Here is a 72,089-nt window from a genome sequence, read left to right as displayed (position 1 = left end):
TTCCAGGCTGAGACAGAGACTTACCTAGTCATGGTGGGGACCTCAGAGGAGATGAAGAGAGCATTGACCCCACTGGAGACTTTAAGTGGGTCTTGAATGAACATCTTATGTCCCTCTTTCTCTGATCCTGATTCTACTGAAACTTCTGCTGATATCACAGAGCAGTGATGGCAGAAGCAGCAAGGACCAAGGCCATCAAGAAGCAGCAAAGGAGAGAGCCTTCTTCTTGCCCTGGATCTGAGGATGCAGGACTCAGCCATCAGCAGCCAGATAGTGACTCAACCCAACATCCTGGAGGTCTATGACCTGCTCAATGATAGTTCCCTAACTGAAGAGGACAAGGAGGCCATGGACAGTGAGGTTGATGAGGGAGATCACCTCTCTGAATGGGAGAGTATATTCATGCAACATCTGATGAAGAAGGAATTAGCAAGAAGAGCACAGACAGAGCACCAGAGAGAATTCTTATGACTGTATCAGAAAGGAGCAGCCATGCTATAGAAGGATGACACCTGGTTGGTGTCACCTATAGGACTAAGATATACCACCACTGACAGGATTAAGCATATAGATATTATTCAACATATAGCTACAGAGCAGGCCATTTTTATTTATAATGAAAAATATTTAGGATATCAACTAGTGCTATTACCAGCATATAAGTCAAGGTTCAATATTGAACCTATGCTATAGATGCTGAGTGTAGCATCAAGCTGAGCCATCTACATAGCACCCTCACTCTGATCTGAATCCTCTCAGTATATGTTCACCATATCTGCTGTCTGCAGCATGGCATCTTGGCTCATGCAAAGCTGACTCTAGCCCTGAGATTTATACTAGAACTCATGGGCCCAACCAATGCATCAACCCTTTGCTGGACAACCACCACTAGATGAAGCTGAAGGAAGTGAGAGTAAGAAGGCCCTAGAAGCACCTTCTCTTAAGGTCAATGATCCTAAGGCAATTGAACTTGGATTTACCATTCAGAATAGACATATAGTGCACAGGAAGGCACTGCCACTAGGGAGTCTCATCGCTGACAATGGCTCTTTCCATTTCTTCTCAGGGTCTCTGATATCTTGGAATATCCCACTGTTCAGTGGAATCCCAAATCCAATGATGGCACTTGCAGCTGATGCCACTATTCTCAATTGTAAGTCAGTCTTCATATGTGAGCTCTGCTCTTTCAGAAGAGTGTCTGAGGATATCAACTGATTTCTTACTGACTGTGACCAATATTTTCAGGTCTTTGCCTTATACTTCATGCTCAACATGTATAAGGTGACATTTGCTATAACTCATATAGAGGACAAGGTGAAAATGTGATGGGTATTAATAGTCCTCATGTTCTGGTTGACCATGCAATAACACCACCAAATGCTCTCATGGCTAGTACTGAAATAGATGATCATCACCAAATTCACAGATCCAGCTGTGCAAGAAGTGCACAAACAAAAGATGAAAGAGTATAAGATGGCTGACAAATAAGCCACCAAATACTTTGACAAGCTGAAATGGCTTGGCAAACTTGCCAGAGTCAGAGATGACATTGATGACACTGGCCACATAGTCAAATATATGAAGATGGGAGCTCCACTCTTCTATCTGAAGATCATCTTGGACCTCAGGCAAAACATTCTAAAGAGATATGATGCATAAAAGGAATGCATCATCACTATGTACTGAAAACAACAGTGACAGAAGGCTGAACAGATCACATTGTCCATGAGAGGATAAAAGCATCAGAGACAGGAGATGAAAACCATCTCTTCAAGTTTGACTATGTCTGCCAAGCCTGGCAGCTTCACTCTAACTTCCTCATATGATAAGAAGAAAACCAGTACAGGCACAACATTTACTGGAACAGATAAGCTGATAGATATGGATCAGCTCAAGAAGGAGGGTAAGTGCTTCAACTGTGGTCAGAAGGGCCACATGGTATGGAACTGCCCTCAGAAGAAAAACAAGTGAACTTGGAAGGACCTTAGAGCCTTGACTGCTGAGTTATAGAAGGAAAAAGAAGGTCTCAGATCAGAAACAAAGATTGAGGAGATAAAAGACAGGGCTAAGCAGTAAGTGATTCTGCTGACTCAGCTAGAATATTGAGTGGTGTGTCACCCACAGATGTTGGACAGACTGACTCTATATCTATAGTACTACCTATGTCTAAATTATGCATGCATTTGAATATACCTGACACTACCACTCAATTATTGGAATTGCCTAAAAAACACACTCAATTGCCTATGGGCTGAACAGGGGCAGAGGGCCCCACTGGCTGGCTCAAGCCATTCAACACTGAGTGGATCTGGCAAGCCATCAAGAATGCTAAGAATGAAGCTGTGGCAAAAGCTATACTCAGAAACTGAGTCCATAAGACCTGAACCAAAGAAGTAGTGGACAATATGATTAAAGAGATAAAGAAGGCTGAATGCTGTTGGGCCTTAGAATGGCTCAATAAACTTCAGAGACTGCAGAAGTTCATCTGACAGTTTAAAACCCTAGGTCAAGATCTTCTGGCCAAGGCCCAAATCAAGATGCTTATGTCTCATAGCACTTATGCAGTCACTACACTAGTCAACAGTGAGTGTACTGGGAGTTCTATTAACTGTGCTTTCATCATCAAGCACAACCTTCCAACTCAGGCTACAGCAGCTCCAATTCCAGTCTACAATATGGATGAAACAAAAAACCAGGCTAGTTCAATTACTGAATTCATCAAGCTTAGACTCATGATCAGTGATCATTCTAAAAGGATCAACTTGGCTATAACAGACCTAAGGACCAAGGAGATATTTCTTAGTCATGACTGGTTAATATGCCATAATCCACTTACCAACTGAAAGACTGGATGCATCATATTTGCAAGATGCCAATGCTGGAAAATACTGTTTGAACTCCCTGATGAAGATTCCAATAACCAATGAGATGAGGAGATGGAAGATGATGAGACAATTCTTGCTATAGATCTGAAGAAGGCCCTATACATCAGAGCCATACATTATACCAATAACTTGGCAATAAAGGCCAATACAGAGAAGGAGGAGAAAACATTTGAAGAGATAGTACCTGAATGGGCCTGAGATTATCAGAACCTATTTGAGAAAGAGAGTTTTGACAAGCTACCAGCTGCAAAACTATGGGATCATGTGATTGAATTGATCTCCAATGCTAATGCCAACTTGAACTGCAAGACATACCTACTTGGTAACAACAAATAGCAGGAACTCAACAAGTTCCTGGATAAAAACCTATCTAGTGGGAGGATCAGGCCATCAAAGTCTCTGATAACATCACCCTTCTTCTTCATTAAGAAGAAGGATGGTAAACTCTGATTAGTACAGAATTATCAGAAGCTCAATGAAATGACAATCAAGAATCAATACCCACTTCCTGTAATCTCTGAACTCATAGACAAACTTCACAGCACCTGATACTATACCAAATTGAACATTTGCTAGAGCTACAACAATGTATACATCAAAGAAGGCAATAAATGAAAGGCTGCCTTCCATACCAATCAAGGACTGTTTGAACTCACAGTCATGTTCTTTGGGCTTATCAACTCACCAGTGACCTTCTAGTGAATGATGAATGACATCTTTAAAGACTTCATCACTACTGAAAAAGTCACCATCTACTTGGATGATATTTTCATCATGTCCAAAACCAAAGAGGAACACCAACAGCTAGTATGCCAAGTACTAGCCCTTATGAGAAAACACTGACTGTTTCTCAAAGCAGAGAAGTGTGAATTTGAGATACTAGAGACTGAGTACCTTGGAGTCATCATCAGCAAAAAGAGTATTCAGATGGACTCTGTCAAGGTTACAGGAGTCATAGAGTGGCCAAAATCCACTAAGAAAAAAGAATTACAGTTCTTTTTGGGCTTCACCAACCTCTACCAATGCTTTATTTGAAACTATAGCAAAATAGTCTGCTCTATGATGCAACTAACCAGCAATGTGCCATGGACTTGAGGCATAACCTAACAGGCAGCATTTGACAATCTCAAATGCTGACTTGCCAAGGATGTAATTCTTGCCATCCTGACCCAGGACAGCAAGTTCTGCATAGAAGCTGACTCCAGTGAGAGTGCTATTGGTGCTGTTCTCTCTCAAGAATAGGATGGTCAATGGTGCCCAGTTGCATTCCTCTCAAAAGTGCTGACTATTATAGAATGCAACTACAAGATATATGACAAAGAGTTACTGGCCATAATGCTTGCTCTGGAGGAGTGGCAGCACTATTTGATTAGCACAACTGAAATTTTTAAGATCTAGACAGATCATCAAAATTTACAGTACTTCTGTCAACTGCAGAAGCTAAACTGATGACAAGCCAGATAGATAACTAAGCTCAGCTAATATCAATATATGCTGCACCATAAAGCTGATGCAGCAAACAAAAAGGCCAATCTACTCAGTCACCAGACTGATCACAATCAGGGGGGAGGAGACAATAAAGGAGTTACATTATTGAAACCTGAATATTTTCAGACAATGATAATGCTGATAGAGAAGGAAATTCATGAGCACATCAAGAGCATGACCTATAACACCCACCAATAGGACCAATGTGTGGCCTCATCCCTCAATCATGAATGAGGAATGACAAAGGAGGAGGGAATGATCTATTATGATGGACAGATCTATATTCCTAGGAACCAAGGACTTTATGGCAAGATCATTGCCATGTGCTATGACCATGCAACTGCCAGCCATCCAGATATTGCCAAGACTAAGAAACTAGTCTTGCAAGAGTATTGGTGGCCCAAAATAGGCCAAGATATCAAACAATACATTAAAGTATATGAGACTTGCTAATGTGGCAAGTCCTCAACACAACCACAGGCTGCTCTGCTCCACCTGAATGAGGTCTCTTCATTCCCATGGACTCACATTTCAGTGGATATGATCACTGGATCACTGGACTGCAATGGCTATAATGCCATCATCATCATAGTCAATTAATTTTTAAAGGTGATCATTCTGATCACCTGTTCAACAGAATTAACCTCAGAAGAATGGGCAAAAATCCTACATGATGAGGTATATGCCAAATATAGCATGCCTCAAGTTATCATCTCTGACAGAGGTCCACAATTCATCTTCAAGTTCTTGGATGACTTGTACTGACTCCTCAACATCAAGTGCAATGCATCAACTGCCTATCATTCCCAAATAGACAGTCAAACAGAATAAGCAAACTAAGAGGTGGAGAAGTATCTCTGCCTCTTTATTAATTATCACCAAGATGACTGGATAGAATGGCTGGCTCTTGCCATCTTCCAATACAACAACTGTATTCACTCAGCCATGGGTAAGACCCCATTCTTCATCAACTATAGATGACACCTTAACATCACCCAAACCAAATGTGCATACACTATCATGCCTGCCTCCATAGATTTCACTACAACAATAGCAAAGATACACTCTGAAACTAAGATGGCCCTCAAAAAGGCTGCAACTGCAATGAAGAAGCAGTATGACAAGTACCATCATGCTGCACATGAATATTCAGCCAATGACAAGATATGGCTAGATACAACTAACCTCCATCTGCCATGCCCAAAGTGTAAGCTTGCCAATAAATGAATGGGTCCTTTTATGATACTAGTGAAGGTCAGCAACTTGGCATACAAATTACAACTCTCAGTCACCTGGAAGATTCACAATGTCTTTAATGAGACATTATTAACACTGTACATCATACTGGCATTCTCAAATCAAGAATGCCCACCTCCACCACTGCCTGACTTGATTGATAATAAAAAACATTATGAAATTGATCAAGTACTAAACCACAAATTATAAAAGATCAAGGCCAAGAGTAGAGGAATAACAGTGACTATAAACTATCTAGTCAGCTAGAAAGGCTATGGACCAGAGTCAAATCAATGGGTCAATGAATGACACATAAATGCAGAGGATGCTATATGCAAATATGACCAGAGGCATTGACCAAATTAATAGTCAATGTTTTTATGAATCTTATGAGAAGAAGGACAGGTTATCTGCTCTTGGGATGCTAAGACTTATCTCTAAATGAGCCATCAGGATGATAGTCTTAAAGAGGAGGTAATATTATGATTTTTTCTCTTTTTATCCTTTATTTGAGGGATTAACCCCTATTTTGCTTAGTCAGAGTGCTTAGACCAGTGCTTAGGATCATGGGACCAGGGCTTAGTCAGCACAACATGCCCAGTTGGTCACTGTCCTTCAATGTGATGATAACCACTTGATGATAGACAATACTCTTTTGTAGGTAGCTTAATGACACTGGACAAAATGCTCTATAATACCAGGATGCACAATTAGGTAGTTATATCTATAGAATGGATAATGACTAGTATATAAGTAGCATAGCTCTCACTGTATTATCCCCAGCTTCAAGCTAAAGTTTATTTCTTCACTATCTTATCTCAAGCCAATCTAAAGGCCTTGAGATACAGAGCCACATAACACAATCAGTGAACTCTGACATTATTGTCTGAAGTGCAAAACAGTGTCAGTTTATCATATGTTTAGATTACATGTCATTTGGGCTTAACATTATTGTCTAATAACAATAATCCCTCTGTTGTGCAACTGCACTATTGTCTGCTCACAATACTGTTATTATAGTGAGCTTGGCATGAGTTGCAGTTAGTTTGACTGTTATCATACTATTGTATAGTCATACTGTATAGTTAGCATGCTAATGACAGATGTGTGTCACAAGATGATAAATAAGATGCAGCATGATATTGTCATGTGCATGCATCATCTGTGGTTCCATATGGCTCTAGTGAAGTCTCTTCATGGCTGAGGCTGGATGCATTGGAAGTTTATCAGGATTTCATGAGCATCAGCTTATTAAGCATTGGCAAGTCATGATTAGAAGCTGAAATCATGACATTACCCTTTCTTTAAGGCAATCATTCTTGATTGCTTAGAAGAGCCCTAGGAATAAGATGTCAGCTTCATCCCACCTATTGATCTCTATAGAGATATCATATGTCCTGTCTAAGGAGTGTTTTTGAGCTACAAAGGTCTCCACCCTGATTTCATTGGTATTCTTCCACATATACAGCTTTTTGGCCTTAAATAGGTGTTACTTGAGTTTAAAAGAAAGCTTCTGAGTTCTGATATAGTCTGTTTTATCAAATATTGGTCACTCCAATCTGATATTGTTGATTACTGTAGGCAGATTCTGTGTTATATAGTACTTTGTGATAAGTGTTTTCATATGCAGAAGATCCTTTTTGGCATACAATTGTTTTTTTCATTGCCATATCTCTTGAAGTGGATCAGGAACCACTATTTCCTGTAACAAATTTGTTATTGAGAATCACATTGATCTCACATTCATTTTCATCATCTATGACTACTGGCTTTAGCAGTGGCAGTGCTTCTTAATTAGAGAACTCTGCCAGTCAGAACAGCTTGAGTAGATTCTTGTTGAAGATAGAATGAGTTTTCCATATCTTTAGAATAGATAATTTGTATTTCTTCATGATCTTGAAGAGGTCCTCAAACTTATTATCCAGTTTTTTCATCTTTCTGTTTGTCTTCAGATTCTTTATGTCCAGCATGACCATGTCATCCAGCCAGTAGTCTCTTGCCAGTGTCTTTCCTTTGTCACACTGTTTCTTCATCAACTCTGCTACTTTGTTTAGTGTGCATTCAGCTTTATAATAGATCTTCTTCATCTTAGCTGCAAAGTCTTTCATCTGAGATACTTGACTCTCTCTTTATGAGGGGTTCATTCTAGTATTTGAATGTGTTCTGGTGTTTATAAAGAATGGGCTAAAGTCCATTGATGAGTTTTCACAGTTATTATAGACAAACCCTGCTAGAGAAAGCCACTCTGCCCAATCATCTATCTATTGGTCTGAGGATGATATGCTGTGAAAATCTATTCATGATGCTAACAATATATGCTTGGTTTCAATCTTTGGCAAAATTCCTGACTGCACATTGAAAGTGACTGTGTCACTGGACTGCCTCTGCAATAGCTCTTACCCAAAAAAAAAAATTCTTTATCACTTACATGCATGCCCTCAAAGTGCAGTAAGATCTTATGTTGCATGTAGTAATACATCTGACTGGTGCTCTCATGAATAACCACATTCTTTCCTGTATTTTTAGGTATTTAGATATCATACAATATGAGGATGGTGATTCAGATGACTCTCTGGTTATAGAAGAGATATCCAGAAAGAAAACCATGCATTGCAGAGAGAATATCTCACTTATAGATTCATATGCTCATGATTGGAAATCATGCAGTCTCATACCATTTGTCTGCATGTGTAAAGTCTTCCTTCAAGGGCTGCCATAGAAATGTTTTCTATGAGATATATAAGTATTCAAGCAATAGCCTATTTCTCTCTCTCACCCTTGCTTACCAGAGATGTAAGAAGGTCAGCTATATTTGGTGATATCTCCCAAGAAGATGTTTGTCAAGCTTATAGCAAATAATATTCCATACATAAGAAGCCTTAGGTTGGTTATGATCTCAGCATCATCTTTATGATTCATTTGCTTCTGATCATCATATATAATATAGTAGAATCCTGAATATTGATGAAAGAATATAAGTAATATTCTATAAATGAGGGTGAGTAATATAGTAAGAGATACAGTAATGGTATATATATCTCAGTCAGGCATAGTATAAGCAGAATGACTAAGATATATAGGTATATATGGCTAGACTATATAGGCAGTTGAGTAGTGGCAGGAGTTGTATATGTATAAAGTAGGAATGAGTGATGATTAAAAAGAGAGGGTAAAAGTATACACATGGATATCCTTCATGTTAGATCTAACTGACATGTGACCAGCACTGTATCACATTTATACAGTCACACTAGAGTCTACTTAATGTGTCCTGATAGATGAAGTGCTTTCAAGGCTGAAGAAAAGTTGGACTCAAGAGAGGGTAGTATGAGATAAACTTATAGCTCAAAGCTGGACTACTACAGTAAGAGCTATCCTACTTATATACTGCCTGAGTCACAATAAATATAACTACTGCCTATTGTACTGTTCTGCATTATACTACTTATTCTGTCTGATCATTGAAAAGTAGACAATAGGGTATTGTTTATAGATAAGATGATCAAAGACAATAATGCTGCTGTCTGTTGTGATTATATAATCTCCCCCATGTCTTCAGATAAGCACTCAAGATAAGATAGATGTCTTGATAAGATAAGAAATAAAAAATGATAAAATAAAGAAAAAATTGTAGTATCACTCTTTCATTAGAACCATCATCCTGATGGATCAATTGATGGAGATTTTATAGTCATATATAGTATTGTCCATGTTCATGTCATGCTTATGGATCCACTGGTTGGATTCCAGTCTATAACTCTTCCACTTGACCAAGTAGTAAATAATAATGTGACTGCCTCTGCCATGTGCTCAAACCTTTTGCAGTTTATAGTTAAGAATCTGCTCTATCTCATAATGTTCTTCATTGTTGATTAGATCAGATGCCAGGAAAGGAGGGGCCTTTTGATTAGGGAAGACAGATGTAATGTAAGGGCTGAGAAGGGTTTTATTGAAGACTGAGTGAACTCATCAGGAGTCAGAAAGTTTTAGGCAGTAAGCAGAGGCACTGATTTTTGCCAGGATCAGAAACAGTCTAGTGCATTTGTCAGCCAGTTTATATTTTGGACAGGAAAGGTGAAGATTGGTGGCATTGAGCTAAACTTTGTTGTTGATGGAATATTTATGTGCCAGGCAATGATATTTATCATATTGTATTTTTATAACAGCAGCTGCCTTTTTGAGGGTGGTATGCATTTCAGTGTGAATGGAAATCATTAGGTTTGCAAAGTTAGTTGATACAGAGATTATAGTATTGTGTCAATTGGTAATCATGACATGAAGATGATGTCTATAATTGACAAAGAAGGAGGTCTTACTAGTTGTAGAATGAATGCAGTTGTTGTGTTAGAATGCCACTAAAGTAAGCTATTTGGTCCAATCATCTTGTCTATGATTGATGAACATCCAGAGATACTTCTCAATCTCTTGATTGATACATTCTGTTTGGCCATTGGTTTGTGAGTGATAGACAGTTGAAGCATTGCTTCAGATACTGAGAAGGTGATAGAGATTGTCCAGAAATTTTGATATGAATTGTGAGCCTTAGTCTGAGATGACAACTTGAGGCATTCTATATTTCACATAGACCTTGTCACATAATATCTTTGCCCACCCTTCTGATGTTAATTCCATTGAGTACATGATTGGAATAATCACCTTAAAAAAATCAGTTTACAATAATGAGGATAGTATCATAGCTATTGCAATCTGGGAGTCTGATGATCATATCAACTGAGATGTGGGTTTAGGATTTTCTGGGGACCTCATTTGAATGAAGTGGAGCAGCATATGCCTGTGTGTTTGACTTGATCTGCTGACAAGTCTTACACTCCTTAACATATTTTTTGATGTCTTGCCTCAGTTTCAGCTACCAATACTCCCTCAACACTGACTCCTTTGTTTTTGAGATTCCTGGATGTCCTGCAGTGATGTGATCATGAGATATAGTAATGATTTCCCCTCAAAGTGTGCAATCTCAGAGAACATAGATCTGATCCTCTGATTTGGTCATGCTCCACTCATGATTGATGAAGAGGACAATCCACTGGTTCCACAATTTCATCTATTATATTACACTCTTGACTTGTTCATGCATTTTCTCCTCTATTAGCATCATCATGGTTCTGAAATATTCTGGCCTTAGAAGTGTCACCCCACTATTGTCTTCTTCTTCTTAATCATGATCAGATCAATAGCTTAATAAGTCTGCCTTCTTGTTTGCTATTTCTGCCTTGTGGTTTAAGATATACTGATACTGCAAAAGCTCAGTGATCTATTGAGCTTGTCATTGGTTGAGCTTCTATAGTGATCAAAAGTATTATAGGTTTTGATGATCAGTTCAGACTTTGAAGGTATAAATGGCACTGATCAGGTAGTGCCTCTACTCAGCAAGTATGAGCATGATGGCAAGAAGTTTCTTGTTGTAAATCTCATAATTGCATTTAGTAGTAGTGAGTGCCTTTGAGAGAAAGGCAACAGGTTGCTATTTCTTATTCTGTTCCTGCAAGAGTACTGCTTCATCTCTTCACTTGAGTCAGCCTTGACCCTGAATCATCCCTTCTCTATCAGTATTGCCAGTACTACATTTTTGGCCAGCTGTCTTTTCAGATCTTCAAATACTGACTGCTGTGCTATTTCTCAGAACCAAGAGGCATTCTCTATGAGTTGTGTCATAGGGCAAACCACCTTGCTGTAATCTTAGATAAATCAGTGGTAGAAATTTGTAAATCTGAGGAATAACTGCAACTATTTCTTCTTAGTTGATGTCAGTCACTTTATTCAGATGTTTTCTTCACTTATAATGACTCTGAGGTACTCAGTCTCCAGTATCTCAAATTCACACTTTTCAGCTTTGAGAAAGAGCTTGTGCTTTCTCATCAACTTGTGTACTTGTTGTATGAGTCACTAGTGCTCATCCTGATCCTTTGACATGATCAGGATGTCATTCAGATAGATAGTAACCTTTCCTGTCACTATAAGGTCTCTGAAAATGTTATTCATCATCTATTGAAAGATGGCAGGAGAGTTTATTAGTTCAAAGAATATGACTATGGACTCAAAAAGTCCTTGGTTGGTTCAGAATGCTGCCTTCCACTCATCCTCTTTCTTGATCTGGATGTTATTATATCTCTATCATATATTCAATTTAGTGTAATACTTTGTCTCTCAGAGTTTATCTATCAGTTCTGAGATCAAAAGAAGCAGGTAACAGTTTTTAATTATTTTGTTTAACTTTTGGTAGTCCTGAACTGGTTGGAGTTTTCCATTCTTCTTTTTGACAAAGAAGAAAGAAAAAGCCATGGAAGACTTCAATGGTCAGATCCTTCCACTGGAAAGATTCTCATCTAAGAACTTGTCAAGTTCTTGTTGTTCCAGTTGCTCCAGAGAGTATGTTTTGTGGTTTAGATTAACATTGGCATTTGGAATGAGTTCAATTGCATAATCTCAAAGTTTTAGTCCTGGAGACTTATTGAAGTTCTCCTTATCAAAGAGATCCCAGTAATTCTGTGCCTATTCTGGCACTATTTCTTCAAAAATCTTAGCCTCCTTTTCAGCATTTGCTTTAGTGGCCAGATTATTGGCATGATATGTTGCCTGAATGTGGATTGCTTGGTCTAGATCAATAGTAAAAATAGTGTCTTCATCTTTCATTTCTGTTATGATTTTTCCTTTATTTTTCCTTTATTCCTTCAAGTAATCCCTATTTATGCTTAGTCAGGGCATCTAGGCCAGCACTTAAGACTATGGGACAGATTTAGTCATCACAATAAGGCCAAGTCCATTATTGTTTTCTGATGCAATAATGTCTGTCAATAGTAAACAACAACACTTTTGTAGATAGTACTGATGCTCAAGGACAAAGAGCACAAAGACTCAGACAGACACAATTAATAGTAGTATATTTATCTCTATGAATGAATAGTATATAAGTAGGATAGTTCTTACTGTATAACCTCAGCTTCAAGCTAAAGTTTATTTATCTATCATTCTATCTTGAGCCAACTTACAACAGCCTTGAGATACAAAGCTATATGAACCCACATAAGTGAACTTAGGCATGACTGTATAAATATGATACAGCACTCATTTATCACATGTTCAGATTATGTGTCACTTGGACTTAATAATTTCTTTATCCTATCAGTCTTTAGGGTCTTCATCTGGTAGCTCAAAGAGGATTTTTCAGCAGCAGCATCATACAAAGGTGATCTGTCTTATCTTTCAATTGATTAGCAAGTTATGCTATGTGAGCCAGTCATAGCCAAGAAAGATCTCTTTGGATTCCAAGTCAGTCATAGCCAGATTGATCCACTCTGCATGATTTCTGATTGTTAAATGGAGTTCAACAAACTCCATGATTGAACTGGCTTAGTTTTTAGTCCCATCAGCATTATGGATTGGAATCAGATCTGCAGTGGCTTAGGTTGGGAGTTTGTGCTTAGTGACAAAAGCATGATTGATGAAACTCCCAGTGCAACCACTGTCAATCATAGTGGTGATAGTATGCATGGACTGGTTAGTCAGAGTTTGAATCTGCATCTTCATAGTCAGGTCTCTCCCAATAGCCTTCTGTTGTTGAATGTATTTTTTCAGTCCTCTCAGCTCATCCAGCCACTCTAATGCTTGGTTTCTTTCTGCTTTTCTCATCCCTTTGATCATTTTATTGATCACTTTTTTGACTCATGTTCAGTTCAGTGTATCCAATTCTTAAGCATGGTCTTGGTCTTGGCTTCATCCTTGGCATTTTGGATTGCCCACTAAGTCCATTCAGTATCAAATGGCTTTAGCCAGCCATCAGGAGTCTCTCTCTCTGTTCAGCCCTTAGGCATTTGAGTTTTGGGTTTTTATGATTCTTTGAATGTGTTTTAGATGACAAGATTGGATATATTTGAATGTGTATGTAAATAGATACCTATAGAGCTAGTATAAGTCCAATCAGCAGTATTCCAAAACACACCATTAAGTCCTTTGGCTGACTAAGTGAAATTGCTCACTTGTTGGCCCTGTCTTTTACCTCCTTAATCTTTGTATCCTTTTCAGGTTCTTTGAGTCTCTCAGCTTCTTTTTGTAATTTAGCTATCTGCATCTGGATTTTTTTATAGGTTCATTTCTTTTTTGGACAGTTTTAAGACAGCTGACTCTTCTCTCCACAATTGGAGCACTTGCTGTTAGACTTAGCTTGCATGTGATCTAGACACATGATAAACTAGCACTGTATCATGTTTATACAGTCATGCTAGAGTTCACTTAATATATTATACCAGGCAAATGCTTCAAAGCTAAAGACAAGCTGGGCTTGAGAGAAGATAGTGTGGAATAAGCTTATAGCTCAAAGCTGGTCTACTACAGTGAGGGCTATCCTACTTATATACTATTCAGCTCATAATAAATATAACTACTATCTATTATACTATTCTGTGCTAGGATGCTGATCCTGTCTGGTTGTCAGGAATAAGACAATGGAAAATTGTCTGTAGGTGAGACAACTGAGTACAATGGCATTCTGTCTGTTGTTATTACCTAATCCTTTCCATGCCCTTCAGCAAAGTGCTCAAGATAAGCCCTGATAAGGTAAAAAATAAAAATAAAATATAAAGAAAATCATAACACTTCCTCTTTTTTAGCTGGTCAATGTCTATGGGTTTCTCTTGTTTGATGTAAGTAACTCCAGTATCAGTCTTCTGGGCAGAATAGAAGGACATGGAAATCAAAGGAGGTGTATTAGACTTAGCAGAGGTTGGTGTACTAGTCTTTTCTTGATTGTCAGGCCTCCAGTCATCCTGCTGATAGGCACTCTCCACCTTCTGTTGGTGTTGCTCCTTATTTATTGTAATGATCTGTGCCTTCTATTTTTTATATCCTTTCAGGATGTTGAAGCCAATGTCAGAGATCATTTTAGTATAAGAGGAAGAAACCCCATTCTTCAGGTATTCCACTAGGCACCCATGGCCTTCAATGTTGTTGATGAGACTGGCTAGCTTGGCAAGCCCTTTGAATTCATCAAAATACTCACTGGCTATCTGTTCTCCCATTTGTAAGTCCTTCATCTTCTTCTTGTAGACCTCTTGTACTGCTGGATTGATAAATTTATCATGTACTATCTGTTTGAAGGTTGGCCAGAATAGCAGTTAATGATGCCCTTTGGTTGTAGAATAAAGGTTCCAACTTTTCAAGGTTCACCAGACCTTTGCTTTGTCTTCAAAATATGATGCAGCAAAGATGACCCAATAGATGTCAGCAGATAGATATGCTGAACATACCTCAAAATATTGTTCACAATCAGTTAAAAAGCAATCAATATCATCAGAATGCTCTTTGAAGGGTCATGGCTTTTGTACAAGGTCAGACTTGCATTGTATGAGCACTAAATCATTAGCAAGTGTCTCCATTGGATTTGAATATTTATAGAAAGGTGGTATCTTCTGATGCAATCCAGAAAACAAATGGAGAAAGTGGTCATCAGTAATCAGACTCCCAGTAGTCTGGTCTAGCTTTCTAATAATCCTTCCATTGACAACTGTGAACCCCTACCTAATAGCTTCAGAGTCATCTTCTCTCACCTGATCACTGGGTCTGCTTTGTCAGCAGAAGGTTGCCCTCCTATCAGCCAGCTTTCCATCAGCTTTCAGGAGTATCTAGTCAGTTTCTCAGCATACAGGGTTTGTGGTTGCCAGTGGCATATAGAGGCTGTGGTGATGATTCAGATGGTTGGTGCCAAATAAAGAGCCTGCTTTAGAGAAACAGATGGCATGTTCAGTATTGGTTGGACAGTGAACTGGAATTGATAATCTGGGAGTTTGATCAGGGAGTCTTCAGAATGAGTTCAGTTATAGAGGAAAATGGCTTGCTCTATGGTGTCATACTATAAAATGTCAATTTCTTCCTTATCAGTTGCTACTAAATATTCTTTCTCTAGTGGAGTCTTACTCCATCCCACATCCTGGGGAAGTTCTATGACCCTCTTCTGATATATCCTCTTGAATTCTTTCTCTCTTTCTCACTGTATTTCTTTTTCTAGCACTTCTTCATCTTTAGATTCATAAAATCCTTCAGGCCAGTCAAAAGGCACCACATCCTAATCATTCCTCTTGCTACCCCCATTGTCCCTGCTGTCCCTCTTGAAGGAGTCACCAGACAAGTCAAAGATGGATAGCACTCAGAATTTCAATATCATGGGTGAGCTGTCCTTGGTTGCTGGATCCAGGGTCAATAGGAGAGGCAGATTGAGGGAAGAGTCCTTTGCTGAACTCATTCTTGCTTTCTGCTGCCTCTACTGCTGTGTGATACTCTCAGAATTGGTTGGTATTCTGCTTATCAAGGAGTATTTCAGCAACTCTACTTTATATGAGTCACCAGATAGTTGACTTAAGGATGTGGACTGGAGATGGAGGCCATATTCTATAGGCAGATAGAAGAGTGTTGAGAGTTCAGAGGAGGGAATTTGCAGTGGAAGGGTTGGGAGGTTTGGATCTGGACTGACTCACTAATGAGCTTTACTAGCTTGGTTCCTGGAAGAGGCTCTAAGACTGGCTATAGTACCTATTTTGCTCATAGTGGTCCCTCTATTATTATTGTCTTTCTTCTTCTTCATATTGTTTTTATTGATAAGCTTTTTCAGCACTATGCCAGGCCTTAGACTCTGACCAGATTCTGGCTGGCTGTTAAGCCCAAGTTACATATGACCTAAAGCACATGATAAACAGATGCTATATTATATTTATACAGTCATATCTGAGTCCACTATTATGCAGTATAAGAAAGTGCTACAAGATCAGATACAAGTTGGCTTGAGTGTGAATAGTATAGAATAAACTTATAGCTTGAATCTGGGTTACTACAGCAAGAGCTATACTACTTATATACTATTGAGCTCACAATAAATATAACTACTGCCTATTGTGCAGTCCTATACTATGACACTGATCCTGCCTGATTGTCAGGAATGGAACAATAGAGCATTGTCTGTGAGTAAGATGACTGAGTACAATAGTGCTCTGTCTGTTGTGATTATCTAATTGTTCTATACCTTCTAAAGAGATGCTCAAGATAAGATAGATGCTCTGATAAGATAAGAAAAAGAAAAAGAATATAGAAGAAATCATAACACTGGCCATGTCTTATGAGTCCTTGCAATATTTCAGTTAATTTTCTTGATGCTCTGCTGATGAAAGCTAAGGTTACTGTGTCTGTCACCCTAGACACTGGAGTTGATACTTGTGGATTTTCTATCAGAGGTCACATAGAGTGAGTTATGGCTGAAGCCTATAGCCATCCTAGTGGTATCAAGAGAGTCTTGAGCATGGTTTCCAATTCTGTGCTCCAGAGGAGCAGTGAAAGAGATGAAGAATAGTCTAGCATCAAAGAAGTCATCAGGGAGATCCTCATTCTCATGGTTTGAGACCAGAGAGAGATTCAGTAGATTGTGATAGAGGATATGTTGGTGGTATCATTGGTGGTATCAGAGTTCTTCTTGTTCTGTCAGAAGAACTTTTAAATCTGTGATTTCAGAGGTAGTTTCTAATATGATTTCTTGTGTGGGCTCATGGATGGCTTGGACAGGCTTAGAAGAGAGGTCATAGAGAGAGAGGATGGACATGACATTTCAGATTCAGCAGTAGACTGTTCAGAGGCTATAGTAATACCTGATTACCCAGATAGTAATAGACTGATTTTCTCAGCAAAGATATACAATAATGAGAAGTCTGACTGAGAGTGGATGTGAAAATGCAGTATCAGAGGACTAGTAGAAGTTTTTCTTGTGCTCAACAGGATGCAGAGATGTGTGAGCTGTTCCTTAGAGGTGTTGACCAAGACCCTTGTCCAGAAACTTATTGATGAGCTTCTCTTCAAATGTTATTCAGTTTGATCCATTGTCTGCAAGCTTTGTTGTGCTAACTAGCTTTATTTTAGTTGGCATAAATAGAGGTTAATCAAAGAAAGAAATAGAAAAATCATAACAGATCTGTGATAGTTAAGTCAATTCTTTCCAAGTGATCACCTATGGTCAGACACAGTTTGATGAATTTGGTTATTGAACCAGCCTGATTCTTGGTCCCATCTGCATTGTAGACTGGTATGGGGGCAGCTGTTGCTCTAGTGGAGAGATTGTACTTGTTGATAAAAGCACAATTGATAAAACTACTAGTGCATCTACTATTGATTAGGATGGTTACCACATGCATAGATCAGTTTGTGAGTGTTTTGATTTAGACCTTGGTGGTCAGGTCCTGCTCTGGGTTCTTGGTCCTTCTGACATATCTTTTGAATCTCTGAAGTTCATCAAGCCACTCCAGTGCTCAGCACTATTCTGTCTTTTTCATTTCTTCCACTATCTTATTGATTACTTCTTTGGTCTGAGTCTTGTGGACTCAGTTCTTGAGTATCACTTTGGCTGCTTCTTTGGTTGAGGCATCTTTGATGGCTCACTATGTCTATTTGGTGTCAAATAGTTTGAGCCATTTAGTGGGGGCCTCTCCCCCTGTTTAGCCTGTAGGCATTTGAGTCTTAGTTTTTGGTGATTCTTTGATGTGCATAGCAAGGGAAGACTTGAGTATATTTGAATGCACATATAATTTAGACATAGGAGTAACTACAGAAATGCTATTAGTCTATTCTGCAGCTATAGGTTGCATACCATAAAGTCCTTTAGCTGATCCAGTGGAATTGCTCACTGGTCAGCTCTGTCTTTTATCTTCTCTACTTCATATTCTTGCCAAATTCTTCCTCTTTCTTCTGCAGCTCAGTGATTTGTGCCTGTATGTCTTCACAGGTGCACTTTTTCTTCAGGCAATCTCATGATAGGTGTCTCTTCTGTCCATAATTAAAACATTTTCCTTCTTTCTTCAGCTGATCTATATCCATTGGCTTTCTGCTCTCAGTATATGTTGTTTCTGTCCCAGTCTTCTGAGTCCTGTAGAAGGAGGCACTTGTCAATAGAGTGGTTGATTTGGTAGTGCTAGTCTGGTTACTGGGCTTCAGGTTCTGCAGCTAGTTCAGTTTGCAGTACTCCTGCAGGTTAGACTGCTCCACCTTCTGTTGCTGTCTTTCTTTGTACATCTTGATGATCCTTTTCTTCTATGCATCATACTCTTTTGGAAGGTTTATTCTGATGTCTGATACTATTTTAATGTAGAAAGATGGAGTGCTCCACTTGAATGCCTCAACCATTTGTCCATCATTGTTCATGTTATCTCAGATTCCAGTGAGCTTTGCAAGCTGTTCTAGCTCATTGAAGTATTTAGTAGCTGGTTTATTACCCATCTTGTATTTCTTGATCTTTGATTTATATACTTCTTGCACTACTGAATCAATGAACTTGTCAGTAAGCATTTGTTTGAAGACTAATCAGGATAGCAGTTGATGGTGCTGCCTGATTGTAGAATAAAAATTAGGGGAGATAAGGATCCATCAAGTTTTGGCTTTGTTCTCAAGATATGAGGATATGAAGGAAACCTTGTTCATGTCAGTACCAACATAGGTGATATAGACCTCAAAGTACTCTTCACAGTCTATGAGGAATCAATTGATATTATCAGAGGCACTCTTGAAGAGTCAGGGCTTTCAGAGTAGATTGGGTCAGCACTGGAGAACAGCAGCATTCTCTGGCAAAACTCCCATTGAGTTAGGCCATTGATCAAAGAGCAGGTGTCATCATTTGGCTGGTGGTCTGAAAAGTGAATGAAGAGAGTCATCATCAGTGACAGAGCTTCCTATTAGTTCTGCTTGCTTGCATACTATTATCTTATTTCAGATCATGAACCTGAGTTTGATTGCTTCAAGATTGTCCTTTATGGATTTCTTTCCACTTTCTTTAGCCTCATCAGATGGTGGTTGCTCACCAAGAAGTTGGCTTTCTTGGCTGATCCAGGGATTTCAGAATTCTATGCTCCAAGGAGTTAGCTGGGGTTGGTTATAGGTGAGCTGAGTTGCTATTGTTCAAGTGGACAGTAAAGAGTATGAATATCAACTACTTATGATTCAGATGGATGGTGCTATATAAATGGCTTATTTTGGGGTTGTGGACAGAGTCCATAGCATCAGCTGGATATCAAACTTGGACTTGTACTTTGGCAAGTTGCCAAGTTGATCTTCTGGGTGTCTCCTGTTATAGACAGTAATAGCATGTTTAGTGGCAGAATATTGTAAAATATTCCATCATTCTGTGTTGTCTGCATAAATATACTTCTACCTCATGTTCAATGCTAACAATTTAGCATCTTTTCATAGAAATGCCACCCCCTCCTGGTACAGTTCTAAATATTCCTTCACTCTATTCTGCTGAATTTCCTCCACCAATGCTTCTTCATCTGTATCTTCTTTGGCATGTTTCTATTCTCCCCACTTATGAGAAATGTCCTGGACTCTCTCCTTGTCATCCTCATCTGCATCATCCTTCTCTTCCTTGTTGTCCTCAGCAAGGTAGTTGTCATGTGGATTATAAGTGGGCAACATCTGGGGTTGGATGATTGATGGGAAGCTGGTTGATGTTTTGATTGGTGGTGCTAGGACTGAGTCAAGCAGGAGACTGCTTGATAGGCCCAGCATCAATCTCAACATCACCTCTGTAGCTGCCCTATGCTCTGCACTCCTCCAATTCTCAGCAATATCAGTGGAAGTTTTGATAGAATCAGAGATTAAGGAAGAGGACTGCAATCCTTCTACTCAGGAATCTTTGGAGACTGTAGTCAGAGACATAGGCATTGAGAGGAACTCTAAGCCTGTAGATGTTGAGGATGGAGTTGATGTGTAAGGGAATGGTACTTGTATCAGTAATACTGGCTGTTCTAGTAGAGAGATAATCATTCTACCTTCTGGCCTCACTAGTGGTGACAGCTTTGGCTGATCCTACCTATGGCTCAGTGCTGGTGGGGGTGCTAGGCTCTCTGAATGGAGAGCCAGATATATCTGTTTATAGTCCATACCAACTGAGGCTTGCTGATCTTCAGGTGGCTGCCTCAAGCTCTTGCTGTCACCACCTAAACTGACAGTCATACTGCTCTTCTTCATGTGCATTCTATCATTGGGCCTACTCAGCCTTGACCCACTCAATGTCAGCTTCTGCTGTCTGGATTTCTTCTGCAGTGAAATCCTCTTCATACCTTCAGAGCTCATCTTCAATAGTTGGTTCTTGAAACCCTTACTTTCTTTCTGGCTCCATATCCTGAAAGTAAGAGTCTCTATGCCAGAAAGAAGCTGAGCTTGACTCTGGTGTTGCATATAGCAAGTCATGTCTGGAGTCTACAGGCAAAACAGATTGGGGTCCTGTAGCCATCTGAGTGGCATCAAGAGTCTCAAGCATAGTTTCCAATCCTGTGCTCAACTGGTGCAATAGAAGGGTTGAGAGACAGCTCATCATTGAAGAAGTTGTCAGAGAGATTTTCATCCTCATGGTCTGAGACTGGAGGAAAACCTGGCAGGACCCATGGATTCCTGAATCCTGTAAGATGATCATCATTGTTTCTGCTAGCTGTTCATTAGGGTCAGGGGAGATATCTGTGTCTCTCTTCTTCTTGAGTGCTCCTTGAATGCAGGATGCTAGGCCTGACCTCAGATATGGATCCAATTGGAGGCTGGAAGAAGACTCTGGCAGAGAGAGAGAGATGTCATGAAAGGAGAGGTCAGATGTGATATTGCATAGAATCTGTTGTACTTGCTCAAAAGCTTGGTAGTGCTAGACTATCCAAGCTGCCACTGATTGTCATCCTTGGCAAAGCTGTATGATTGCCAACAAGCCTAAAAGCATTCTGATGATGGAGGCTAAAAGCTTAAAAAAGTTATCTGTGAGATTAGGAGTGGCAGTATTTGATGGTGGCATTCTGTTTCCTTTATGCCTATTGTGCATAAGGAAAGAGAAGCAGAAGCTTTGAGCTAATTGTTAGATCCAAGTCACACATGATCAGAACATGTGATAAACTAGTGCCATATCATATTCATATAGTCACACTAGAGTTCACTATATGTGTTTGTTGACCAAATGCTTCAAGGCCTTTGCAGATCAGCTTGAGAGTGAAGTGGTATAAAATAAACTTTAGCTCAAAGCTGAGGTTTTACAACAAGAGCTATCATACTTATATACTACTTGTCTGTTGAGATAAATATAATACTATTTATTGTGTCTTTCAGAGTCTTTGTGCCTATTATTCTTGGACATTGCTACTGTCTATAAAGGAGTTATTGTGCATTATTGAGCAGTGTCATCATATTGAAAGACAATGATGGACTTGGCTTGTTGTGATGACTAAGCCTGTCCCACAGTCCTAAGCACTGATGTAGATGCTCTGACTAAGTGTAAATAGAGGTTAAGTCAAAAAGAAAATAGAAAAACTGTAATACTATAGAGGAAAACAGCAAGGGCACAAAGGTTGAGAAGATAAAAGATGAGGCTAATGAGTGAGTGATTCCACTCAGTCAGCCAAAGAACTTCATGTTGTGTCTTCAGATACTGCTGGTCAGACTTATGATAGCCCTGTAGATACTACTTATTTACATATGCATTTAAATATACCTGCTTCTATTACTCTAAATACACTGAAGGAATCATCTAACAAGAAAACTCAAATGCCTATAGGCTGAACAGGAGGAGAGACCTCTATCAGATAGCTTAAACCATTCAACACAGAATGGACTTGACATGCTGTCTACAATATCAAGTCAGAAGAGGAGGTGAAAGCAGTACTCAAGAATTAGATATATAAAGCACAAGTAGAAAAGATGATCAATGAGATAATAAAGAGGATACAAAAGATGGAAAGGAACTATGCATTGAAATGGCTGAATAAACTTAGAAAGTTCCAGAGAAGGTCCTTATTATGAAGGTTCAGATCAAGACCCTGACCAATTGCTCCATATTCATAATTGCAGCTCTGATTGACAGTAGCTGTATAGATAGTTTGATCAATCATGCTTTTGTTGCTAAGCACAACCTCTCCACTAGAGCCACCACAGTATCTATTCCAGTATACAATGCTGATGGGACTCAAAACCAGACTGAGTCAATCACTGAATTTGTGAAGCTATATCTAATAATAGGAGATCATACTGAATGCATTGACTTAGCAGTCACTGATCTGAGGACCAAGGAGATCTTTCTTGGTCATGATTGGCTGATAAGACACAATCTACTTATCAACTAAAAAACTGGCCAAATCACTTTCACCAGATGCTATTACTAAAAGACCTCTTTTGTCTTGCTCAATGAAGATAAAGATGATCAGTGGAATGAGAAGATGGAAAAAGGAGAAACCATTCTTGCCATTAATATGGAGCAAGCCATTCATGTCTGGGCCATGCACTATATGAATGACTTAGTGGCAAAGGCCAATAAAGGGAAGGAAGCAATATTTGAAGAAATAGTACTAGAGTGATGATATGCAAAGTACATGTCCAGCCCTATAATTTGCAAATTCTGCATAACACACTAGAATATGCTAGTAACTGAGAACCATTAGCTAGTAGAGGACTATGGCTGAGGCTCCAAGCTGATAATCATGCTAGTCACCAATACTAAGTCCAAAAGGAACTTTGTAAAATAACATGGCCTAAGGATAAAAATCCTAAGTCAGGTTTGAACTTAGAAAAGTTCTGCACCACATCTTGAAAAATACTAAGTCCAAGTTGGACTTAGAAATGGTACCTCAAATGAGGCCAATTCTATATGCCACTAAGACAAGTATATTCTAAGACAGCTAGAGGTATAATGCCATAGCCAGTTGTGGAGTATTGAGTAAAGATAGCATCATCCAGGAGTAGTAAGAAGAGAGACCCAATGATCTGTGGCTAGCACTGTAAGTTTTGACTCAAATGCCTAAGTCCAAATTTCCTAGGTATCAGGTGACCTAAGGGACTTAGAATTGAGAGGAATAGAGTGGATAGGACCAGTTGACTGGGCCTGACCAGGCCTGATCAATTGAGCTACTAAGAATAACTCAGAGGATTAAAACTCTGAGTAGACAGAAAGGAGTTAGATACCCACAGGCACTGTAGGCTTAAAATAAAGCTGTGCGGTGGCCAGGTGGGTCTGAGGAAGCCTAGAGGAGTCCAGGAGTGCCGCCATTTCAGAATAATGGTGTAATTCCACTTTAAACAGAAGAAATATTATTTTGAATGCTTTATTTATAGATTCTGTATCTGTTGTTAGTATATAAAAGAAGAGAATGAGGGGGAAATAGGAAGCAAGCGATCCACCCCCATGTTCAGGCCTTCTAGCCCACTGTAGCTAGTCCCTGGGACAACGGATTTTGAGTTCTGCTTTGACTTAGTGATTTATTTAAGTTGCTTTGTCACTTAGAGAGGATTGGATTGGAATAATAACTGTATTTTGGGTTTCAGATTAATTTAGATTCCAAACTATAAGGGTTTCGGCATCAGAATACAAGTTCTTCAGTTTTGAGGACTGCTAGCCAGCCAAGAGTGCAGCTAGTCAAGCCTAAGTGCCTAATAGACTTAGTATTTGGATTTTAGAGTTCATTGGGTTTTGGAATATTCTAAGTTGATTTGGAGCACAATTTTGCATTGATTCTAAGTCCTAATTATACCTAAACATTGCTATAAACTACTCTCATGAGTATTGCATCTTTGAAAGCAAGATAGAGTTGAATAACTGTCTTTATTGACTGTTTCTTTGATTTTACTTAAGACTGCAAGAGTGCTTCTATTGTACTTGAAACAACTGACCTCAACTGTATTTGGTGACTGTGTATTGAGTGGTTAGGTGTTGGTGTTTGAGAGTTCATTCCTCATTTGCCTCTCTTAGTCATTTAGCCATTACCAAGCACATCACTGCATGCTTGAGATGATAGAGGATCCAGTGTACATTCAGTAAGTGCTCCTATATAAACTTCTAGATATTGCTATTGTCTGGATGCCTCTTGTAGTCATTGCCAGAGAGTTCATAGCAAGTTTGCATATGCAAGACATTGATATCATCAATGAAGTTTGATGCTATATCAGTTTCATATTGCAGGATAAATGCAATATCATGGTGAAAGATGTTGATGGAGCTTATCCATCTCTGAGGCAATGTAGTGAGATGCATAGAGCCAAGGTGGATGTAAATGGTGGTAACATCACATGAGGAGATATCCAGAGTGTGCTGATCATAGCCAGATAGTAAGTCAATACCTGTATAGATGCCATGGCTGGCTGCATGCTTGCAGTATTGGTCTGAGAGAGAAAATTGTCCAGTAGTCCATATGGTATGTCTGTTTATTTCATCTGGGTTGATGATGATTCTAATCTTCTCATCTTTCTTTGAAACACAGAACTACTGTATTCAGTATGAGCTGTCAGAAGGTTCTCAAAGATCTTGGCATATCTTTTCTTCTACTTGTGCAATAACTTGATTTTGGATGCCTGGAGGCACAGGAATAGATCAGCATGCCCAAGATTCATGTTTGACAAGTGGAATGATGACCAAGCTGACATAGTCATCTCATAGGCAATCATATTCTTCATTGGTAAATATGATGGCATTTTGATTGTACATTAGAATGTTGACTGCTAAATGATGAAGAGAATCTGAGCATGCGTAAGGTGAAAACAGATACAGCAGAGTGTTATCCACTGTCCACACTCACACTAACATACACACAAAACTCTTAGTTTATAGGGAGATTATAATATGATAAAAGTAGCAATCAACAAATATAATTGTCTTCTTCAATGAGATCATAGTGTGCAGACAGTAATAGTGTGCTTACAACAGTCTAAGGTCTCTCTAAGTCTCAAAGCTTTTCGTTTTATCAGAACAAGAGGTGGCAACTGATGTTGCTGAGCCTCAAGACAAAGGGTACTGCAGTTCAATACAATACATCAAAACACTCCTTCAAAACTCTCAAATAGTTCCAAGCACAGCTCAGATCAACTTAAATCTCTAACACACACAATACACAACTCAGAGTTATTTCTTATGCCAGGAGCCAGCCATAATAGCTATATTCTGCTTTCCTATATCCAACCAGTCATTCCATCTGACTCACTAAAGGTGCTATTTCTCAGTATGATGCAGAGTCTCTTACTGTGTTATATGCACTAAGGCATTATATGTATGTGTGTAAGGCTCAGGACAGTATCCATGGTATTTATTCCTAGAGTAATATTCCTCTACTTGTTAGCTTGTTGTTATCAGTCTATTGTTATAATTTTTCTCATCTTCTTCATTTCAAACTCCTATTTATGCTTAGTCAAGGCACCAAAAGACAAGCACTTAGAACCATGGGGAGGGCTTAGTCATCACAAGGCTGACTTCATCATAGTTTTCTGATGTGACCAATGACCAATGACAAGCACACAATCAACCTTTTATATACAGTAACAATGCTCAAGGACAATGAATGATGAGGACAGAGAAATGCACAATAGGCATAACATATTAATAGCATCCTATATACAGTATTTAAGGGAGCTTGCTCTTGCTGATAATCCTCAGCTTTGAGCTAAAGTTTACACTTCCTATTCTATACTTGAGCCAGTCAGAAAGCCTTGTGACACACCAACCAGAGTCACATTTGTGAACTCAGCTGATCTCTCAAAGTACAAAGGGATATCTGTTTATTATGTGGTTCTACTCATGTGATGCTTAGGCATAACAATTAGCTTGAAGCTTCCTACTTCTCTTTCTTAAGCCCAATTGTGCTGAGAAACTGAATACCTCTCTCAAACAACAATAACCTTAATTTTGATCACAAGTTCTTTGAACTCCTCTCCTCCATCATCAGAACACTGATTGGTTTATTGGTGATCATCCAGCTGTGCTGAGGATGCCATTCTATTACTGCCTGGGCCATCAGACATTATCAGGAATTTCAGAACATCCAATGTATCCTATAAAATGTAATCTCTGACCTTCCACTACATGACATTCTAGAATCCCAATGAATGACCTACCAGCCCCCAGAAGCCAGGCATAGCAGCTTGCATCAAGGGGATAGTTAGAAAGAAGAGAGAGGACAATGCTCCCTCCAATCTAGAAACCAGTACTCTCACATTCCAGGAAGATCAGAAATCTTTGTATCAAATGCAGTCTCCAACCACGAAGATGAAGACCTCCCCAAGGACTTCTTCCAGCAGTCCTCTTCCTCCTCTTCTGCCTCTCAGACCCATAGGATTGCTGACCATGCCCAGGACTCTCTCAATGCCCCTTGGATAGCTTTAAGATCCCACACATCAACACCTGGCAGTCAGCCTCATCGCCCCAGTTCTCTCACAGCTATCAGCACCCAGGTGGGAGACATCACTGAACAGCCCAATGATGAGCAAAGGCAATGAAAATGATAGAAAGAAACTGTATGCAGGTACTTTCCCACCTGAGACTTTACTGTTCTCTTCAACTATGACAAGGCCATCTGATAAGAAGGACATAGGCAGTAGAATGAGCCACAGCTAGTATATCACAAATCTGAAGAAAGAATTGCAATGGAAAAGTCTCAGAGAAGGGCAGCTGCTGAGTATGACAAGCAGAACAGAGACCACCAGCAAGAAGTGGAAAGAAGAAGACTGGCCAGAGCTGACATCACCAACTGGTATGGACTTTGACCAGAGGTCACTAACATCCTTGCCCCTGTATGAGCAGACCTCTCCTTCTCCATCTTTAGAGAGCTAAGCATATTGCGAAGTGGGACCCCTGAGTTCTGGGCTGACAGAACCTGAACTAGATGAGGACAAAGGCCTCTGACTCCATAATATCCCCCTTCCTAATGAACCCCCAGTGCTGACTCCACCTTCAGAAGTGACAAGTCTGTCTTTAGGCATTATAGGCTCTGAGTCCTCAGAAATACTCACATCCTCATCTGCACACTCTGAGGATTTCTCAGAAGTAGAGTCATTGGACAGCTTGTCGACAATGACTATCAGCAGAATGTCTGCTTTTATTGCAAGTGAGTGGCAGTAGTGAGAGCAATGAGGGGAAACCGCTATGATTTCAATATCAGGAGCTGACCTGCTGCTGCCTACAACAATACACCAGGTTCTGCAGCCACTGGGCCAAGTACTCAGCCAGAGCAACAAAATGATGATTCAGCAAGGATCAGCAGAGAGTTTCTATGACCTGCCTGCCACTTCTCTCCTCAAGGAGGAAAGGGACGATGAGAAGAATACAGAGGAGGAAACTGAGAGCAGTGATCTGCCTCATTCTGGCAGAGGGTATGCATATGAAACCACTGATGAAGAAGAATTAAAGCAGGAAATAAAGAAGGTGAGAGCATAGGAATACCAGGAGTATTACCTGCAAGGAGTGAACTTTTTATAGTGTGATGCCACTTGGGTGGCATTGCAGCTGGGACAATTATATATTCATTTTACAACTGATGCATGAACAGAAATCCTTAGGCATACAGCAACAGACTATGCTGCTATACAGTACAACAAATGATATTCTGAAGATCAAGTGCAATGGCCACCGGCATACCAGATGCTGATGGCCATATGTCTAATGCCAGCATCCTCACCTGTCACCCTGAAACAAGCCACATATACAGCTCTGTCCATCAAAAGTATATTTTCCTACTCTGCACCCTCATTCTGATCAATGGCAATCTGGCTGTTGCAAATCCAAATAGTGCTGAAAGAAAGGCCCATCAGCTATCAAAATCCCTGGACCAGCAAGGAGAGTAGACTTCTGGGGGTCCAACCCCCACCTGATGAAGCTACCAGAAGCAGCACCAGCAAAGAACCAGTTTGGAATGATCCCAAAGCAGTATGAATAGGATTTACTATCTGAGATAAGATGATAGTCTGAAAAGAAAAACCATAGGGGAGCCTGATAGCTGATGATAACTCTTTGCACTCATTCCCTAGGCCACTGCAGGAGTGGAGATGACTTCCATTCGAGGATTGGCCCAACCCCATGATGCAGCAGTCCTCTAATGCTGATCAGATCTCTTTCAGAAACCCAGGCCCTTCAAAGGGGCCTCTGATAATATAGACTGCTTCCTTGTAGACTGCAAACAGTATTTCAAAGTCTACATCAGGTACCTAAGGACCAATATAAACAAGTTCGTCTTTGCTGCTTCTTATCTGAAAGAAAAAGCAAAGACCTGGTGAATACTCATTTCCCCAAACTTCCAATCAACCACCAGAGGGTATTACTATTACCCCTTATGGTCCATCTTCAAACAGATGTTGAATAACAAGTTTATTGACCTCACAGTACAGGAGGTCCATAAACAGAAGATCAAAGAATACAAGATGGCTGATAGGGTGGCAATGGACTATTTCGATGAGCTTGAGTGACTAGCTAAGCTCACTAGAATTTAGGATGACATGGAAAACACTGGGCAGATGGTCAAGGCACTCAAAAGGAGGGTCCTCTCTTCTTACATCATAATAATCTTGGCAATTGGCATTAAGGACCTGATGCCAGTAGGCTATGATGAGTGGAAAGAACATATTATTGAGATGTATAAAGAGTGGCAAAGGCAGAAAGCAGAGTCATTGATGCTATAGGATTATCCCAAGAAAACAACACCATTAACTCCAAACAAGTCAGGGACAACTGCCAGGAAACCACAGGGACCCTCAATGACCTCACCCTCCTATAGCACTCAAAAAACGGGCACTGGGATAATATATACTGGATTGGGAAAGCTGATGGATGTTAATTGACTAAAGAAAGAAGGGAAATGTTTTAACTGTGGACAGAAGAGGCACATGATGAAAGATTGCCCAAAAAAGAAACAAACCCAAGAAGACATTCAGGCCTAGATTGCAGAATTACAGAAAGAGAAAGAAGAGCTCAGAGCTGAAACCAAGGTCAAGGAGGTAAAAGATAGGGCCAGCCAGTGAGTGATTCCACTGAGCTGGCCAAAGGACTTCCTGGTGTGCACCCAGTAGCCATTAACTGGACTAATAAAGTTCCTGTAGTTACACCTATGTCTATCATATCTATGCATTTGAATATACCATAGAACTCTACTCTGCACACCAGAGGATCATGAAAAGAAAAGAACATCAATACTCAAATGCCTCTGGGCTGAACAAGGACAGAGAGTCCCAATACATGGCTAAAACCATTCAACATAGAGTGGACCTGGTGCACCATAAAAAACGCCAAAAGTGAGGCAGCAGCCAAAGCTGTACTTAAGAACTGAGTTCATAAGACCCAGGTCAAAGAGGTCATTGACAACATGATAGAAGAGATGAAGAAGGCCAAAAGATGCTGAGCCCTGGAATAGCTTGATGAACTCTGAGGACTGCAAAAATTCATTTGAAGATCCAAAACAACTGGGAGAGACTTGATCACCAAAGCCTAGATCGAAACTCTCACATTTTGATCAACTCATGCAATAACAGCCCTGATCAACAGCAGGTGTACTAGGAGCTCTATTAACTGAGCATTTGTTGACAAGTATAAACTCTCCACTCGAGCCACTGCAGCTCTGATCTTAGTATACAATGCTGATGGGACAAAAAATCAAGCCAGTTCAATAACTGAGTTCATAGAGCTCAGACTCACGATTGAAGATCATTTAGAGTGAATCGATCTGGCTATAACAGACCTAGGGACAAAAGAGATCTTTCTGGGTCATGACTGGCTCATACATCATAACCCATTAATCAATTGAAAGACTGGGTGAATCACATTCATGAGATGCTGCTGCTGAAAAATTCCCTTCGAACTCTCTGATGAGGACCCTGAGGATCAGTAGAATGAGGAGATAGAGGATGATGAAACAATCCTCACCATAGATCTTCAGCAGGAACTACACATCTGAGCTATATATCATGCTAATAACTTGGCTGCTAAAGCCAATGAACAGAAGGCAGAAAGGACCTTTGAAGAAATGGTGCCTGACTGAGTCTGTGACTTCAAGGACTTGTTCGAAAAAGAAAGCTTTGACAAACTACCAGAATCAAAGCCCTGAGACCATGCCATCAAACTCATCCCCAATGCTAATGCCAATCTGGACTGTAAAACATATCCACTTAGCATCAATAAACAACAAGAGCTCGATAAGTTTTCAAATAAAAACTTATCCAGCAGATGCATCAGGCTCTCCAAATCCCCTATAGCATCACCCTTCTTTTTTGTTAAGGAGAAGGATGGCAAGCTTTGACTGGTCCAAGATTATCGAAAGCTTAACAAGATGACCATCAAAAATCGATACCCTCTCCTGCTTATCTCTGAATTAATGGATAAACTCAGGGGCACTAAATACTATATGAAACTTGATGTTCGATAGGGGCATAACAACATCTGAATTAAGGAGAGGGACAAATAGAAAGTGGCATTCAGAACAAACCATAGACTGTTTGAGCCCACTGTTATGTTCTTTGGATTAACTAATTCCCCTGCCATATTTCAGTGGATAATGAACAACATATTCAAAGATCTCATCTCCACTGAAAAGGTCACCATTTACCTTGATGACATCCTAATAATGTCCAAAATGAAGGAGGAGCATAGAGCATTAGTACAACAGGTACTAGCCCTTATGTGAAAGCACAAGCTATTCCTTAAGGTGGAAAAGTGTGAGTTCAAAGTCCTGGAGATAGAGTATCTTAGAGTTATCATCTTGGAAGAGAGTATATGAATAGATCCTATTAAGATTGCAGAGGTAACTGAGTGGCTAGAACCAACCAAGAAGAAGGAATTACAATCCTTCCTCAGATTTACAAATTTCTATTGATGCTTCATCTGAGACTACAGCAAGATAGTCTGTCCAATGACTCAATTAACTGGCAATGCTCCTTGGACTTGGGGCCTCTCCCAGCAGACTGCCTTTGATGACCTCAAACAATAGTTAGCTGAAGATGTCATACTCACCATTCTAACACAAGAAGAGAAATTCTGAGTCAAAGCTGACTCAAGCAAAGGGGCCATTGGAGCAGTACTCTTTCAGGAGCAGAAGAATAAATGGTGACCAGTGGTGTTCCTATCAAAAGCACTCATCATTATAGAATGGAATTATGAGATCTATGACAAGGAACTCATTGCCATTATGCTAGCACTTGAAGAATAGCATCACTACCTTATTGGGGCAGCTGAAGTCTTCAAAATTTGAACCGATCATCAAAACCTTTGATACTTTCATCAGCCTCAAAAGCTGAACCATCAACAGACCAGATGGGTCATGGAGCTGAGCCAATACCAATACATGCTCCACCATAAAGCAGAGACTGCCAACAAGAAAGCTGACTTACTCAGTCAGCAAGCAGACCACAACCAGAGAGGAGCTGACAACAAGAGAATGATTCTGTTATGGCCCAAGCACTTCAGGGCCATAATAATGCTGACAGAGGAGAAAATCCATAAGCACATCAAGAGTGCAACTCATGATAATAGTAAATGGGACCAACAGATGGCTCCCTCTCTTAACCATGAAAGAGAAATGATGAAGGAAGAAGGAATGATCCACTATGACAGACAGATTTACATCCCAAGAGATCAAAAGCTCTGTGGCAAGATTATTGCCACTTGTCATAATCACACTACAGCTGACCACCCCAAAATCACTAAGACCAAGGAGTTAGTACTGTAGGAGTACTGGTGGCCAAAAATAGAAAATGACATCACCATCTACATCCAAGCATGTGAAGTTTGCCAATAAGAGAAGTCATCAACTCAGGCCTGACTGGTCTCCCTGCACCCAAATGAAATTCCCTCATCTCTATGGACACACATCTCCATCAACATGATCACCAGTCTTCTCAACTGTAATGGATATAATGCAATTCTTGTCATTATTGATCATTTCTCTAAAGCAATCATTCTGATCACCTGTTCAATGAAACTAACTTCAGAAGGATGGGCTAAGATTCTCTATGATGAGATTTACATCAAATATAGCATGCCACAAGTCGTTATCTCAGATTAGAGACCACAGTTCATCTTCAAATTTCTCGATGACCTATATCAACTTTTGCACATCAAACACAATGTGTCCATGGCCTATCATCTGCAAACTGATGGACAGACAGAACATGCTAACCAAAAAATTAAGAAATATCTTTATCTCTTCATAAACTATCAATAAGATGACTGGGTTGAATGGTTGGCCCTTGCAGTGTTCTAACACAACAACCATATTCACTCAGCAACCAAAAAAACCTCATTCTTTATAAACCATGGCTGGCACCCTAACATCACTCAGACACAATGACACCACACCACTACACTGGCATCTGTGGATTTCACCTCTACAATAACAAAGATTCATGCTGAAACGAAAACAGTGCTAGAATGGGCCACTAAATCCATGAAAGCACAGTATGACAAACATCATCACCCTGCCCACAACTACATCACCAATGATAAAGTCTGGCTGGACATGACAAATCTGCATCTACCACAGCTAAAATGAAAACTCGCCAACAAGTGTACTGGACTCTTCCAAGTCTTATCAAAGGTTGGAGTGAGCATCTACAAGCTGTGCCTCTCTCTTTCTTGAAAGGTCCATAATGTCTTCAATGAGGCATTATTGACCCCATATATTGCATTCGCATTTCCAAATCAAGAAAAACCTCCACCTCTCCTGCCCAACTTGATTGATGACAAAGAACATTTCAAAATTGATCAAGTCTTAAACTACAAGCTGTACAAAATCAAAGTAAAGAGCAGAGGTACAACAACAACAGTTGACTATCTTGTCAGCTAGAAAGGATACAGCTTAGAATCTAATCAGTGAATAAACAAAAAACTCATAAATGCCAATGATGCTATATATGACTATAAAATATCCCTAAATTAAGCCATCAGGATGATGGTCTTAAGGAGGGAGTAATGTTATAATTTTTTTCATCTTCTTTATTTCAAATTTTTATTTATGCTTAGTCAAGGCACCAAAAGACAAGTGCTTAGAACCATAGAGAGGGCTTAGTCATCATAAGGCTGACTTCATCATAGTTTTCTGATGCAACTGATGACCAATAACAAGCATACAATCAACCTTTTATGTATGGTAACAATGCTCAAGGACAATGAACAATGAGGACAGAGAAACACACAATAAGCATAACATATTAATAGCATCCTATGTACAGTATTTAAAGGAGCTTGCTCTTGCTGATAATCCTCAGCTTTGAGCTAAAGTTTACACTTCCCATTCTATACTTGAGCCAGTCAGAAAGCCTTGTGACACACTGACCAGAGTCACATTTGTAAACTCAGCTGATTCCTGAAAGTGCAAAGGGACATCTGTTTATCACATGGTTTTACTCATGTGATGCTTGGGCATAACATCTATTTTTCTGTTCAATACCTATTTACTCAGATATCTTTCTTTGGATCTCAGTTCTCTGTTCTAAGGCATGTCTCATCAGTACATCAATAGCTGTGCATCTTTGATCAATGTGATCAGACTTGCCAATCATATTTCAATCGTAGTCTTTTTATTTTTAGCATGTCCTCTTGTAATAGTATTGGTGCATTTGGGGCCAAATGCTGGAATCTCACATGCAGCCTAATCCCTCTGGTATTAGTCTGTTACTAGGCCATGCACTCTGCTTATTATTACTTCAGTTTATCATTATGATAGCTAGGTTTCTGTGTGCTCTAGTTCTATTTTCTGTTACATGCTTACTGGCCTAGAATGCAGTCCATGTATTTGCAATTTTCACAATTTTACATGCCTGAACTTGGAGAGGGCATGTCATATCCCTTCCACTAAGATCTGGACCTTCCATGGTCCCTTCAGTAGGTACACATGTCTGTATTTCAATATTATCATGTTAAATTCACTGTGTTCTGTCATAGACACAATCACTGGACAATAGAACATCCTCTGGTCCACACAGAATCAGATCCTGAGCTTCAGCAATGCTGAAACATCCAACCAAGTTGCCCACATGTGTACCTGCTTACTTGCTGCTTCTCAATGGTATGCTGGTCTGGTTTGGGCACATACACATCGTACTTATATAAGAAATTCTCATATCTGATGATTTATCAGGCACAGGTGCTGTTCTCACACTATTTCTTTCTTTCTTTCCCCCTACTTCACTCTTCCAATGTCTTTCACACTGTTTTTCTAGCTTTCCTCATTATGATGATCTTTATCCCTTTGCTCACTATTCCTGTGATCACTCTTATGGCTAATCTCATTAGTGCCCATGCCTTTATGGCTGCATATTTCAATTCTTCTGTGGCAGATATCATAGAGCCCCAGGACCTCATCATTGCTGTTAACCAGGTGACCTCTTACTTGGTGTATGCTTACTTTCCACTCATTAACTTGCCATTCATGCCTACTTTGCTTCTATAGGCAGCATATCATGCTGGTCTCATGCATTTTGACCTGCATGACTCCAACTACAGTGTGTCCTTTCATCTAGAGCTTGCCAAACTCATTCAGCATATCCCTACTCATCTCCAATGCAAGAAGTGGAAAGCTTGGGCACTTACAGAGGTGGAGCATAAAAATTCCTCAGTATGTCCCCTTATTTCTCAGCCTGCTTTGCTTGCTCATATTTCCTTTATGCTAGTGGGACTATGATGCTTCTCTTCTTCTGTCTGGAGAGCTGGATTATAAGGATGGGAATTCATCCTCCATTCCCCACTGGCTCCTGCTCTCTTCATGTGCTATCTCTGCTCCCTCTGCTCCAGTGGTCATTGGCCCTACTGCCTTAGTCCCCAAAGTCATGGAACCTGAGGCTAGCTCATCTGGGTGAGTTCTGATCTTTGTTGCTCTTCTGTGTCTCTATTAGCTTATACTATTGTCCTACTTGCAGAGTCTCCTGGCCTACATCTATCAGGATCCCTCAGGTTTCAAGAGAACCTAGTAAGTTGCACTCTGTCTCTCTCCTTCTTACTGTAGCTCCTTTTCTTTTTCTATGTTTCCCTCCTGTTACTAAAAATACTATCTCTGTGGTTCTTCCAGCTGTCAGTTCTGGCTTGGTAGGTTATCTCTTTTCATATCCAGATTTTCACCTTCTCATCATCTTTGCCTTTGCAGAGAGTCACAGTGGTTCATAAACATCAGCAGGAGACAGGAATCCTGGCTCCTGTAAGTCAATCTTCCTTATTTTTCTTTGCCTGTGTTTATTCCTTCTCTCTTCTCCTAGACTGTATCTGCCCCTGCCTCTAAGAGGGCCAAGCCTATCCCATATGTTGTTTATATTACCTTCAGCCATATTCCCCTCATCTTCCATTTCCCTTAGTGCAGCTAGCTCATCTCAGTCTCACATGCAGCCTTTGGTACCTCTTTCCTCAGTTTCCCTGATCACCTTCCAGTGGAAGCCAATTCCTGGCTCTCTCAAATTCTCTGTCCCATCTGGTGTGTTTTTTCATTTCTTCTCTATGGTTTTTTCTTATTCTCTGGTTGATATTGTCTTCCAGCTCCACCTATTGATCATGATACCAGTACTCCTTCTGCTGTGGAGAGCGATAGGCCTGCTGGCTCTTCTCCATGCTCAGTCAGTACTCCTGATCCTGCTAGTGAGAGTTCTGAAGGTGCTCCCATAGAGGCTGTTCCTTCAGCTCTGGACAGCCTGTTATCTCCCTCTCTTCATGCATATCATCCCCTGACCAGTGAGCCTCTCCCTGGTATCACTTATCTTGCCTTTTTAGCCTCTCTCAAATCTGCTTCTCCTCCTCCTATACATGCATCTTTCCAATGCAAAGATATGACAGTTCTAGTGGCCTCTGGAAAGCCTCCTCACTCTCAGTGTATGCAGCAGTCTATTCTCACAGTTTCCAAAGCTCCTGCTAATATGACTGTGAGGGAGACTGTTAACTATACTATTTATGCATGCATCTTTCATCTGGCCATTGATCTCCAGTTCCATGAACCTCTTTTCCATCAGGCCCTAGAATATATGAAGCTTTCTATGCTTCCTGTTGCTCCTGACTCTTTGACCAAGTGAGTCCTTTCTTTCCATTTTTTATTCACATTCTGATTGTATTTTCTTTACAGATCATCTGCATGATTGCACAGTGGCTGAGAATACATCTACCATTGTCATTCCAATAAAAATCCTTATTTCGTCTATCCTTCTCTGGTATATTTGTCTTTTCTGTTCCTATTTCCTCACTCACTAGCTTTTCTGGCCATGCTTTAACTGCACTTTGGCTGGTTTCTCTAAGGAGTGCATTTTTGAGGGTGGAGTTGGTGAGAAGATCTGTATGTGCTGTAGATCCACTTGTCATGGCCATTGCTCTGCATGCTGGGATGCCAATCAGCTCTATCATGCCACTACTTTATTAGACCCTCTCACTCTCAGTGGTGATAGTGGTATGTTTTTTCTAATCTCTGTTTATTTCTGGTCTGCCTGATTGTCTTGCTCTTAGCTATTCATCATGGTGTTGACCATATCAAGTGTATCAAAGTCAAAATCAAGCTGCTCACAAGGTTTCTTCAGCTCTTGTATGAGGACTGGCAGCAGGTTGTGGGTGAGCTTACTGATGGTCTTAATGCCATTGCTTCTTATGAGCATGGTACTGAGATCATCGAAGCTTATGCACAAGTCTCTGATCTCTTTAAATCTTTCTTGGTACATCCTGGTTCTAAGGATACATCTATCAATGGGGATGCCATGGTGTCTAGCTCTGACACTGAGTAAAGCCTGATATCTCTCTTAACACATCTTGGATGCTTGTACTTCTTTCTGTTTCCTTTCTTTGCACTATGTTTTCTTGTAGATATTCTTCTTTATTTATAGCCGCACTCAGGGTCTTTAGATGCAGCCAGTAGTAGCACTCTGTTCATAGCTCATTGTCATATTGTGTGCTCTTTTTCTTACAGGCCTGTAGAGCTCTAGTATACCAATATACCTCTTTTGTTGCGCTTTTTTCGATTTCAGCTGAGCCTGAGTTTTATATTTCAATCTCTCTGGCTTACAAGAGCTCTGATTACCATGTTGGGCTCATACCTGAGTCCTGCGCATCAGTATTCTTTATTCATTATTTCTCCTTTTCTGTCATTTTATAAGCTGTCCTGTTGCTCTCTTCCAACCTGTTCTTCTTATTTCCTTGGTGGGATGTCGGTATCATTGCGTGTTGACTCTCCTTTAACTGTCTGGATCTGTCACTGCTATCAATAATTTGATTTTCTGTCATTATTCCATTATTTCTTTTTTATTCTTCTGTTTCTATGTCTAGCAGGGATTGCAATCACAAAATTTACTGTCTCTGTTATAGTAATACCCTAGGTATACCACTATATCCCCTACACCAAAAGCATCTAACTGTCCTCAGTTATAATTCAAATGATAATTTATTTATTTTATAAGGCCAGATCAGGTTTTCAAGTCTTGCACATGTCAAACATTAGTTTTCTGAGCTTGGCACCCTTAATGTCTGTCCTTTCTCATAGAATTTCTTTTTCTGTTATTATTTTCCTGATCAAATATTATTATCACATAGGTATAAAGGTTGAGGGTTTTTCATCTTGTTTTGACTCCACTCACCATCTCTCTTATTGTCTTTACTGTTACTTGTCCATTTCTTCTCCGTTCTCTGTCAAAATGATCCCTACTTTCATTGTTGTGAAGGCTGTCATCATGTCCCTCTGCAAGGATCCTGCTACTACTGTGAATGATCATTTTGATCAACTCCAGGAGTATACCGTATGTGTTTGTGCACTATTCCTGCCATTTTACTGACTTCTACCTGATAGTCTCATCTTGAGCATTATAAAAGCAAGCTCACCAGGGATAAGGACCTCAAGGAGTTGGTTTTTCACACTCACACTGCTATTGAAAAGGAATTCCATACCAATGCTTCCAAGCAGCCTAACCATAAGGTGCTCAAGACCATCATGAGATGGGTTCAAAGTGAGTGAGGTCAGCTTGCAGATGATGGGCCAGGTGCTCCTTCCCTTCCAACTGGCCCTTATTATGACCCTAAGTTGGTTTATAATCGTTTTCTCTGTTTAATAGCTCTTCTGACTGATTTTCTCCTGCTAGGCCAGAGTTATTGCATGCAATAAGGGCAAAGACTGTGCTATTCATCATTCTTGTGTCACTGTTGATACTGAGTCTGATGATGACAAGGATGACCCAGACAAGATAGCAGTCCATTCTGATTCTGATACTGAGTCTATTAAAGTATGTCTAGTCTTCACAATCTCTGCTTGACTATCTGAGGTCCAATCTCCTCAAGATGGTCATTGATGAGGAGGCCTCCAGGGCTGGATGGTTTCTGAAGTTTTTCAAGGCTAGGCCTAGCAATGTGGTTACTGAAAACAAGCATAAGGAATCCTACAAGGTCAGAGTCTTTGTATGTTATCAGTGTCCCCTTCACTAAGAGATTGTAATTCTAGAAAGAGCCATCTTTCTGTGTGCATTCTGGTGCCAATAGTCATTCTTTTGCTGATTGCTCCAACAAGAGTCAGGTATGTTGTCTCCTTTTCTTGCCTACCACTTGTGTTTCTGACCAGTAAAGTGGCTCAGACAACTTTCCAAAGGTTTATCAGCAAAGACAGTGCTCATGCTTGCAAGCATGCTAAGCCATCATTCCTGCTTCCATCAGTCTGAGAGTATTTCCATCATGGTTTTCATGAGGTTGGAGAGCAGCACCCTGTCTCAGCTCTTGGACTTATTAATGCCTGTATGTATCTCTTTTTCATTGCTCACTATGTCATTTCTTAATTGTGCTCTTTATATTTTCAGTTGCCAACAATAAGGAAGCTGCTCCTAGTGTCGATGCTTTGTACAAGAGTTATAAAGGATTGACCATGAGTTGTTTTACAGTGGAGAGACCTGAGCATCTGGCCAAGCTTGAGAGTGCCCTCATGGATGATGTCCTTGTGCTCCAGCACACTCTATATGCTGCTGAGAAACAGCACACTTTTCTCCTTGATGAACTTGAATGTGTCCAGTCTGCCCTTCATCCCTTGGTTCCAGCATCAGCAGACTCTGAAGATCCTACTCCTGTGGAGACTGAGACTCCTTCTGCTCCTTTCACCTTATCTAATGTGAAGCCTCTGTCTGCCTGATCCCAGGGCAGTAGTGATACTTGACATCTATGGTACTCATCCATCATCTGGTCATCTCTTACTGGTTTGTCATGATCTCTTATTCTCCTTTTCTATCTTTGACTCCAATGTAGCACTCTTTTAAACCTTCTCATATCGCAAGTACAGTAGCTAGTGCTGTATATTCTGTTATTACTTAGTAATTATATGCCTGTAGAAGGCATTTCTGCATTCTGCACTAATCTTCATCTAAGTTAACTGTGTCTGACACTTTTGGAGTTGGTGATTCTTTGAACTCTTTAGTGAAGTTCAATAGCCATCTGTCTTTTGGTTCTGGTGACTCTAATATCTTTCACAATTCTTTTGAATCTTTGCACAGCTAGTGCATGACCTTATCATCAATTTCTATAGAATTGCATGTGAGGTATGGGATCACACAGAATGCTGCAATCTTTGAATCAATTAGCATGCTATCTAGTTCTGCCAGGATGTAGTTTCCTGCACTTGAGCAGTCCAGTACAACTAAGAAACTTAGATACTATAGTTTCATCTTTGTATTCAGTGCACTCTCAATCTGTGTATTGTGCATTAGAACTAAGTCCCCTCATTTGAAGTTATAGGACTTAATTTTATTTGCATGCATTATCGCATACTTCAATGTATCTTGTTTCTTTTTCTCATCCATATTATTGTGCATCTCTGCTACTTTATCTGCATGTTTCTCTAGTGCTATCATGCACAATCCATGGAGCTCCCAATCCTCTATAATTCTCTCTGGATACTCAACTAGCCATGTTGCTTTTAGCACATCAAGTGGTAATATTGGATGTGCACCAGTAACCACAAAAAAGGGAGAGCATCCCATCCATTTTCTGACAGTGATTCTATCAGCCCACATCACTAGCATGAAGTAATAATGTCACTTTTTTTCATTTCCCCCACATGCTTTGAATAGGCTCTGCTGCACATCACAGTGCAGTTGTTCTATCCTTCTATTGGCCTGTGAGTTGTATAGAGATATTCTTATCCCCTTTATACCATATTTCTGTTTTAAATATGCTACTGCAGCTTTAAATTGCTTACTGTTATCCATTATTATCAAGGAAATACAGCTCTACCAGCATATGATATCTTCAAATAACCATTCTGTGATTGCTTGTGCAGTTTCACTCACTAAGGTTCATCCTCCTGGCATATGTTGCAAGTGCTAACAAAGCATGAGATATTGCACTCCATCTCTAGCCACCAAAATCTCTCTTTAATCAACATTTTTATCATATATATCCCTCGGTGTCTTAGTTGATCATATGCTGCTTTCATTATATACATTCTCTTCTCTGAGTAGATGACTAGCTTATATTCTGGCTCTATATCTTGTCTATATAGCTTTCCTTTATCCACCATGAAGTTCTTTGCATATCTTATAAAGTTCTGGTATTGATTATCATTAAATCCAGGTATCCACATGGTAGGGTTCTCATGCCACTGAATTACCTGTGGCAATTGCTTATCTAGCATGTTTGCATACCTACTCCTTCATGATTCATCATAACTCGCTATGTCACTGTACTCAGCAGCCTCAGAGAGCAGTAGTCCCATGTTATACAGTACTGCATGTGTTTCACCATGCTCTAAGGCTTCCTGTATTACTTTGTCTTTATGGAAGTCATGTACTGCTCTGGCAACTGTTACAAAGCTATGCTGAGTGTCAATTCTCTCTTTAAATTCTGCAATGTCTTCTATCTCATCTTCAGTCCCATTGATGAATTTCCATGGTTCCTTATCTGGTGGACTATATTTATCTTCTGGATTTGAGTATTCTTCATCTCCTGGCTGGAAACTGCACCTAGATAATTCATCTGGTGCATGTCTCTCATCTGGGATATATACCAATGTGAAGTGAAACATCAAGATAGACTTTATCCATCTGTTTATTGCAGCATTAGGAAACTCATCAGGGTTTCTAAGCATTTCAGCAATGTATTTCACATCTGTCTCTACTACCAATTTTCTCACTCCAAAGAGCCAATGTCAGCAAGCATGCAGGGCTCTGAATAGTCCATAGAGCTCCCATTTTGGTTGTGAAAAGCACACTTCTCACTCATTTAAAACAATAGAACCAAAGTGTGCATATCTCCTTTGCTTTGGATTATCTGGATCAACTTGACAGATATGGAATCCGACTGCATGGTATGATGTGTCTACTCCCAAAATCACATCTGTGTCCAGCTCATAATCAATTGGCATCAAAGATGGACTAGAGCGCAATGCATCCTTCAATATCTGCATCAATTCTCTCTGCTTACCTCCAAATTTGAATGGTACTTTTAAGCAAGTTAATCTTGTCAAGGCATCTGCTTTCTTGGCATAATCTTTAATGAACATCCTGTATACTCCCACTGTTCCCAGAAAAGAGTGCACATCTCCTAAGTCTTCATATGGTCCCCATCACATTATCACTCCTACTCTGTCTGTTTCAGATTTTCTGCCTTTATAGATGCAATGGTGTCTCACAACCATGATTTCTGACATGCAAAGGACTGCTTTGTGACCAGGGAAAGTTCCCCCAGCATATTTCATGCATTGTACCACTCAGTTCATATTCTGGAAGTGTTTCCACACAAATCTGTGAATCCCTCAGTTTTCCTTGATAGTTTCATATTCTCCACCTTTAATTTCATAGCATGTTTTTGGTCCTCATACCAGAACATCATCTACATATGGTATAGTGATATGGGTACTTCATCCTTCAATATATAAGTTATATCATCATAAAATATTGGTACTGAGTTTGTCCATCTTATAGGCAATGTCACAAGTCTTAGCATGCCAAATGGTGTTTGGAATATAGTAAGATCCCTAGATCTCTCATCTAAGGTTCTCTCATTATATTCTATATAGAGATCCAATGTGCCTCTACAGGAACATCCTGCAAAGTGCTTTGCTAGCTCATGTGTCACTGGAGGCACTCCTGAGTGCTTGATTGTGATCACATTCAAGAGCTCCAGGCTATGGACTAGCCTCAGGCTCTTTTCATCTTTCTTAACCACACAAAACCAATGTGAGTGATAAGAGGAGTTTGATGGCTCATACACTCCTGCATTAATCTTGGTTTTTATTATCTTGCATACCTGATCAAATATTCCTGGTGAAATTGGTATGTTCTTCTGTATCTAAGGAGTATGCTCTACAGCTGGGATGGTTACTGGCAGAAAGTACTCCTCCTTAAAATGGCCTCACTTGGTATCATCCCAAGAAAATCCCTTGCTCTGCAGGCACATAAACTCATACATGAGCTTGCACTCTTCTGGCTATAGAAAGTCTTCTGAGTGAACTCTGTTGATTATCTCTTTGCACTCTTGGGTGTACCTTTCTGTTGGTATATATTCTGGTGGATGGATACTCAATTGAGGCATGCTTGCCAAAGGGTCTCCTCTAATTTCATGCAGAATGCAGAACTCTGATGGTAATCCTCCTGTAATAGGTCATATCTTTTGTGCTACTGGCTTATATTTCTTTGTTGCAAAGACATCTTTTACTGATCCTACTGCAGGTGGAGAATACTCCATGCTGACTTTGTCAAAAAGTTTAATTTTCATGCATCACTCTGAGCTTGCTTTGCATTGTATCTCACTTACATTCTATGTGATGTCTCTTGCACATGTCTCTGCACCTCTGTCCTGTCTTTTCATGTCTTTTATTTCTTTAAGTGCCCCAAAATACAAGGATAAAGTCCTATGCACTCTTGTATTCTCACCATGCACCATTGAGCTTGCTACAGCATATACTGTCTGTAATTCTTCTTTCTCAAATACATGTAATCTTGTGGGCTTTGCATATGTGCTGATCATCAGATCACCATCTTGATCAGGCTCTATTATTAGTGCTAAATCTTTTTGATTGTTAATCAAATCACTGATCATTGAAAACTCTTGCTTACTTCGCATGTCATAAACATCTTCTGTCTCCTGGAGAATGTTGGTACCATCACACACTGTGCAGAGTTAGGATTCTTTATCTTAATAGTCTGTCCTCCATCTGCTGTATTATATACCATACTTGTTGTTAGTGCATCAAAGGGTCTATCAAGCAATACATCATAGGCAGGATCCTTGATGATATATACTTGTAGATATACTGTGATATCACTGAACAAGAATGGGATATTCTTTATCATCTCAAGGGACTTCTTTACTTGCTTATTTGCAGATTGCATGTTTATTACTTTGTCTGGGTCATACATCAATTCCAGGCTCTCAGCTACTCAGCTAGACATCAACACAATCTGTGAGCCTGTATCATACAAGCTTTCAAACCACTCTACACCATTTATAAAAGGGAAGACAGAGCACAAAGTCTGTGAGTCTTTAGCTACATAGATCTGCTTTAGAACTTCTCCTTTTTCTGTGGCATCATTCAGATATTGCTCCAAAGAGTCTTGCCAGACCACTGCACCTTCAGGAATCCCATTGCTGGCCTCAGTGGTCACCACAAAGTTTCCTTCAAATGAGATCTCTGATAAGTATACAGCATCCTTTAGTAATCCAGTTCTCTTATCATCAGTTGTCTCTGCAAAAGGAAGGGCCTCAGTGACTCTATCTTCGCTGTCTGACTCTGATTCTTTCTCTATGACTAGCCCAAACTGTTGCTTGCCATTTTTCTTGGATTTATCCAGGGATACTCATTTCATAGTCAACTCTTATTTAACTGAACTGCCAATCTTTGACAGAGCAAGCAATTCTCCAACTGTCATGACTATAGGAGACTTTATGAGTCACTCTAATATCTCAGGTGAGTTTGCATGCTCTTCTACTGGTGCTTTCAACTGGTAAGCCACTAATTTCTCCTCAGCCACATAGAGCACAAACCCTGTCTTCTTGGGCCATCTCCTTGATGGATCTCCCTTTCTACCTGCATTGGTAACATCTGGAACATTGAGATATAGCATCTCTGGTTCTGGAGTTAGACTGCACACAGTCAGTATGGTCTTGAGCATGGGATCCAGCCACACTTGCTTTTTGCTTGTTGTCTTTGATGGAAATTCTACTTCAGAATCATCCAGTGACATGTCTTCTCCATGTTCAGGCATGTAAAATTGCAAAAATTGCGAATACATGGACTGCATTCCAGTCCAGTAAGCATATAACAGAAAATAGGACTAGAGCACACAGAAACCTAGCTATCATGATAAACTGAAGTAATAATAAGCAGAGTGCATGGTCTAGTAACAGACTAATACCAGAGGGGTTAGGCTGCATGTGAGGTCCCAGCACTTCACCCTAAATGCACCAATACTATTACAAGAGGATATCCTAAAAATAGAAAGACTATGATTGAAATATGATCAGCAATTCTGATCACATTGATCAAAGATGCACAGCCATTGATGCACTGATGGGAAATGCCTTAGAACAGAAAACTGAGACCCAAAGAAAGATATCTGAGTAAATGGGTATTGAACAGAGAAATAGAATGATGACAACAAAGTAATAAGTAGAGAAATATTACCCCAGGAATGAATAGCATGCATACTTATAGTGCCTTAGCATGCATAACACAGTGAGGGACTCTGCATCATACCAAGAAATGGCACCTTTGATGAGTCAGATGGAATGACTGACTAGACACAGAGAAGCAGAACATAGCCATTGTGGCTGACTCCTGGTATGAGAGATAACCCCAGGGGTCTGAAACAGTTTACTACTGTCAGAGATGTCACTGGAAAAATAAGAAAGTGAGCAGACCTGGTGAGACCAGCTAGCTGATGTCAGCTAGTGAAGGAACAGTGAGCACAGCTCTTGCACAAAAGAGAATAAGCATGGTGACTGTGATATGCATGCAAATAATACCTGTGGGATCTGGCACAGAGTTCCACACTTTGAGGATACCATAGTAGGATTATATTAGTAAGTACCATAGTAGAGTACTTAAAGATGAGATTGTATGACTGGAGAAAAAAGTTTTCTGACCCCCCACAGTTGCAGTGTATTGGGCACAGAAAGCCTTGCACTCTAGCTTTGGGTTTGTGTTAGTAACTCCAGATGAGAGAATAAACTTATTATTGAATATCATTGAGAGAGCTGTGAGAACTAAGTGAGGCATCAAAGCTCATGAAGGACTTGGGCCCAGTTTGATAAGAGATTTTGGATTGCACTTTAATCTGAGAATAAGAGAGCAGTGTCTGAAGAGCATCATCTTGAGTTTTTGAGGTATTTGTAACATGCAGCACTACAGGTGGCAGAGGTTCAAACCCTTTGGTCTGTTGGATGGAGTTTTATTGTGTTTGTGTCTCTGAATTGCATAGGTTTGAATCCTGTAGGTCTATGATCAGTTTGAAAACTTGTGAATAGAGATCTGTGCTTTTGGTCATTTGTGGATGTGTTTGTGATTGGTTTTTGCTTAGAGCATGAAGCTTTGAGTTGTGTATTGTGTGTGTTAGGGATTTGAGTTGATCTGAGCTGTGCTTGGAACTATTTGAGAGTTTTGAGGGAGTGTTTCAACATACTGTATTGAACTGCAGTACCCTTTGCCTTGACGCCTGGCAACACCAGTTGCCACCTCTTGTTTTAATAAAATGAAAAGCTTTGAGACTTAGAAAAGCCTTGGACTGTTGTAAGTGTGCTATTGCCATTCATGTGCTGTGATCTCATTGAAAAAGACAATTATATTTGTTGATTGCTACTTTTATTGCATTATAATCCCCTCATGAACTAAGAGTTTTATGTGTGTGTTGGTGTGAGTGTGAGCAGTGGATAACACTCTGCTGTATCTGTTTTCACCTTGCATGCACTCAGATCCACTTCATCAGTGTATCCTTCACTACCTCAGCTCTAACTGCTCCTCTCTGTTTTTTATTTCTTATGTCCTCCAAGGGTGATGGTGAATCTGACCTGGCAACTCCATGAGTCATTGTATGATTCCTGCCCTCCTTCATTGAATGCCTAAAAAAACCCTGCTCTCTGTCCTTATCCAACAGTTCTTGCTCCACTGGTTCATTAGATAGTGGCCTCTTACTGTGAGTCCACATTTCTGACTCTTGGCTTGTCTGCTGCATCCTTATTGCAAACACCTGGCACTCCAGTTTCTATTTTTCTTGCAATAGCATGCTATAACCCTCTGAGACATAGAATAGCCCTGAAGTGTCTATAGCATTTATCACTATATTCTGGCTCTGCAACTTGCCAGCTTTCATGTGCACATAGTATTCATCAATGCACTCTTTCACATACTGCCCTCTAATATCTTTGGGTACCTCTCTCTCATCTGGTAGTCATGCTCTTCTATCAACCATCTCTATTTTTCTGGCCTTGATGTATGAGGCTTTTATGAAGCACTCACTCGAGCAGTGCTTATCTGTATCTCTACAGAAAAAGCATGCACACAAGTAATTCTGTCCATATTCCATTGCTCCTGGGCCTAAATTATATGCTGATGCTTGCATTCTATTAGCCTGCTGCTGCATGAACATCATGAGACTCTTCTGGTTCTCCATCATAGCTTTCTCTAAACTTGCAAGCCTTTTATCACTCACAGAGGTCTGCTGTTCCATGAAATCCTTTATGACAGCAAGCACACTCTCTATCTCTTCCTGTTTCACACCATGCTCTTCTACCACAGGTAAATTGCATGCAGCCATAGTTAATCAGTGCTATTTGTGTGCAATTGATGTTGAGGTTGAGATATCTCATGCCTCATCTCGCTTTCTGTCTATGGATGAGAATACATCTTGCAGTGCTGTTAATTCAGCATCCATGATCTCTTTTAGTTTATAGGGATCTGCATTATCTCACCTTGTCAATCCTGTGGGTGGTGGTAACCACTCTAGCTGTAGCTTAATGGACCTATACAGCTTGTCAGACATAGGTGTGAGGAATGAATCCACCAGTTCTCTGTTTGATAGTACTTTGTTTAGCACAGATGCAAGTACTTGGAATTCTCTTTTGAATGCTATAAACTGACTCTTGTCATTAATCTGGACTATGTCATAATGATGTACTAGCCTTTTGAGTTCTAATATTGCATCTCTATCACTGTCCTGCATGCCATCATAACAGTCTAGTACTTCAGATTTAAAGTCATCATATTTTTCACCAGCAGCAAAGCTAAGAAGCACTTTCCACTGGTGCTCTGTTTTGATATCTGTATAAGATATCACTGCTTTCTTTTTCTCCTCATTATCATCAACCACACACTTGTCAAAGAGGTCTTCTAACCTCAAGAAGAAGTGCTCAAGTTTCTTGGCATCAGAGAAACTCTCAAAGTGTGATGCAGCTTTTTCATTCAGTCTTGGCATTGATGATGCTATAGTTGCAAACTCAGTATTAGTTGGGATCATCAGATCTGGATTTTGGTTTAAATTAGGTTGTGAGTTTGAAGTAGAGAGTGGTACAATTTCTAAAGAGTTATCTTCACTGGGGTTGATCCAACATCAAAAAAGACTAAACTCAGAATTAGAAACTGGAGTGGGCTGTGATCCTGCTTTACTCCTGTGTTTCTATGCAGTGAGCTCTGTTTCCAAAGTATTCTGACTCTGTGGTCATGAGGTAAGAGAGTAAATTGGTGGCAGATGTATTCCACTTGCTGCTTTCTCTGCTCTAGTCCTTAGCTCTCGAGTTTGGTTGATTCCAGCTATTCTGACTCTTAATAAGTATCCACACCACTGAGAAAATCACACAACATATTTTCACTAGCTGTCTTTACAAGAAAGCATGCTAGCAGGTTTACTCTAAGAGAAGGAAACTTTAGATAGTTATTCACCCCATTAAAACAATTGCTTAAAGGAATCTCTTCCAAATCCAATTGTATTCATTTAAAACTACTTCTCCCCCCTTGTGGTGGGCTCCAGATGAAGTGGATCTGAGCATGCATAAGGTGAAAATAGAAACAGCAGAGCATTATCCACTGTCCACACTCACACCAACACACATATAAAACTCTTAGTTCATGAGGGGGTTATAATGCAATAAAAGTAGCAATCAACAAATATAATTGTCTTCTTCAATGAGATCACAGCATGCAGACAGTAATAGTGCACTTACAACAGTCCAAGGTCTCTTTAAGTCTCAAAGCTTTTCATTTTATCAGAACAAGAGATGACAACTGGTGTTGCTGGGCCTCAAGGCAAAGGATACTGCAGTTCAATACAATATGTCAAAACACTCCTTTAAAACTCTCAAATGATTCTAAGCACAGCTCAGATCAACTCAAATCCCTAACACACATAATACACAACTCAACACTTTGTGCTCTAAGCAAAAACCAATCACAAACATGTTCACAAGTGCCAAAGAGCACAGATCTCTGTTCACAAGCTTCCAAACTGATCATAGATCCACAGGATTCAAACCTATGTGATCCAGAGATACAAACACAATAAAACACTATCTGACAGACCAAAGGGTTTGAACCTCTGCCAATCTGCAGAAATAACACAAAAGCGCACACTAATCAAGCCAAAGGGTTTGAACCTCTACCATCTGTAGCACTGTGCATCATAAATACCTCAAAAACTCAAGATGATGCCCTTCAGACACCACTCTCTTATTCTCAGGTTAAAGTGCAATCCAAAATCTCTTATCAAACTGAGCTCAAGTCCTTCATGAGCTTCAATGCCTTGCTTAGTTCTCACACCACTCTTAATGATATCAATAATCAGTTTATTCTCTCACCTGGAGTCACTAACACAAACTCAGAGCTAGAGTGCAAGGCTTTCTGTGCCCAATACACCACAACTGTGAGGAGTTGAAAAACTTCCTTCTCCAGTTATACAATACCATATTTAAATACTCTACTATGGTACTTACTAATACAATCCTACTATGGTATCCTCAAAGTGTGGAACTCTGTGCCAGATCCCATGGGTATTATTCACATGCATATTGCAGTCACCATGCTTATTCTCTTTTGGGTGATGACTGTGCCCACTGTTCCTTCACTAGCTGACATCAGCTAGCTGGCCTCATCAGGTCTGCTCACTTTCTTATTTTCTTGGTGACATCTCTGACAGCAGTAAACTGTCTCAGACCCCCAGAGTTATTTTTCATGCCAGAAGCCAGCCACAATGGCTATGTTCTGCTTTCCTGTGTCCAATCAGTCATTCTATCTGACTCACTAAAGGTGCCATTTCTTAGTATGATGCAGAGTCTCTTGCTGTGTTATGCATGCTAAGGCACCATATGTATGCATGCAAAGCTCAGGATGGTATCTGCACTATTCATTCCTAGAGTAATATTTCTCTACTTGTTAGCTTGTTGTCATTAGTCTATTTCTCTGTTCAATACCCATTTACTCAGATATCTTTCTTTGGGTCTCAGTTTTCTGTTCTAAGGCATGTCCCATCAGTGCATCAATGGCTGTGCATCTTTGATCAATGTGATCAGACTTGCTGATTATATTTCAATCATAGTCTTTTTATTTTTAGCATATCTTCTTGTAATAGTATTGGCACATTTGGGGCCAAGTGCTGGGATCTCACATGCAGTCTAACCCCTCTGATATTAGTCTGTTACTAGGCTATGCACTCTGCTTATTGTTACTTCAGTTTATCATTATGATAGCTAGGTTTCTGTGTGCTTTAGTCCTATTTTCTGTTACATGCTTACTGATCTGGAATGTGGTCCATGTATTTACAATTTTTGCAATTTTACATGCCTGAACTTGGAGAGGGCATGTCACCACCATTCAGTAAGAGTGAGCATTATAGCAAGGAGTTCCTTGTCATAAATCTCATAGTTGTGCTCTGTGACTGTGAGTGTCTTTAAAAGGAATGTGACTGGTCACCATTTCCCATCCTGTTCCTGAGAGAGGACAGCCCTAATGGCACCCTCACTTGAGTCTGCTTCCACTTGAAATTTTCCATCCTGAGTTGGAATTACTAGGATAACATCCTCAGCCAATCAGCATTTAAGGTCATTAAACACTGATTGCTGTGATAGTCTCCAAGTCCATAGCACATTTCCAGTCAATTGCATCATGAGTCTGACTATCTTGCTATAGTCTCTGATAAACTGATGGTAAAAGTTGGTAAAGCTGAAAAACAACTGTAGTTCCTTCTTCTTGGTTGGTTTCAGCTATTTGGTTACTCCTGCCACTTTGATGGGGTCCATTCTGATGCTTCCTTCACTGATAATGACTCTGAAGTATTCAGTTTCCAACACCTCAAATTCACACTTCTCAGCCTTGAGAAAAAATCAGTGTTTCCTCATCAAGGCTAGTACCTGTCATACTAATTGCCAATGTTCCTCCTTGGTTTTGGACATGATTAGGATGTCATCCAAGTAGATCGTGACCTTCCTCATGGCAATGAGATCTTTGAAGATGTCATTCATCATCCACTAGAAGGTTGCCAGTGAATTTATAAGTCCAAAGAACATAACCATTAATTTGAACAAACTACAGTTAGTTCAAAAAGCAGCCTTCCATTTATCACCTTCTTTGATGTGGATATTATTATATCTCCATTAGACATCCAACTTGGTGTAGTATTTGGCACCTCAGAGTTTGTCCATCAATTCTGAAATTAAAGGAAGCAGGTAATAATTTTTGATCATCATTTTGTTGAGCTTCTGATAATCTTGCACTGGTTGGAGTTTTTCATTCTTCTTCTTGATGAAGAAGAAGAGAGAGACTATCAGAGACTTTGATGGCTGAATCCTTCCACTAGATAAGTTTTCATTAAAAAACTTATCTAGTTCTTGTTGTTTATAGTTGCTAAGTGGATAGCACTTGCAGTTCAAGTTGGTGTTTGCATTAGAGATTAATTCTATAGCATGGTCCCAGGGCTTTAGATCAGGTAATTCATCAAAACTTTTCTTATCGAATAAGTCTCAAAAGTCCCATACCATTCAGATACCATCTTCTTGAATGTTTTTTCCTCCTTATCAGCATTGGCTTTTGCTGCTAGATCATTTGCATGATGGATAGCCCAAATGTGAATAGCTCTTTGTAGGTCAACAGCAAGAATCATTTCACTATCTTCTATCTCTTTGTCTCACTGATCCTCAGAGTCTTCATCCAGTAGTTCGAATAGAATTTTCTAACAATAACATCTGATGAAAATGATGCAGCCAGTCTTCCAGTTGATCAGTAGATTATGTTGAATCAGCCAATCATGACCAAGAAATATTTCTTTGGTTTCTAAGTCAGTTACTGCCAAGTTGATCTATTCTGAATGATCTCTGATAGTGAGCCTCAGCTCCACATATTCAGTAATTAAATGGGCTTGGTTCTTTGTCCCATCTGCATTATAGATAGAAATTGGGGCTGCCATAGCTCAAGTAGAGAGATTGTGCTTAGTGACAAAAGCATAGTTGATTGAACTTCCAGTGCACTCACTGTCAATTAGTGCAGTGACCATATGAGTGCTTCAAGATATAAGGGTCTTGATTTGAGCTTTGGCCAATAGGTCTTGGCCCAAAGTCTTAGATCATCAGATAAACTTTCATGGTTTATATAGTTTGTCGAGCCATTCCAGGGCTCAGCACTGTTCTGCTTCTTTCATCCCAGTGATCATGTCATTGATCACCTCCTCAGCTCAGGTCTTATATACCCAATTCTTGAGTACAATCTTTGCTGTTGCTTCATCCTTTGCATCCTTGATGGCTTGCTAAGTCCATTTGATGTTGAATGGTTTTAGCCAACCAATGGAGCTCTCTGCTTCAGTTTGGCCTATAGGTAGTTGAGTTCCTTTTGACTTGTCAGTTTGATGAACTTTTAGTGATGACTTATCTTTTTGGGGGCTCTCTGCCCCTGTTCAGCCATATGTCAGCAGTTGAGTTTCCAGTTTCAACTTCTGAGGTGATTTCAATGAATGAGTGATACTGTCAGATATATTCAAATGCACACATAGTTTAGACATAGGTGGTAGAACTATAGAGAAAAAGTCAGTCTATTCAATAACTGGAGATGACAGTCCACTCTTTGAAAATTTGGTCAAGCTAGTGGAATTGCTCACTGCTTGGCCATACCTTTTACCTCCTTGGGTTTGTCATTGGACCTGAGATCTTCATCTTCCTTCATTAACTCAGTGATCTGTGCCTGTATGTCTTCTCAGGTGCATTTATTCTTCTAGGGACAGTTTCATGCTATGTGGCTCTTCTGGCCACAATTAAAACACTTCCCTCCTTTCTTAAGATGATCCACATCTATCAGTTGACCCATTTTGGTATATATTGTGCCTGTACCAGTTTGCTTCTCACCAAATGAGGAAGTTGAGGCTGAGCCTCTAGGCTTAGCAGGTGTGGTCATATTGGAGATGAAGGGCTTCATGCTCTGTCTCTGATGTCTCTGTCCTCCTCATGCTAGAGTAGACAATTCCACTTTTTGTTATTGTCATTTCTGATACATCATGATGATTCACACCTTCCATTCATTGTATCTGACTGGAATACTATAGCTGATATCAGAGATGATTTTGAGATAGAAGGTCGAGGCTCCCATCTTCATATATTTGACCATTCTGCCAGTATCAGCTGTATCATCCCAGACTCCTGCCAGCCTGCCAAGTCATTCTAATTTGTCAAAGTAGTTAGTAGCCAGTTTGTCTCCCATCTTGAAGTCCTTCATCTTCTGCTTGTGGACTTCTTGTACTCCTGGATCAGTGAACTTGTCATTGATCATCTGTTTAAAGATCAGCCATGAAAGGTATCAATGATGAGCCCTAATGGTGGACCAGAATGTGGGAGAAATAAGAACTCATCATGTTTTTGCCTTATCTGCCATGTGGGTCACTGCAAATACCTGGAAGTATTGATCACAGTCAACCAGAAATTGATCAATATCATCAGATGCTCCTTAAAAGGGATTGGGCTTGGATACAAGGGTTGGTTTGATCTAAAGAATTTGAGTGCTGACATTGAGAGTGAGTATTAGGTTTGGAAGTCCACCAGAAGGTGGTCCTGCTTAGCTGCTCAGAGGTCTTGGGAATGAATGAAAGAAGCTATCATTGGCAATGGGACTTTCTGGCAGTGGTGCTTCTTTTTGCATGATCTGCCCATTCTTGATAGTCCAGCCCTGAGTGATTGCCACAGAGTCATCTTTCGTGAGAAGAGGCTCTTTGAATGCCTTTTCTCTACTGCCTTTGGCTTCATCTGATGGCAGTTGTCCAGCAAATAGTTGCTAAATCAGCAGCTTCCAAGGGTTCAGATAATGGCTGCTTGGTTGGGGTCAGCTTCAGGAAAGCTGAGATGCCATGCTTCAGATGGCTGAAGTGGCAAATGAATATCTTGATGACATTGTTCAGATTGATGGTGTCATGTTAATTGGCTTGCTCAGCACAACACTCAGTATTTAAGGTTTTAGCATTGTGCTATACTTAGGCCTGTACAGCGATAACACCTGTATCTGATGCTTTAAATATCTTTTATTATAAGTAAAAATAGCCTGCTCAGTGGCTACATATTGCAAAATTTTCACATGCTTGATATAATCAGTGGCAGTATACCTTTATCCCATGGACAACACTAACCAAGTGTCATCCATCCATAATATAGTTGTACCATCCCAATACAACTTCATAAAGTCTTTCTGGTGTGTCTTCTGCACCAATTCTTTCTGCTTCTCTTCATGTGTCTGTATATTTCATAAACTGATCCAGTCAGTTGGAGGATTCTTGACTTCCTCATCGCAATCCTTCTCCCCTTTGTTGTCTGCATCTCCACTGGTAGTCTCACTGCCCATGTTTCTCTTGAGGAGAGAATTGTCATATGAGTTGTAGACTTCTAGGATGGCTATACTGGAGCTGCATGCTGAGTCTAGCATCATCAGGTCTGAGTCAAGAAGTAGGCTGCCACTTGGGCTGCCTCTGTTGCTCCTCAGCATCTGCTTATGCTGTTGCCACCATCATTGCTCTGCAATACTGATGGAAGTTTTGATAGAATTGTGGGTTGAGGAAAAGGGCAGCAAAGTTCCTGTTGAGGAATCTCTGAATGTCATCTGTAGAGTCAATGCCCTCATCATCTCTCCTGATGGTTCCTCAGTCTGCTGATATCCCATTTCTCTGGATGAGAATATCATTAGTTTCTGCAATGGTGTCAGTCCTGTAAGATAGTGGGCAGTCATTGTCAAGACTGAGCACTGCCTCCTAGTGGATCTTGTCTGCATGGTTGACTTCTTCAGTGGGTCCTGTCCAAGGGTCAGACTCAGTGGTGAGAGTGGTAGATTTCCAGAATGGAGAGTCAGATACACTGTTGGTGATAGTACCAACAAGCATACTGGTTCTGTTACTCCTGGCATTCCTTCTCTGCTCCTCTGCTGCCTATACTTGGAGATACCACCCAAAGAGAGCATTCTCTCTCATGATCTCATTGTTGATCTGTGCCTGCTCCTGGAGGTACTCAGAAATATTACTGGCATGTTGAACTTGGTCCTCTTGGGAGAGGACTGAGTCAACATCATAGGCTGGTTGTGTCATTCTTAGTACCTCTCATACACTTTCTGTTCAGCTAGTATTACTGCTAACTGTGCAGTGCTCTAACCGGTCAGCTTCTCTGGCAGTGGCTTGCCAGTATTGGCACTTGTTGCTGTCATCATTGAAATAGGGGTCAGTATCAGCCCCAGATCTGTGATCAATGCTTCTGCTTTATGCTGCCATAGTGTGTTGGGACCTAGAGCCTCTGGTATTTCTGGTTCCTTGAGCTATTTGTATAGCATCAAGAGAGTCTCTGGCACAATGGCCAATGCCTCTTTCAGAAATGGAAATTATTATTTTTGTTGTGATGCTGTGCTCAGAGGATGGGATAGGGGTATCAGATCTGGATTGTCAAAACTCTGTAGCCCAAGGGTTTTCAGAATCTCAGACAACTGCCAATAGGGGTCACAAGAGATAGATGCACTGCTGCTGCTGCTGCTGCTGCTCCTCTTCCCTAGAATGCCCTTCAGTTGAGCTCTCAGAGACAGTTTCAGGGTCATTTCCTTCCAGAGGTCAGAAGGACTGTCAGGCAGAGGCAGAGATGTCATAGAGGGGGAGGTCTGGTGTGACATTGTGGAGGATAGTTCAAATGCATTGAAATTCTTGATAGTGCCTGATTGTCCAAGCAATGATCAATTGGCATCCATAGCACAGCTGTATGATCACCAAGAGACTGATCAAGATTTCTATGATAGAAGCCAAGAGTTTAAAGAATTCATGAGTGAAGTTTGGGTCAGAAAGGTTAAGCACAGGGGGCATTCAGTTTTTCAGCACAATTGGGCTTGAGAAAGAGAAGCCAGAAGCTTCAAGCTAATTGTTAAGCCTAAATTCCATATGATCAATAACATATGATAAACTGATAGAATCTTGCACTTCAGGTTATACTATCAGAGTCCACTGATGTGCTGTTGGCATTGTGTGATAAAAGCAGTTACAAGTCACTTGAGATAAGATGATAGAGAATAAACTTTAGCTTAAAGCTGGAGTTACTACAGTGAGAGCTATGCTACTTAAATACTAAATCCTTATCGTTTCAAAAATATAACTACCTAATTGTCTTTGCTGGTGCTGTATAGCATTTTATCTAGCATTACTAAGATACCTACAAAAAGTATTGTCCTGCTGTTGTGCTGTTGCTGCTGTTACTGCTGCACAAAGATAAAAGAGACTTTTCTGTCATTGTGCTGCTGCATGATTTCATAGCAGCAACCAGAATCAGGGTGGTGCTGATGACTAAGCATTCTCACAATTCTAAGCACCAGATCTAAGCACCCTGACTAAGCAGAAATAGGGATCAATTCTGAATAAATCAAGAAAAAGAAAAAAGAAAATAGGAAAAATCATAACAGCTATGACTCCCTTCTTGCACAAAGCTTTGGCTATAGGTTTGAACTGGTAGTAGTAGTGCTCCAGATCCTTGATTTTAGATATCTTGTGGCAGTGCCATTTCTTGGCAAGATTCTGAAACTCATATAGGGAGTGTTTATGCTGTCAGGAGATGTAGAATTTCTTAGTAAGATCAGCTTTGAATATACACCAGTTACATTTAGCCAACTCATTGTCATAGCCACCAGATGTTTTCCATAGGTATTTAGCTTCTGAATCAGTATAACATAGGATTGCATGAATGCATTCATTGTCTGTAAGGGCATACAGCTTTGCAAGGTGATCAAATTCATCCAAGAAGTTGTCTAGCTCATCAAGATCCAGTGATGAGAATCTGAAAGCCTCTTTGGAATGTGGTGCTGGCATTGTGCCAATCCCAGAAGGTATATGCATGACAGGAGCAGAGGCAGCAGTAGCAGTGGGTGCAGTGGCAGTAACAGGTGTGGTCATAGTAGTGGCAGTAGGAGCAGCAGGTGGAATTACCAGCAGCAGTGATACTGAGAGAAAGGCAGATGCATCAGTAAAACAAAGATGCTGTAGTCTGGCTGGAAGGACAAAGAGGGTGCCCACCACTTTAGCAGTTGCTGGCTGTACATATGTGCAAGTGATGCATAAAAGACACTCTGGGTCATCTACTGGAGTGGTGAGATTTGTATCTCAAGCATGATAATGGATAGAAGGAGGACTGACTGTTGATAATATAGTGGATATGTCAAGGGTCTATAGGTAAATAGCTGTTCAGATTGCAGTGAGCTTCAGATGTAAGTAAAGGCTTGACTATTATACTTTAAGACCTGGATAGACACCAGAGAAGATAGAGGAAGATAGATTGTCTATTGGTATCAAGTAGCTACATACTTATACTATTTGTAGAGTGGCATATAATAAAATAAAAGTAACTAGCAAAGACAATGTAAAATATTGAAAGAAAGAGGTAGGCTAACTAATAGTGACAAGTAAATACTGTATAGACAAAGAAAGGTAAAAGCAAGATAAGATAACAAAGAAAATGGTCAAAGAAATAGTCTAGAGCAGGTGAATCCTCTACAATTTCTTTGATGACTACAAGTCATCCCCTAACTCTTTCACCACTCTGCCAGAGCATGAGATTGGAGACTGTGCTTGGGACTCCATTGATGCTGCTCAGATGGCTCTAGGACTCTGACTTATTTTGCCCACAAACTCCAGACATGACTCTTTATATGCAATCCTGGAGTCCAACCCAACCTCATTTCAGCATGAGGACATGGATCCAGAAAGAGGATATACATCCTAGAGACTAACAGTCAAAGATGAAATCAACAGATATGCTCAGAACTTTACTGAGAAAGAAATTCAGGCAGCAGAAGAGTAAGAAGACCTCAATTGGGCTAAGACTGAGCTTGCACAATGACAGGACCTCTATGATGAGGAGCAATATAACCACCAGTTTAGGCAGAGACAGCAAGAGCTTAAAGCAGCCATCTGAGACTCAGAGAATCTCAGCTAGTATAGACTATAAACAGATACCCCCAGCTCCCTATTCAGAGAGCCCAGTACCTCTGCTAGTACCAACTCATGAGCAGAGTCGGCTGAAGCTATTACTGCTAGTGAAGCCAGATGGTGCAATAATTTTCCTATCTGAGATATCCAAGAGTCTAGCCCCACTATCAGCATTTCTGACACCAATATCATTCTCTCTCATACCAACTCCATACTTGAAATCTATGGGCTTTGAGTCTCTCTCAATGCTCATGTCTCTGACTGAGAACTCCAAAGATTCCTTAGAGAAAGAATTGCTGCTCTCTTCCTCAATCTCTGATTCTATTGAAATTTCTGCAGATATTGCCAAGAATTGGAGGAGAGCAGAGCACAAGGCAGCCACTAGAGCAACATCAACTTAGTGCAGGATCTGTTGAGCAGTCTTCTGCTTAGTCTAGTCTCAGCAACTAGAATAATAACAACCAGCTCCCCATCAATGATCCAGCCTCTGATCTCTCTCACTTATGATCTGCACAACAACTACCCTATCGAGAACATTGAGGTCAAGGAGAGTGATGAGGATGAGAATGATGAGGAGCAGAACCAGGATATTCTCTCTAGATAGAAGTGGGAGTATGCTGAGAAAGATACAGACAAAGAAGCACTGGTGGCAGAAGTTCAACAAAGCAGAGAGAAGGAATATCTAGAGCTATATAATGAGAGGGTCACATTTCTATGGAAGGACACCAAATGATTGGCATCCAATATAGGATAGAAGTATACATACATGGATGATACTGAATGGCAGGATATTTTACAATATTCCACCACCAAACATGCTATTCTCACTTATAACAGGAGACACCCTAAAGATCAACTTAATGACTTGCCAAAGTACAAGTCTAAGTTTGATATTCAACTGATGCTATGAACACTATCTACAGAACTGAGACAAGCCATATATATAGCATCATCCATCTGAACTATGGATAGTTGATACTTGTACTCATCACTATCCACCCAAACAATGGCAACCTGGCTCACCTATAGCTGATCTAGGCCAATCCCTCAGAATATCAGATTCTGAAATCCTTAGACCAGCAAAAGAAGCTGACTCCTCAGAGCTCAGCCTCTATCTGATGAAGCTGAAGGAGGTGGCAAGAAACTAGTCAAGGACAACTCTGAAGCCATCTGACTTGGGTTCACCATATAAAATAGGGTGATTGTGCAAAAGAAAGCAGTGCCTATGGGAAGTCCTATCACAGACAATGGCTCTCTCTATTCATTTTCCAGACCATCAACTGAATGGTGATAACCACCCTTTGATCAGTGACCAAATCCAATGGAGATATTGCCCAAAAATGCCACTGTCCTATAATGCTGCTCTGACCTTCTTAGGAAATCCCACTCTTTTAAGAGCACTTCTGACAATATTGACCACTTCTTTATTGATTGTAAACAATACTTTGAGATATACATTGCCTTTCTTGAGACCAATATAAACCAGGTCACCTTTGCCTTCTCATATCTCAAGGACAAAGCCAAGACATGGTGGATTTTAATCTCCTCCAACTTCTTCTCCACCACATGATAGCACTATTGATTGCCCTTATAGCTGGTCTTTAAGCAAATGCTTACTGACAAGTTTATTGACCCTGCAGTGCAAGAAGTGCACAAGTCAAAGATCAAGGAGTATAAGATAGATAACAAGTCAGCTACTGAATACTTTGATAAGCTAGAAAGACTTGTGAAACTTGCTGAAATTCATGATAACATTGACAACAATGAGCAGATGATTGAAGCACTCAAGCAGGATGCTCCATCATCCTACATCAAAATGATATCAGACATCAGAATAAATATCCTGAAAGGATATGACTTCTAAAAGGAATGAGTCATTAAGATGTATAAGGAAAGACAGCCACAGAAGGTGGAACAGTCAAACCTGCAGAATTATCAGAAACGAAACCAGCCTCCAACTTCAAATTTAAAGCCAAGCAACCAAACTGGTACTACTAAAACAGAAACAACAATGACTAACACATTCTATGAGATCCAGAAGACCAGAACTGATACCACATATACTGAAACTAGAAAACCAATAGACATTGACTGCCTCAAGAAGGAGGGGAAGTGCTTCAATTGTGGTCAGAAGAGTCACATGTCATGAGATTATCTGAAGAAAAAACACACATGTGAAGATATACAAGCTCAGATCACTAAGCTACAGAAAGAAGACAAAGAGCTTAGCAAGAAGATAAAGATAGAGAAGGTAAAAGATAGAGCCAACCAGTAAATAGTCTTACTGAATCAGCCAAACAGAACAATGTGTCATCAGTAGCTGTGGGATAGACTAATAATGCTTCTGTAGATACAAATATATTTAACTTATCTGTACATTCAAATATACTCTTTTTTTTGACTCTTACACACACACCAGAAGGACCACCAAAAGAGAAAACTCAAATATCTATAGGCCAAACAAGAGAAGAGATCTCCACCAAATAGCTTAAGCCATTTGATAATGAATGGACCTGAAGGGCTATTAAGAATGCTAGGACCAAAGAGAAAGCTAAGATCATGCTCAAGAATTAGGTACACAAAATAAGGGTCAAGAAAGTGATAGATGAGATAGTGGAAGAAATGTAGCAAGCAGAATGATGCTGAGCTTTAGAGTGGCTCAACAAACTCCATGGACTCCAGAGGTATATTTGACAAACAAAGACCTCAGAGTGGGATTTAACCTCCAAAGCCCAAATTAAGATGCTTATCAATCAGTCTATACATATGATGACAGCCCTGATCAACAGTGGCTGCATTGGCAGCTCTATCAACTATGCTTTTGTCAATAAGCACAAACTCTGTACCAAGGCCACTATGGCCCCAATCCTGGTGTACAATGCTGATGGAACCAAAAATCAAGCCAGCTTGATTATCAAGTTTATCAAGCTATAACTCACTATTGGTGATCATTTGGAAAGAATCAATTTAGCTGTCATAGATCTAGAAATCAAAAAGATATTTCTAGGCCATGATTAGCTTATCTGATATAACCCAATGCAGAGAAGGAAGAGAGGATATTTGAAGAAATAGTTTCTAAGTGGGCCTGAGATTACTGATATTTTTTTGAAAAAGAGAGCTTTGATGAGCTCTCTGAACTAAAATTCTGGGACCATGCTATCAAGCTCATCTCTAATGCCAACATCAATCTCAACTGCAAGACCTATCCTCTCAGAAACAATGAGTAACAGGAACTTGACAAGTTTCTGGATAAAAACCTCTTAAGCAGACAGATCAGACTCTCCAAATTCCTAATGGCATCACTATTCTTCTTTGTCAAAAAGAAGAACAGAAAGCTCCAACCAGTTCAAAACTATCAAAAACTAAATGAGATAATGATCAAGAATTGTTATCCACTTTCTTTGATCTCTGAATTAATAGACAAGCTGCAAGAGGCAAAGTACTACACCAAACTGGATGTCTGATGGGACTACAATAATGTACACATCAAGGAAGGTGATGAGTGGAAAGCTGCTTTCTGAACAAACCAAAAGCTCTTTAAGCCTACAGTAATGTCCTTTGGACTCACAAACTCTCCAGTGACCTTTCAGTGGATAATGAATAACATTTTCAGAGATCTTATCACCACTGGAAAAGTTATAATCTATTTGGATGATATCTTTATTATGTTAAAGGATTGCATGGAACATCAGCAACTTGTTTGCTGAGTACTTACACTTATGAGAAAGCACAAGCTCTTTCTCAAAGCAGAAAAGTGCAAATTTGAAGTGTTAAAGACAGAATACCTTGAGGTGATCATCAGTGAAGGAAGTATCAGGATGGATCCAATCAAGATAGTCAGAGTGATAGAATGGCCTACACTGGCCAAAAAGAAGGAGCTATAATCCTTTCTTGAGTTCATCAACTTTTACCATCAGTTTATTCAGGACTATAGCAAAGTCATATATCCAATGACCCAGTTGACTGATAATGCACTATGGAATTGGGAGCCTTCACAGCAAGCCACCTTTGATGATCTCAAATAATGACTTACTAAAGATGTCATTCTTGCAATCTTGACTCAGAAAGGAAGGTTCAGAGTAGAGACTGACTCAAGTGAAGGAGCTATTATAGTCATATTATTCTAAGAACAGGATGATAAATAGCAACCAGTAGCCTTCCTTTCTAAGGCCTTATCAGTAACTGAACAAAACTACAAGATATATGATAAAGAATTACTTGCAATAATGCTCACTCTGAAGGAGTGGCATTACTATCTAATTGGTGCAGTTCAGACCTTCAAAGTCTGGACAGATTATCAAAACTTACAATACTTCTGATTGCCTCAGAAGCTTAATTGACAACAAGCATGCTGGGTGACTGAGCTCTCTCAGTATGAGTACACCCTCCACCATAAAGCATAAACTGCCAATAAAAAGATGGACCTGCTTAGCCAGCAAGTTGATCATGATCAAGGAGGTGATGACAATGAAAGGGTAGTGCTATTGAAGCCTGAACATTTTCAGGCAATGATAATGCTAACTAAGAAAGAGATTCATGAGTGGATCAAGAGCACCATTAGAGACAGCAGCAAGTAGAATCAATGGATTGCTCTATCTCTTAACTATGAATGTGGAGTAACAAAAGAGGTAGGACTAATCCACTATAATAGGCAGATCTATATTTCTTGGGATCAACAACTCTGTGGTGAAATCATTGCTATGTGTCATGATCATGCAACTGCAGAATATCTGAAAATCACTAAAACCAAAGAGCTCATACTCTGAGACTACTGGTGGCCAAAACTCTACTAAGACATTGAGTGATATGTGAAGGGATGCAAAGTATGTCAATAAAGAAAATTGATGACTCAACTATAAGCAGCACCACTCCACCCAAATGAGATTCTCCAATCACTATGGACTCATATTTTGGTGGATATGATAACTGGATTATCTGATTGTAATAGCTATAATGCCATTATCATCATCAACTGATTCTCAAAGACAATCATACTGGTTGCTTGTTTGACAGAACTAACCTCTGAAGAATGAGCCAAAATTCTTTGCAACAAGATATATGCCAAATACAGTATGCCTCAAGTTGTGATCTCTAATTGAGGGCTACAATTCATCTCAAAGTTCCTTAATGATTTGTATTGACTGCTTCACATTCAGCAGAATATGTCAACAGTGTATCATTCCCAGACAGATAGATAAACTGAACATGTCAATCAAAAAGTGGAAAAGTATCTCTGGCTATTCATTAACTATTGACAAGACAACTGGGTGAAATGACTTGCCCTTGTGGCATTCCAACACAATAACCAAGTCCATTTAGCAACTGGAAGAACACCTTTCTTTGTTAACCATGGCCATCATCTAAACATATCTCAAACAGAATGCACTTATACTATGACCTCTGCATCCTCTGATTTTATATTCATTATGTCCAAAATTCATGATGAGACATACACTGCTCTTAAAAAGACAGCCAACTCTATGAAAAAATAGTATGACAAACACTGCTCTCCTGCCTGTACATATATTGTTAATGACAAAGTCTGGTTGGACATGAATAATCTCCATCTCCCTCAACCAAAACAGAAACTTGCTGACAAGTATACAGACCCTTTTTCTATTATTGCTAAAGTTGGCAACTCAGTCTATAAACTCCATCTCTCAGTCAATTGGAAGGTTCATGACATTTTTAATGAATCTCTACTTATATCCTTCATTGCTTCCTCCTTCTCAAATCAAAAATGACCACCACCACCATCTCCTGACTTGATTGATAATGAAGAACACTATGAAATTAATCAAGTCCTAAATCATCAACTTCAAAAGGTATATACATACAGTGGCAGTTCAACAACTACAGTCAACTACCTGGTTAGTTGGAAGGGCTATAGCCCTGAATCTAACCAATGGGTAAATGAGAAACAGATAAACATGGCAGATGCCATACATGATTATAAATTATCTCTAAATTAAGCCATCAGGACAATGGTCTTAAGGAGGGGGTAATATTATGATTTTTCTATTTCTTTCTTTGATTAACCTCTACTTATGCTTAGTCAGAGCATCTAGCCCAGTACTTGGGACCATGGAAAAGGCTTACTCATCACAACAAGCTAATCTATCATTATTCTCTAATATAGTGATAAGCTCTTGATAATGCACAATAACATTTTATAGATAGTGGTGACATCCAAGTACAATAGGCAGTAGTATATAAGTAGACTAGCTCTTGCTGGTATAACCCCAGCTTCAAGCTAAAGTTTATTCATATCACTTCACTCTTGAGCTTTCTTGCAAAGACCTTAAAGCATATTGGTCAATAGAGCATAACAAGTGGACTCTAGCATGACTGTACAAATATGATACAGTGCTAGTTTATCATGTGTTCTAATCATGTGCAACTTGAGTCTAACAGGATCTAGGGACCAAAGAAGTGTTTCTGAGCTATGACTGACTCATATGGCACAATCCTCTGGTTAACTGGAAAACTGAACAGATTATATTCACATGATATTGATGTCAGAATATTCCTTTCAAGTTACCTGATGAAGATCCTGAAGACAGATGAGATGAAAGATAGTGAAATAATTCTTGCTGTAGACATGCAGCAAGCATTGCATATCTGATTCATACACCATGCCAACAACTTGGCAGCAAAGACCAATGCTAGCAAGAAGAAAAAGACATTTGAGGAGATGGTCCTAAAATAAGCCTGAGACTATCAGAATCTGTTTGACAAACAAAGTTTCAATAAACTACTAAAACTAAAACTATGAGACCATGCAATCAAACTTATCCCAAACATGAATGCAAACCTTGACTGCAAAACCTATTCTCTCAGCAATCATAAACAACAAGAACTTGATAAGTTTTTAGATGAGAACCTCTCCAACAGATGGATCAGGCCTTTGAAACCCTCAATGGCCTCACCATTCTTCTTTATCAAAAAGAAGGATAGCAAACTCTGACCAATACAGAATTATCAGAAGCTGAATGAAATGATGATCAAAAATCATTATTTGCTTCTCTTAATCTCTGAACTAATGGACAAACTATGAGGGGCAAAATACTACACCAAGCTGAATGTCAGGTGGGGGTATAACAATGTATAGATCAAGGAGGGAGATGAGTGGAAAGCAGCATTCCAAACTAACTAAAGGCTGTTTGGGCCCATGGTAATGTTCTTTGGACTAACAAACTCACTGGCAACCTTCCAATAGATGATGAATGACATCTTTAATGATCTCATCACTACTGAAAAGGTTATGATTTACTTAGACAATATTCTCATCATGTTCAAGGACTGTGAGAAGCATTGATGACTAGTCTGATAGGTACTCACACTAATGAGAAAACACAAGCTGTTCCTCAAAGCAGAGAAGTGCAAGTTTGAAGTCCTGGAGACTGAATATCTTGGAGTCATTATTAGCAAAGGAAGTATTTGGATGGACTCCATCAAAGTGGTCAGAGTAACAGAATGGCTGGTACCAACAAAGAAAAAGGAGTTACAGTCCTTCTTGGAGTTCACAAACTTTTACCACTGATTTATCTAAGACTACAGCAAAATTGTCTGACCTATGACACAGCTCACTGGCAATATCTCCTGGACCTGGAGACTGTCTCAGCAGGCTGCATTTGATGACCTCAAATGACATCTTTCTGAGGACATTGTTCTCACTATACCAACACAAGAAGAGAAATTCCAAGTGGAGGCTAACTCCAGTGAGAGTGCAATAGGCACTATACTTTCTCAGAAACAGGATGAGAAATGGTATCCAGTCATCTTTCTCTCTAAGGCCCTCACAATTACCAAATGCAATTATAAAATATACAACAAGGAACTTCTAGCCATCTTGCTCATCTTAGCAGAATGGCATCATTATTTGATTGACATAGTCCAGACCTTTAAAATCTAGACTGATCATCAAAACCTCTGATATTTTCAACTTTCCCAAAAGCTTAATCAATGACAGACATGATGGGTGATAAAGCTCTCTGAATATAACTATATGCTCCATCACAAAGCTGAAACTGCCAACAGAAAGATAGATCTGCTCAGCTGATGAGCTGACCACAATCAAGGAGAAAATGATAATAACAACATGGTACTATTAAAGCCTGAATATTTTCAAGCAATGATAATGCCAACAGAGAAGGAGATCTATAAATGAATCAAGAGTGTTACAAGAGATAGCAGCAAGTGAAACCAATGAGTGGCTCCATCACTCAACTATGAATAAGGAATGATAAAAGAAGGGAGACTGATCTGCTATGATGAGCAGATTTATATTCTCCAAGATTAACAACTTCATAGTGAGAACATTGCCACATGCTATGATCATACTACAGCAGGACATCTGAGGATCATGAAGACCAAAGAACTTGTCCTTTGTGAATACTGGTGGCCAAAAATGAACCAGGACATTGAATGATATATAAAGGGGTATGAGATGTGCTAAAGGGAAAAGTCTATAACTCAACCATGAGCTGCCTCTCTCTATCCAAATGAGGTACCACAATCACCCTGGATATACATCTTTGTCAACATGATCACTGATCTACTAGATTGCAATGGTTATAATGCAATTATAGTTATTGTTAACTGGTTCTCAAAAACAATTATTCTGATCACATGTTTGACAGAATTAACCTTGGAAGGGTGGACTAAAATTCTATGCAATGAAGTCTATGCTAAATATAGCATACCTTAGATCATAATCTCAGATTGAGGACCTCAATTCATCTTCAAGTTTCTTGATGACCTCTATTGACTTTTAAACATTCATTGCAATGTTTCAATAGTCTACCACCCTCAAACAGACAGGCAGACCAAATGAGTTAATTAGGAGGTTAAGAAATATCTCTGATTATTCATCAACTATTGACAGGACAACTGGATGGAATGGCTTGCTCTCATAGCCTTCCAACACAATAATTGAGTCCACTCTGCCACCAGAAAGACATCATTTTTCATCAATCATGGGCAATATCCACACATCTCCTATACTAATTGTATTCATACAACAACCTTAGCATTCAGTGATTTCATACAAACAATATCAAAAATCTATAAAGAAACCCAAATCACTCTTGAAAAAGCAGTGTCCTCTATAAAAAAGCAGTACAACAAGCACTACAACCCTGCACACACCTATAACATCACTGACAAGGTCTGGTTAGATACAACAAACCTTCACCTGCCACATTTAAAATAGAAACTTATGGATAAATGCACTGGCTCATTTCCTATCATCATAAAAGTTAAAGCCTCTGCATATAAACTTCATCTTCCACTGGCTTAGAAGATTCATGATATTTTTAATGAAACCTTGCTCATGCCCTTCATCACTCCCATGTTTCCTAATCAAGAATGACCACCACTGCCTCTATCTGATTTAATTAATAACAAAGAATATTACAAAGTTGATTAAATTTTTGATCACTGCCTTCAAAATATCTGCACATATAGAGAAGAAATAATGATAATTGTTGACTATTTAGTTAGTTGAAAGGGTTATGGCCCAGAATCTAACTAATGGATCAATAAAAAACAGATGAATGCTGCAGATGCAATACACAAGTATGAATTATCCCTAAATTAAACCATCAGGATGATAGTCTTAATGAGAGGGTAATATTATAATTTTTCTATTTTCTTTTTGACTTAACCCCTATTTATGCTTAGTCAGAGCACCTACACCAGTGCTTAGGACCATGGGACAGACTTAGTCATCACAAAAAGCTGAATCTGTTATTGTCTTTTGATGTGATAATACCACTCAACAATGCACAACAACTCTTTTATAGACAGTAGCAATGTTCAAGGACAATGGGCATAAAGACTCTAAAGGACACAATAAATAGTATTATATTTATCTCAACAGACAAGTAATATATAAGTATAATAGCTCTCACTGTAAAACCTCAGCTTCAAGCTAAAGTTTATTCTATACCACTTCACTCTTGAGCTGATCTGCAAAGGCCTTGAAGTATTTGGTCAACAAACATATATAGTGAACTCTAGTATGACTGTACAAATATGATACAGTGCTAGTTTATCACATGTTCTGATCACATGCAACTTGAGTCTAACATATAGTGTCAGCTTTCTTCTGTAATTCAGTGATCTGCACCTATATCTCTTCTCACATTTGCTTCTTCTTTGGGCAGTTCTTTGATATATAGCCCTTCTCATCACAGTTGAAGCACTTACCCTCCTTCTTAAGCCTGTCAATATTCATTGGTTTTCTCTGTCTGATGTACGTTGTGCCAGTGCTGCTCTTTCTCTTGTTGTATGAAAAGGTCATGCCTGTCTTAGATGATGTCTGCTGTTCAGACCCCTTATTGCCTTCTCCTGGTTTCTTGTTGCTGCTCTGATGGAAGGTGTTCACCATCTTCTGTCACTATCATTCTCAGTTCATGATGATAATTCTGTTCTTCCACTCATTATACCTCTTCAGCATGTTGATGGCAATATCAGAGATAATCTTCATATAAAAAGGTGGAACTCTGATTTTTAGATGTCCAGTTTTGATGAGATCTTTGTGAAGGCCAGCAAGTTTGACAAGCCTCTCTAGCTCACTAAAGTACTTGCTGGCCATCTTGTTGCCTATCTAGAGCTCCTTCATCTTGTTCTTGTATATGTCTTATACTGCAGGATCAGTGAATTTAGTATAGGTCCATCAACTTCATCATCCACCATTCCTTCACTTTATCTTTGAAGTATAATGTGACAAAGGCAATCTTGTATATATTGGCTGTGAGATTGATGGAGCATACTTGGAAGCAGGTCTTACAGTTGATAAGAAAGCAGTCAATATCATCAGAGTGTCTCTTGAAGAGACAAGGCTTCTTCACTAAGTCTGGTTTACATTGTATAAGAGCAATATCAGCTGTGAGAGAGACTATCAGACTTAGATATTCTCTGAATGATGGGTTGTTCTATTCTCAGGAGAGTCTGAAGAGTGAGTGTAAGGAGTGGTCTTCAGCAACTGGGCTTCCTGTTCTCATTTCATGCTTCTTTCTGATTCTTCCATTGATGATTTTGAAGCCAAGTTTCTTAGCCTTAGAGTCATCCTGATCTCTTTCAGCTTGGTCACTGAGTCCAGGCTTATCAGTGGGTGGTTGCCTGGTGAATAGTCAGCTTCTTCAGTCTTTTAACCATGGGTATCATGGGGGGGTTGCTGATTTAGTATATGAGAATAGTTGTCATAAGACCAAGATGGTCATAGATTGAACTGAGGGTGCCATATAGACAGCTCACTTTGATTAGATAGAGAGCATGTTCAGCATTGGTCAGAGTTCAAACTTCAATCAGTATACTGGCAGGTTATCTATGGGTTCTTCAGGATACACTTTATCATACAAGTAAATTGCTTATTCTGTAGCACAATACTATAAAATATCAATTTTTTTCTGATTGTCTGCTGCTATATATTTCTTGCCTAGAGGAGTCACTCTCCAGATGATATCCTGCATGATACCTGCCACCTATTCTCTGAATAGCCTGTTAAACCCTTTCTGCTCCTCTCAGTACATCTTCTTCAAGAGCCACTCATCATCCTACTCATTGTTTTTCCCTTCTTGGTAATCTTCAAATGAAGTGAATACTGAGAGGGCTTCCTGCAGCTTCACTGTCTCTAAGGAGTTGTTATGGCTGACTGAGTCTGAGGTCAGTAGGAGATTGGACCCAAGATCAAAAGGGTCTGGCAGCAGATTGTCAGTATCCTCCTCAGAGTTTTTCTGCTGCTTCCTCCAATTGGTCATAGTATTGATAGAATTGGTGAAGAAAGTTGTCATCCTGAAATAATCCAGCAATTCAGCCTCTGAGAAATTGCCAGAGGATATTGTCACTGATATAGACAGAATCAGGCCTTCTGATCTCATAGACAGATAGAAGGGTGCTAGGTGTGGCTGGCAGTGAGGTTTTAGTTCTGACAGAAGCAGGTTCTGAGCTTGGCTCTTGAAAAAATAGATAGGTCTCACTTCAGAATATAAGCTTAAAGCATCAGAGGTCTATAGTTCCTTCTGATGAGACTTCATAGTCTCAGTAGTCTGAGTATTCTTATATGAGGTGCTTTATATTGTTAGGCCAGAGCTCTCCTATTGCCTCACAGGTATATCTGCTGATACTATTGCTATTAAGGTTAATGTCAGAGAGAAGCTCTGAGTTATAAGAGCTCTAGTCCTTATGAGCCAATTTGTAGATGGAGCCTCATTCTGAAGCTAATTCAGCAGCATCACTAAGAGAGTCTTAAGCACAGTCTCTAATTCTGTGCTCAGGGATGGCAGTGGAAGAGTCAGAAGAAGATATGACATTCCAGAAGTCATAGGAGAGGTTATTGGTAAGGCCAACCAGAACTAGAGAGAAGTACATCAGGATTCTATGAAGGCAGTGCCTTTGCTGCTCAATAGAGAGACTGTCTCATTGGAGTAGTCAGGGCAGATACTGATTGATCTGGCTGGCTTCTTTCTCTTGTATCTCATCAGGAACTTTCTGAGTCAGCTGGGAGACAGTTTTGAGTATGAGCCCATCTGTAAGCTCATTGGTTCAGAGAGGCTCTGCTGGGAGATCATGGAAGAGGAGGATGGATAAGACATTTCACCTGACTCTGTATGCAGTTTAAAGGACAGTATAATATCTAATCACCCAGATAGTGACAGACTGGTTTCCTCAATAAAGATAGATAATGATAAAAAGCCCAAGTAGGGTATCAATGACAGCATTCAAGAGCTTGAAAAAGCTTGATGTAAGATCAGAGATTGATGGCATTTGGTTTCTTTCACACTAGTGTGCATTAAAAAAAGGAAACAAGAAGCTTTGAGCTAATTGTTAGATCTGCTTAACATGTGATCAGAATATGTGATAAACTAGCACTGTATTGAGTTTATACAGTCATTCCAGAGCCCATCTATTGTGTGATCTGATTGTGTATGACAAGACTGTAGCAATTTAGCCTTAAGATGAGGTGAGTGATATAGATAAACTTTAGCTTGAAGCTGGTCTACTACAGCAAGAGCTATATTACTTATATACATTTCATGTCCAATAAATATAGTCTCTACCAATTGTGCATTTCTATGCTATAGTACTATTATATCTAGTTGTCAAGAGTAAGACAATAGGATACTGTCTGTTGATGAGACATTCATTGTGCTTTGAAGAATAATGGCATGGACTGCCTATTGTATAAGCAATCATCCCATGATCAAGATAGATGCTCTGGATAAAATAAGCACTGAAATAAGATAAGATAAAAGATAAGATAAACAGAAAAATCATAACAAGTTTCTGCCATATGATGGTATCTGTTAAATGCTGCAATAGTTATGTCATCAGTTTTATCAGCAAGAAACTCTCTTGCTTTGAAGAAGGATCTACTATCCATGAAGATCATGTATGTTTTTCTACTCTACAATACTGTTTGAGATGATTCTCACAAGTCTGTAGTCACTAGGTCAAGAGGATCAACATTGGAGTCTGTAGATTCATTGAATAGGCAACAAGTGTGCTATACAAGGATACAATCCTCACATCTGCTCTGGAGGGAATCCAATGTGATTTCTAAGCAATTCATGAGATTCTTTGATACTATTTCCTCAATCTATTTAGAACTCACATGAATAAAATAATAATGCCAGTGGCACAGAGAGACAGATGATGACTGTGACAATATGGTCTAGAGAGTGGATGCTGCATCTAGAACATATGTATTATCTGAGCCCCATCCTGCAAAGATCTCTTTACTAGACTTGTTTTTGGACAGCCACATGGCTTTTGGAAAATATAGTCAACAATCTGACTTTGTTTAGAGCACTTACAGACATGAGGTATTTGCTGCCAATGAAAGTGAGTGTAATGTGTTTTTGAAAATTAGCTTGATGTCTTTCTCATTGAGCTGAAACATCTTTGTCACTGTCCTCTAACTAAGGATCATAAAAGTTCTCTTCTCTTCAATAGTAATAAACCAGAAAGCTGTTAGGTAGACTCTCTATAGGCAGGAAACACAAAACATATAATGGTAAGTGAAACCAAAGCACAGAATCTGAAGGCTGGTTTGAGCAAGTCTAGTTGTATACCTCTGTATAGTGACTAATCTCCAAAAGGGTGTAGCAGAGAATAGCTACAGATGTTATGACTTTTTGAAACTATAACCAGAGAGTTAAAGTATGCACATGAACTTTTCTATGTCAGGAATGCCATATAGCTATCTGAATTTTAGATGGTGCAATCTATTTGCAGCATGAACTTTTGATGTCAGAAACCTATATATAATCTTGGTGGTGTCTAGAGAGAATGGTTAGTGTCATTCTTTAGAGCAAGGCCAGTAGACTATAGTGTCAGTTTAAAAGATATGAAATT

At 39.7% G+C, this 72,089-nt stretch overlaps 3 protein-coding genes across 3 annotated transcripts; 2 read left to right on the top strand and 1 right to left on the bottom strand.

Annotated features, from left to right (window-relative positions):
* Window positions 1–34,630: 34,630 nt before the first annotated feature.
* BT62DRAFT_922065 (uncharacterized protein) lies at window positions 34,631–36,467 on the top strand (the record flags this gene model as incomplete). Its single annotated transcript, XM_043184378.1, has 11 exons — window positions 34,631–34,732; window positions 34,805–34,969; window positions 35,025–35,206; window positions 35,271–35,320; window positions 35,420–35,436; window positions 35,462–35,545; window positions 35,731–35,815; window positions 35,878–36,069; window positions 36,109–36,257; window positions 36,321–36,400; window positions 36,455–36,467. 11 exons carry the CDS (start codon window positions 34,631–34,633, stop codon window positions 36,465–36,467), a joined length of 1,119 nt encoding a protein of 372 aa, XP_043036785.1.
* Window positions 36,468–38,003: 1,536 nt separating this feature from the next.
* BT62DRAFT_922064 (uncharacterized protein) lies at window positions 38,004–39,475 on the top strand (the record flags this gene model as incomplete). The annotated part of the gene is made up of 8 exons (XM_043184377.1): window positions 38,004–38,105; window positions 38,156–38,312; window positions 38,334–38,389; window positions 38,445–38,552; window positions 38,596–38,757; window positions 38,801–38,872; window positions 39,042–39,087; window positions 39,150–39,475. 8 exons carry the CDS (start codon window positions 38,004–38,006, stop codon window positions 39,473–39,475), a joined length of 1,029 nt encoding a protein of 342 aa, XP_043036784.1.
* A 7,063-nt stretch (window positions 39,476–46,538) lies between these two features.
* Window positions 46,539–47,747, bottom strand: BT62DRAFT_922063 (uncharacterized protein; the record flags this gene model as incomplete). The annotated part of the gene is made up of 6 exons (XM_043184376.1): window positions 46,539–46,639; window positions 46,684–46,747; window positions 46,793–46,807; window positions 46,986–47,062; window positions 47,414–47,489; window positions 47,517–47,747. The coding sequence occupies 6 exons, from the start codon at window positions 47,745–47,747 to the stop codon at window positions 46,539–46,541; spliced, it is 564 nt and encodes a 187-aa protein (XP_043036783.1).
* Between the last annotated feature and the right edge of the window lie 24,342 nt (window positions 47,748–72,089).

This window comes from Guyanagaster necrorhizus (assembly GCF_019112545.1).
Source record: "Guyanagaster necrorhizus MCA 3950 unplaced genomic scaffold BT62scaffold_24, whole genome shotgun sequence".
Classification (NCBI taxonomy): domain Eukaryota; kingdom Fungi; phylum Basidiomycota; class Agaricomycetes; order Agaricales; family Physalacriaceae; genus Guyanagaster; species Guyanagaster necrorhizus.
This window is presented reverse-complemented; position numbering and strand designations above follow the sequence as displayed.